General features: G+C 45.3%; 1 protein-coding gene and 1 long non-coding RNA gene across 2 annotated transcripts; one reads left to right on the top strand and one right to left on the bottom strand.

The window, feature by feature from the left end:
* Positions 1-34,793: 34,793 nt before the first annotated feature.
* LOC108585984 lies at positions 34,794-40,239 on the bottom strand. The gene is made up of 2 exons (XR_002522107.2): positions 40,025-40,239; positions 34,794-35,104 (listed from the first exon to the last, which is right to left on the bottom strand). It is a non-coding gene; the product is annotated as an uncharacterized LOC108585984 (long non-coding RNA).
* Positions 40,240-52,817: 12,578 nt separating this feature from the next.
* On the top strand, positions 52,818-65,089 carry LOC116274176 (serine protease inhibitor Kazal-type 2). Its single transcript, XM_031664473.1, has 4 exons — positions 52,818-52,948; positions 53,935-53,969; positions 63,133-63,242; positions 64,766-65,089. Exons 1-4 carry the CDS (start codon positions 52,894-52,896, stop codon positions 64,809-64,811), a joined length of 246 nt encoding a protein of 81 aa, XP_031520333.1. The 5' UTR covers positions 52,818-52,893; the 3' UTR covers positions 64,812-65,089.
* Positions 65,090-71,387: the final 6,298 nt, after the last annotated feature.

Below are 71,387 nucleotides of genomic sequence, written 5' to 3'. Positions count from 1 at the left end.
CTAATTTTTGTATTTTTAGTACAGACGGGGTTTCACCATGTTGGCCAGGATGGTATCGATCTCTTGGCCTCATGATCCACACACCTTGGCCTCCGAAAGTGCTGGGATTACAGGCATGATTTTTTTTTTCTTCATAAAATTTTATTGATCTTTCTTTCTTTTTTTTACTATTTATTTTAATTTCTCTTTTAAAATGTATTATTTTTTGTTTTTCCTTTTTGAAACTTCCAGGTTCTAAGAGCACTAAGTCCTGGTGAGGGATATTTCAGCTGAACCCTAGAACCTGAAAATCTCAATACTATCTCTCCCTCCAAAACATATATTATATGCCAATGGAGTGTGAGGAAGGAGTATGACCTTCAGATCTTTATTTTTTTTAAAGATGGGGTTTCACTATGTTGCCCAGGCTGGTCTCGAATACCTGAGCTCAAGGGATCCACCTGCCTTGGCCTCCCAAAGTGCTGTGATTACAGGCACGAGCCACCACACTCGGCCATGAGGTTGGCAGGGGCACATGACTGTAATCCCAGCTACTCGGGAGGCTGAGGTGAGAAGATCACTTCATCCTGGGAGGCGGAGGTTGTAGTGAGTCGAGATTGCACCACTGCACTCCAGCCTTGGCGACAGAGTGAGTCTCTATCTGGAAAAAAAAAAAAAAAAAAAAAAAATCCCAGCTCTATTAAAAACTCTGTGCTCAGGAAAAAAAAAAGTGTGGAGGTTCTGACACTTGTTAAAAATTATACAAAACACGGAAGAGAGGCAAGAAAGAGGGCCGTATGTTTTCAGTGTCATACTTGAGTTCTGTATGACAGACCTACCCACAGATGATTTAATTCCCTAAGGAAATGATCGTTTTTGGCATGCTATTTACTGTTGACTAGGCCCAGACTCTGGGAAGTTGCATGTTAACTTGCAGATTTTTGTCTGGTAAAGATGCAAATGACTTCTTTTTAGTAGAAAAAGTACCCCAAATGGCCATAATCTTATTATCCTGTAGCATATTAACTAGTTTCAGTCTCTAACCTAGCAAATTTACTCCAGCATGTCTTTCCTGGAGAACTTTATAAATCTCTGTTTATCAAATGCTCTTTGAACCAGCTTTACTATCTGCAGATTCCTTCACTGGTAAGTCAAACAGATCTTTCTTTCTCTCTCTCTCTCAAACACATACTAACACGCACATATGTATATATTTTCTGGGAACCATATTTTAACTTTGGGCAAGTTACTGATACAGGAGCTAGAAAGAAATTATTTAGGCAGATGGTGAGGGTAAAAGAGTCTTCAGTAAGGTTTCCTTTCAATAAAAAGCAGTCCCGAAATTATTTCTTTTCTAACAAAGAGCAGCCTGAAAAATCAAGCTGCAAGTAGAGATGAATAAGCAAGCTAAAAGCTTGCATAGGTAAATGCTGGCAGCTGTGCCAATAGAAAATGGATACCTGGAAGGCAGGGATGTTCAACATAGAGGTTCCCTCTTTCCTTTTCTTTGTCACCATATGTGCAGTAAGAAAGCAGGCAACATGGCACTGGCCAGGTAGAGACTCCATCTGCATAATAAAAGATTAGGGTGGGACTGCCAACTTCTTTGCGTGGTGTGCTATGCAAACGGCACACCTGGTCTGACCAATCTTTTGTGCCCTATGTAAATCAGACACTGCCTCCTCAAGCTTGTCTATAAAATCCTGTGCATTTCACCATGGAACTAGAAGACCCACTAGGGTGTGCCATTTCTCTCTGCAGGGAGAGAGAGCTGTTCTCTTTTCTCTTTCTTTTGCCTATTAAACCTCCACTCTTTTTTTTTTTTTTTTTTTTGACAGACTCCTGCTCTGTTGCCCAGGCTGGAGTGCAGTGGCACGATCTCAGCTCGCTGCAACTTTTGTCTCCTGGGCTCAAGCAATTCTCCTGCCTCAGCCTCCTGACTAGCTGGGATTACAGGCACCTACCACCACGCCTGGCTAATTTTTGTATTTTTAGTATAGATGGGATTTCACCATATTGGACAGGCTGGTCTCAAACTCCCAACCTCAGGTGATCTGCTCACCTTGGCCTCTCAAAGTGCTGGGATTACAGGCATGAACCACTGCACCTGGCCTAAACCTCTGCTCTTAAACTCACTTCTTTTGTCTCCGTGTCCTCGATTTCCCTCGTGTGAGACAACGAACCTTGGGTATTTAACCAGACAACGATGTTGCTTCATTACTAATAAATATGATTTTCCTTACCCCTTAGTTTTCTCTTGTAGTCAGTGCCATATGGAAAAATACCTTTTTCTTGGTAGGAGATTTTTCCAGTCTCCACAGCTTCGAGGGCTTATTTTACTCAGCTCATAATTTACAATTGGGTTTTGAACATGTGAGGTTTAAGATGTCCTTGAAACATGCCAGAGGGAATTTATTTTATTTTATTTTGTAGAGGTGGGGCTCTCACCGTGTTGCCCAGGCTGGTCTCAAATTCCTGGGCTCTGGTGATCCACCCTTCTTAGCCTCCCAAAGTGCTGGGATTACAGGCATAAGCCGCCACACCTCATCAGAAAATTTCAAGTAAATTCTGAGTTTGGAATTCAGGAAGAGGTCTGAGCTGCCAATATATGTTTGTGAGTCATTGGCATCATCGAGCAGGTACTTAATAAAGCGAAATGGGGCCAGGCGCAGTGGCGCACACCTGTAGTCCCAGCACTTTGGGAGGCCAAGGCTGGCTCTTCAGCTCTACAAAAAAAATATTTCCTGGACATGATGGTATGTGTCTGTAGTCCTAATTACCCAAGAAACAGAGGGGTTAGGATTGCTTGAGCCCAGGAGGTTGCGGCTGTAGTTAGCCATGATCACACCACTGCACTCCAGCCTGGGTGCCAGAATGAGACCTCATCTCAAAAAATAAAATAAGAAGTGAAGATGGGGTGCGGTGGTTCACACCTGTAATCCCAGCACTTTAGGAGGCTGAGGCGGGCGGATCATGAGGTCAGGAGATCGAGACCATCCTGGCTAACATGGTGAAACCCCATCTCTACTAAAAATACAAAAAATTAGCTGGGCGTGGCAGCAGGAGCCTGTAGTCCCAGCTACTCGAGAGGCTGAGGCAGGAGAATGGCGTGAACCCAGGAAGCGGAGCTTGCAGTGAGCCGAGATTGTGCCACTGCACTCAAGCCTGGGCGACAGAGCGAGACTCCGTCTCAAAAATAAATAAATAAAAATAAATTTAAAAAAAAGAAGTGAAATTGCCATATCGTTTATTTCTTTTCTTTTACATTATTATTTTTTTTCTGCAGAGACTCTATTGCAGGGACATTTATTATTTTTCCTTCCAGAATCAACCGTAGCCAATTTAAAAAATATTTTTCTATTTGTAAAGAACTCATCTTACATTGCTTGTATAAAACCTAACATTCTCTGTGTCAATTTGTTCTTGTACTATTTCACACAATTAAGAATTTGATGTTTGTTTGTTTGTTTCTGTAGAGACAAGGCCTCACCATGTTGCCAAGGCTGGTCTCAAACTCTTGAGCTCAAGTGATACTCTTGCCTTAGCCTCCCAAAGTGCTGGGATAAGTGCTGGGATAACAGGCGTGATAGGTGTGAGCCACTGCACCTGGCCTGTTTGTTTGTTGAAACTACTTTTTATTTTCTGTGATCTTCTTGGCTTCGTGGAATTTTTTTGTAATCACTTGTTTCTGCAAATCTTTGCCAGGTTTCCAAATACATTTTAAATATCATTTATAAGAAATAGCTTGTCAATTTTAAACAATGCTAGGGCTGGGCTCAGAAAGATGTTGAAAAGTTCATAATGATAAGTGTAACTTAAACTACTTTGGCATGTTTGAAGTATAATTAATATTGGAAGACAATGGGAACAGAATACAATGTTATTTAATACGGCCGGAGTCTCTGGTTTTCCTTATAGGGAAATGACCAACAGTGGAAACTGGAGAGCAAGGATCAGCAAATAGGGCCTCTCATCCTTCTAGATGCTTTCCTTGATTAATTAGCTGTGATGGCCTGGGAATCAAGATATTTAGCAAACTGCTTAAAAGTTCATAATGAGGTTCCTTCAATCGTTGTTTTTGTTTGTTTGTTTGTTTCGAGATAAGAGTTTTGCTCTTGTTGCCCAAGCTGGAGTACAATGGCGCAATCTCGGCTCACTGCAACCTCCACTCCTGGGTTCAAGCGATTCTCATGCCTCAGCCTCCCACGTAGCTGGAATTACAGATGCCGCCCCCATGCCAGTCTAATTCTTTGTATTTTTAGTAGAGATGGGGTAACACCATGTTGGCCAAGCTGGTCTCAAACTCCTGACCTCAGGTGATCCACCAGCATTGGCCTCCTGAAGTGCTGGGATTACAAGTGTGAGCCACCGCGTCTGGCCCCTGCCTGAAATATCTTAATCCTTCAAAAAACATTGCTGGGTGTGGAAGGTGGAAATGCTTACGGAAGGCAGCCTCTGGGGCAGCGCCATCACTTTAGCCAGGGTTTCCTCTTTCCCCTACTCTGTCCTCTGAATTCCCCAGCTGCAGTCGCGTAATGTTAAGAATCACTTTGCATCGCAGGCAGCTTGGGGATCTGGCTGAGATCTGAGATTGAAATGCCACCTAAAATCGTGGGTCAGTGGTCATACATAGTAGAAAGGAAAATCACAGATTTCAGGGAAAGCAAAGCCTTGGAAGTCCCCTTAGCTCACAGTGTAGCCCTCAGCACAGCCTGCAGCCACTTGGCACCGCTGATACTGAAGGCCTAGGCGGCTGTTACTGAGGCAATAGTCTCCATTGTTGTGGGCAGCCTCCCAGGGTAATTGACAGCGACAGGGGTGAGGCAAGGGAGAAAGACCGAAGAACAGACATCAAAGGCAATTATTGCAAAACCCAGCTTGTCCTGAATGGAGGCAGTCACTCAGAATGTCATTTTGGAGATAAATTCCTGCAACCGATTAAAAATTTTGATAGTTACCAAGGTAAAAATAAAACCCTAGGGTTTTCTATGAAAACGATGTTTTCACCAACAGCAAAGCAGCATCTGCTTCCTGGGGTTGGTTATTTCCTGGTTTGCAAATACACTCCTCTCCAGTACCTCAAACACTGTTTGATCACATTTCCAAAGTGGTCCCATCTGTTTTTCATTTCTCAGTAAATTCATACATTCTTTTCTGCTAGCTTGCATCAAATAGTTATGCAGCATCTACTACGTGCAAAGCATTGCTTCAGCTGATATGAAAATTTTACCTTGGATGTGGGCAGGGGAACACATTAATGCAAGATCTTGCTTTCATTATCACCCTGCCAATTATTTTTGTCAGTATTGGCTCCAGGCCATCAGGAAAAAATCCTCTCCAGGGGCTGTAAAATCTGATAGACCAGATGTTTGGATGTTTCTTGAGAATTAAGCTCTTCCTATTTTTCTCCTCCTTTTTTATTTATTTATTTTTTGTTTTGAGATGGAGTCTCGCTCTGTCACCCAGGCTGGAGTGCAATGGCGCAGTCTCAGCTCATTACAACGTCTGCAACTGATTCTCATGCCCCAACCTCCTGAGTAGCTAGGACTACAGGCACACACCACCACACCTGGCTATTTTTTGTATTTTTAGTAGAGATGGGTTTTCACCTTGTTGGCTAGGCTGGTCTCGAACTCCTGAGATCAAGTGATCCTCCTACCTCGGCCTCTCGAAGTGTTGGGACTACAGGAGTGAGGCACTGTGCCCAGCCTCTTCTCGATATTGGGAAATAGATCCCAAATTCAAATGCCTGTATTTCAAAAATATTTTAACATACTTATATTTTAGTGTATGTACGTCTCAACTTTCATTTCTTGGTAATACACATGCATATTAACTCCCCCTTTTTTTTTTGAGACAGGGTCTCACTGTTGCCCAGGCTGAAGTCCAGTGGTGTGATGTCAGCTCACTGGAGCCTCAACCTTCTAGGCTCAAGTGATCTTCCCACCTTAGCCTCTCAAAGTGCCGGGATTACAGGTGTTAGCTACCACACCCAGCCCCATTTTCATTTAACAATATACCCTAAAGGTTTTTTCATACCAACAAAATATCCAAATTTGTATGTTTTATTCATTTCATATCACTAGCTGATATTATTTTACTATGTTATTTATCCTTAGTTCTTAGGTGTCCTGTCTAGAACATTTAAAAGGAAAAAAAAAAAAAAAGAAAAAATAATAATATATTACTTATAGATCTTCTCCTTACCTCTCTTTATTGTCATGTTTTCCCACCATAATGCAAGGTTTAGAATGCAGAGACTTTGTCTGGTGTGTTCTGTGTGTCTGGAACAATGCCTGGCACACAGTAGATACTTCATAAATATTTGTTAAATGAATAATTGAAAAAACAAGTCACAAAAATATTTTACTTGTATTTATTTATTTTTGAGGCAGGGTTGCATTCTGTGGCTCAGGCTGGAGTGCAGTGATCTTGGCTCAAGGCAACCTCCACCCCTCTGGTTCAAGCGATTCTCCTGCCTTAGCCTCCTGAGTAGTTGAGACTACAGCCTCCTGCCACCACGCCCAGCTAATTTTTTTTTTTTTTGAGATGGAGTCTTGCTCTGTCACCCAGGCTGGAGTGCAGTAGTGTGATCTTGGCTCACTGCAACCTCCGCCTCCCGGGTTCAAGCGATTCTCCTGCCTCTGCCTCCGCCTCCCGACTAGCCGGGATTATAGGCACATGCCACCACACCCAGCTAATTTTTGTATTCTTAGTAGAGACGGGGTTTTACCATGTTGGCCAGGCTGGTTTCAAACTCTTGATCTCAAATGATCTGCCCGCCTCAGCCTCACAAAGTATGGGATTACAGGCATGAGCCACTGTGCCCTGTCCGTGCCCAGCTAATTTTTGTATTTTTAGTAGAGATGGTGTTTCGCCATGTTAGCTAGGCTGGTCTCCAGCTCCTGAGCTCAAGTGATCTGCCTGCCTTGGCCTCCCAAAGTGCGGGGATTACAGGTATGAGCCACCGTGCTGGCTGAAAATCTTTTGCTTTGTTTATTTTTGTTTGTTTGTTTCTTTTTTTTTTTTTTTTTTGAGACGGAGTCTCGCTCTGTCGCCCAGGCTGGAGTGCAGTGGCGGATCTCAGCTCACTGCAAGCTCCGCCCTCGGGTTTCGCCATTCTCCTGCCTCAGTCTCCCGTGCTGGGACTACGAAGCCGCCACCTCGCCCGGCTAGTTTTTGTATATTTTTAGTAGAGACAGGGTTTCACCCGTGTTAGCCAGGCTGGTCGATCTTCTTTTTTTTTTTTTTTTTTTGAGGCGGGTCTTGCTCTGTCGCCCAGGCTGGAGTGCAGTGGCGGGATCTCCAGCTCACTGCAAGCTCCGCCTCCTGGAGTTCACGCCATTCTCCTGCCTCAGCCTCCCGAGGTAGCTGGGACTACGAGCCACCACCTGCAGCCGGCTAGTTTTTTTGTATTTTTTTATTAGAGGCGGGGTTTCACCGTGTGGGATGGTCGATCTCCAGGCGTTGTGATCCACCCGTGTCGGCCTCCCAAAGTGCTGGGATTACAGGCTTGAGCCACCGCGCCCGGCCAGGTCTCGATCTTCTGACCTCGTGATCTGCCCGTCTCGGCCTCCCAAAGTGCTGGGATTACAGGCTTGAGCCACCGCGCCCGGCCGTGTTTCTATTTTTAATCAATCAATTAATTTTTTTATTTTTTAATTTTTGAGACAGAGTCTTGCTCTGTCACCCAGGCTGCAGTGCAGTGGTCTGATGTTGGCTTACTTCAATCTCTGCCTCCCAGTTTAAAGCAATTCTCCTGCCTCAGCCTCCTGAGTAGCTGGTACTACGCCAGGCTAATTTTTTGTATTTTTAGTAGAGATGGGGTTTCACTATATTATCCAGGCTGGTCTGGAACTTCTGACCTCAGGTGATCCATCCGCCTCGGCCTCCCAAAGTACTGAGATTACAGGCATGAGCCACTGCACCCACCCAAAAATCTTTTACTTTAAATGTTAAGATGTAGCTACTATTTTATTAAATGTTTACTATTTGACTTTTCTGAACTTTTAGTTTACTCCACTAACCATAAAAGATACTTTTCTTTTTTTTCCCCCCCGAGATGGAGTCTCACTCTGTCACCCAGGCTGGAGTGTTGTGGTGCTATCTCAGCTCACTGCAACCTCTGCCTCACAGCTTCAAATGATCCTCCTGCCTCAGCCTCCCCAATAGCTGGGACTACAGGTGCCCACCACCACGCCCGACTAATTTTTTTTTTTTTTTTTGAGAAGGAGTCCCACTGTGTTGCCCAGCCCGGAGTGCAGTGGCACAATCTCAACTCACGGCAACCTCCGCCTCCCAGGTTCAAGCGATTCTCCTGCCTCAGCCTCCCAAGTAGCTGGGATTACAGGTACATGCCATTATGGTTGGCTAATTTTTGTATTTTTAGCAGAGGCAGGGTTTCACCATGTTTGTCAGGCTGGTCTCGAACTCCTGATCTCAAGTGATCTGCCAGCCTTGGCCTCCCAAAGTGCTGGGATTCCAGGTGTGAGTCACTGCGCCCGGCCTAAAAGATACCTTCTTAACAACTTATAAAACTTTAGGAAGTAATGTAAACATTTGGGGGAAATTTTCTTTAACATTTTGGGGGCATAACTTAAAGAAAGGCCTGAACTACCTCCAAACATAAATTTGGAAATGTTGAGAATTTGACTGAAAATAAGCTATTCTGCTGGGCATGGTGGCTCACACCTATAATCCCACCAATTTGTGAGGCTGCCATGGGAGGATTGCTTGAGCCCAGGAACTGGCGACCAGCCTGGGCAACATAGTGAGACCCTATCTCTATAAAAATTTTTTTAAAAAATTTGCTGGGCATGGTGGCACATTCCTGTAGTCCTAGCTACTTGGGAGATTGAGGTGGGAGGATCCCTCGAGACCAGGAATTCGAGCCTGCAAAGAGCTATGATTGTGCTGTAGCAGGATGAGCCGCAGACAAAACTCCTCAGACACCGGATTAAAGAAGGAAGAGGTTTTTTATTCGGCCAGTAGCATCGGCAGACTCGCGTCTTAAGAGCCGAGCTCCCTGAAGAAGAAATACGTGGCCTTTTTAAAGGCTTACAACTTTAAGGGATCCATGTAAAAGGGTCATGATAAATCAAGCAAGCGTGGAAAACGTGACGGGGGGGCTACATGCATCAGCTAACAGAACAAAAAGTTTTACAGTGCTTTCTCATACAATGTCTGGAATTTAGAGATAACACTAGTAGTTTTGGTCAGAGGCTAATATTATCATTATTATTTTAACCACCAGGGCCAGGTGGTGGTGCCAAGGTCGTCTAGCTATTTATCTTATTTCTGTTTCTTTCCAACTTTTTGCTTTCTCCCCCTTCTCCTCTCTTATAAACTAGGGAAAAGGCGAGACGAGGAAAAGCTGGGAAAGACAGCAGGAGAAGTGGTGGTCTCATTCTATAGTGCCATTATATTCCAACCTGTGTGACAGAGTGAGACCCTGTCTCCAAAAATAAAATAAGACATTCTAATAAAGTTAACCAGAACAATCTGAAATCTTTTATGTTCTTTTCAAGAAGTGATGGTAAATATTCCCATGACTGAAATTCAAGGAACTTTGCACAACTGAAAGTATCCAGAAAAATCAGTGACTAAAATTGGACAGACAAAAAATGTAAAATATCATAGTTATATGCTCCATCATATATTCACTAGCTCCTACTGCTTGCCTGAAAATATGAACTTTGTGCATAGCTCACAATTCTTCTTTGAGTACAGCTATTGTTGATACATTGAGCTTATAAGCTTCAAGTGGCTGAAATTGTTGCTTCTTGAGAGTGTTTATAGATCTCTCTAAATGAGAAACAGAAAACAATATTCTTCCTTTGTTTCTTGCTTGGAATAAATAAAGCTCAAAGTAACATACAAAGATCAGAGGGAAAATGGGACTCCAACATAATAATTCTGGAGGGCTGGGCATGGTAATTCACGCCTGTAATCCCAGCACTTTGGGAGGCAGAGGCAGGCAGATTATGAGATCAGGAGTTCGAGACCAGCCTGGTCAACATGGTGAAACCCCGTCTCTACTAAAAATACAAAAATTAACCGGGCATGGTGGCACACACCTGTAATCCTTAGGAGGCTGAGACAGAAGAACTATTTGAACCTGGGGGGCAGAGGTCGCAGTGAGCCGAGAGCACGCCACTGTACTCCAGCCTGGACGACAGAGCGAGACTCCGTCTCAAATAAATAAATAAATAAATAAATAAATAAATAAATAAATAAATTCTGGAGGCTTCCGTGTGTGTTGATCATCACTAAACATATCTGTATATGGCTTCATAAAACAAAAACAAACAATAAGAAGAAAAGCCCTTCAGAGATAAGGAGTTTTCCCTTCATGTTTTGTTGTTGTTGTTGTTGGTTTGGTTTGTTTTTGGGGTGGAGTCTCACTGTTGCCCAGGCTGGAGTACAGTGGTGTGATCTCAGCTCACTGTAACCTCTGCCTCCCAGGTTCAAGTGATTCTCCTGCCTCAGCCTCCTGAGTTGGGACTATAGGCTCCCACCACCATGCCTGGCTAATTTTTGTATTTTTAGTAGAGACGGGGTTTCACCATGTTGGCCAGGCTGGTTTTGAACTGCTGACCTCAGGTGATCTGCCTGCCTCGGCCTCCCAAAGTGCTGGGATTACAGGTGTGAGTCATGGCACCCAGCTCCTTCATGTTAAAAACATTTACTGGCCGGGCGCAGTGGCTCACGCCTGTAATCCCAGCACTTTGGGAGGCCGAGACGGGCGGATCACAAGGTCGGGAGATCCAGACCATCCTGACTAACACGGTGAAACCCCGTCTCTACTAAAAAATACAAAAAAAAACTAGCTAGGCGAGGTGGCGGGCACCTGTAGTCCCAGCTACTCGGGAGGCTGAGGCAGGAGAATGGCGTGAACCCGGGAGGCGGAGCTTGCAGTGAGCCTAGATGGCGCCACTGCACTCCAGCCTGGGAGACAGAGTGAGACTCCGCCTCAAAAAAAAAAAAAAAAAAAAAAAGACATTTACTGTGGGCATTCTCAAGGTGCCGTGAGGAAGTCAAAGGTGTCCATGACAAGATCTTAGCCCTGGGTCCCTGCCAGGATATTCTAGGATAGATAAATCTGAAAGCCAAGGCCAATATAAAATGAAAATGTGAAACCCTTGTTAATTTTTTTTTGAAAGGGAATTTCAAGACAGTGACAACAGAGCATTATATCCAGCACAGGGTGCTTCTAACTGCGGGGCTCCATATGGCTATACATGTTGCATACTGATACAGTTTGGATATTTGTTGCCTCCAAATCTCATGTTGAAATGTGATTTCCAATGTTGGAGGTGGGGCCTGGTGGGAGGTGACTGGATCACTGGGTGGATTCCTCATGAATGATTTAACACTATTCCCTTGATGATGAGTGAGTTCTCCTTCAGTGAAATCACGTGAGATCTTGTTGAAGAGTGTGGGAACTACCCCACCCTCTTTTTCACTCCCACTCTGGCCATGTGACATGCTGGCTCCCCATCGCCTTGCAACATGATTGGAAGCTTCCTGAGGCCTTGCCAGAAGTGGATGCCAGCACTATGCTTCCTGTAGAGCCTGCAGAACCCTGAGCCAATTAAACCTCTTTTCTTAAATTACGCTGTCTAGGTACTCCTTTCTAGTAATGCAACAACTGACTAATACACATACCCGTGAAGTGGTTCCTGAAGAAAACCATTAAGATGAAATAGAATGAAATAAATGCTAAAGAAATACAAAGGTGCTGAGGAAATAAAAAGGAAGAAGCAATTATGTACCTGCACTACAGAAAAGGAGCTAAAAGGCCAAACACAGTGGCTCAAGTCTGTACAATCCCAGCACTTTGGGAGGCTGAGGAGGGTGGATCACCTGAGGTCAGGAGTTCGAGACCAGCCTGGCCAACATGACAAAACTTCGTCTCTACTAAAAATACAAAAATTGGCCTGGTGTGGTGGCACGCACCTGTAATCCCGGCTACTCAGGAGGCTGAGGCACAAGGATCACTTGAACCTGGGAGACGGAGATTGCAGTGAGTCGAGATCACACCACTGCACTCCAGCCTGGGTGACAGAGCAAGACTCTGTCTCAAAAAAAAAAAGAAAAGAAAAGAAAGAAAAAAAAGGGGGCTAATAGATTATAGACAAACATGTTGCTACCTCACACTTCCCTCTCCTAGGGGTCGGTCTCTAACATTTCTGTCAGTGCACCTACCCTCTCATCTCGTCTTTTTTTTTTGTTGTGGAGACGGAGTCTCGCTCTGTCGCCCAGGCTGGAGTGCAGTGGCGCGATCTCCGCTCACTGCAAGCTCCGCCTCCCGGGTTCCCGCCATTCTCCTGCCTCAGCCTCCCGAGTAGCTGGGACTACAGGCGCCGCCACCTCGCCCGGCTAGTTTTTTTCTATTTTTTAATAGAGACGGGGTTTCACCGTGTTAGCCAGGATGGTCTCGATCTCCTGACCTCGTGATCCGCCCGTCTCGGCCTCCCAAAGTGCTGGGATTACAGGCTTGAGCCACCGCGCCCGGCCCAATAGCACTTACCATCTCAAATGGTAATTATCTGTTTAGGATCCAGCCTGCTCCACTACAACACTAAAGCTCCAGGAGGTCCGGGCTGGGCACTGCTCCATCTTTGGCCTTGTGCTAGCACAGCAGCAGCTATAAGCACCACAATAGCAAGAGCTCATGAACGTTTGTCCATGGATCTATTTATGCGCCTGTCTGGGAGTGGCAGGAAAGTTCGACTTCACTGAGCAGGAGACATCTGAACAGGTCTTTAAAAAGTGGTTCAAAAGAGGAAAGTACTTAAGTAGAGGAAAGACGGCAAGAGAAGTGAAGACAGATAAGTGTAACAAAGAAAAAAACCATTAGGTATAAGCAGCAGTATAGCTGTTGATTATCTACCTGATGAATGATCATGATCTGCTTTTCTTAAAAGTCTGTGCCACCAGACAGGATTCTTTTTTTAAATTATTTTTTTTTTTTTTTTTTAGACGGAGTCTCACTGTGTCTCCCAGGCTGGAGTGCAGTGGCCGGATCTCAGCTCACTGCAAGCTCCGCCTCCCGGGTTCACGCCATTCTCCTGCCTCAGCCTCCCGAGTAGCTGGGACTACAGGCGCCCGCCGCCTCGCCAGGCCACGTCAGGCTAGTTTTTTTTTTTTGTGTTTTTTTGTATTTTTTAGTAGAGACGGGGTTTCACCGTGTTAGCCAGGATGGTCTCGATCTCCTGACCTCGTGATCCGCCCGTCTCGGCCTCCCAAAGTGCTGGGATTACAGGCTTGAGCCACCGCGCCCGGCCACCAGACAGGATTCTTTTGGCTGCAGATGGCAGAAGCCCACCTGGAGGAGAAACAAGGAAGAGTAGAGGTGCAAGTGGGTCCCAGGACTGCCTGAAATCCCACTGTGATGTCGCAGGAATCTGTTTATCCTGATTTCCCCCACTACTCTGCCTATGTATGAGCTACGTGGCCTCTGGGAGGCCCCAGGAAAGGAATCTTTTTCTTTTTTTTTTTTTTGAAATGGAGTCTCTCTCTTGTTGCTCAGGCTGGAGTGCATTGGCGCAGTCTTGGCACCATTGCAATCTCCAGGGTTCAAGCGATTCTCCTGTCTCAGCCTCCTGAGTAGCTGGGATTACAGGTGCCGGCCACCACACCCAGCTAATTTTTGTATATTTAGTAGAGACGAGGTTTTGCCATGTTGGCCAGGCTGATTTCAAACTCCTGACCTCAGGTGATCCACCTGCCTCGGCCTCCAAAAGTGCTGAGATTATAGGCATGAGCCATTGCGCCTGGCCAGGAGTCTTTTTCTTTAAGTATGAATAGAAAAAATTCCAGGAAATGATTCTGATTGGTCTAGATTGAGTCACAGGTCTTGTGGTGATGGTTGGAAGTTGGAGGTACCCACTAGAACCCCTGACTTGAGTCAGAGTAGTACTACTTCCCCAAAAGAAGCAGGACGCTATTACTAATGGAAAAGTGGTGTGCTATGTAAATACTACAAACTGGTAGTATCTACTGTAGAAACGGCTTTTAAATCTTTTTAACCTTGGTTCCCAGCAAGAAATGCATTTGATCATTAGGACTTGCTATACTAGCAAGCTAGATTCCCTTGGAAGGAGATCTGGGCTGGGGAGTTACATGCAACTTGTTCATTGGGGAGTACCCTAGGAGCAGCACCTGTCAGAGAAGGGAAGCAGGACTGGACAGAGGGAGAGGTTGAACTGTGATGCCCTTACAACCCAGGGGGAGCCTCAGTTGATCCCAGAGAGAGTTCTGAGGGTGGGTCATCAGTGGTATCCCAAACTGAGGCAAGAGTAGGGTGGCCAATCATCCCAGTTTACCTAGTTTGCCCTGGGTTTTCAGGACATGGGACTTTCTGTTTTAAAGCCAGGAAAGTCCCAGGCAAACCAGGACAAGTTGGTCACTCTGGGAGGGCTGGGCCTTTGTACCTACCTTTCACATTGGCCAGTCATTGGACGTGGGCTTTCCCTGGGAAGGAGTCCTGACCCTGGGTTTACTCAGCTCTCTCAGACCATGGGCAGCTCCTGGGCAGGGATTAAATTCTGAGTAGTCAGCAAGCAGCATTCCTGGGAGCTGGGGACTGTGTGCCTTAGTCCTGAAGGACAGACTCTGGGTAGTACATCACAGCATCTTCTGCAATCCGCAATATATAAAACTAAAACTAGGCCAGGCGCAGTGGCTCATGCCTGTAATCCCAGCACTTTGGGAAGCCGAGGCAGGCAGATCACAAGGTCAAGAGATCGAGACCATCCTGGCCAACATGGTGAAACCCTATCTCTACTAAAAGTACAAAAATTAGCTAGGCATGGTGACATGCATCTCTAGTCTCAGCTACTCCGGAGGCTGAGACAGGAGAATTGCTTGACCCCAGGAGGCAGAGGTTGCAGTGAGCTGAGATCACACCACTGCACTCTAGACTGGTGACAGAGCAAGACTCTGTCTCAAACAACAACAAACCCTAAAACTAATATATATAAAACATATATATATGTAAAATTATGTGTGCATGCTGTGTGTGTGTGTATGTGTAAACTTATATAACTGTTTCAGTAAAAAATACCTATTCTTGCTATATACGATGTACCTTGATTTTCTTTTTTCTTTTCTTTTTCTTTCTTTTTTTTACATGGAGTTTCACTCTTGTTGCTCAGGCTGGAGTACAATGACTCCATCTTGGCTCACTGCAACCTCTGCCTCCCAAGTTCAAGTGATTCTCCTGCCTCAGCTCCTGAGTAGCTGGAACTACAGTCATGCGCCACCATACCCGGCTAACTTTTTGTATTTTTAGTAGAGATGGGGTTTCACCATGTTGGCCAGGCTCCTCTCAAACTCCTGACCTCAGGTGATCCATCCACCTCGGCCTCCCAAAGTGCTGGGATTACAGGCGTGAGCCGCCACACCTGGCCTCTTTCTTTTCTTTCTTTCTTTCTTTCTTTGTTTGTTTGTTTGTTTGTTTGTTTGTTTCTTTCTTTCTTTCTTTCTTTCTTTCTTTCTTTCTTTCTTTCTTTTCTTTCTTTTCTTTCTTTCTTTCTTTCTTTCTTTCTTTCTTTCTTTCTTTCTTTCTTTCTTTCTTTCCTTCCTTCCTTCCTTCCTTCCTTCCTTCTTTCTTTCTCTCTCTCTCTCTCTCTTTCTTTCCTTCTTTCTTTCTTTCTCTTTCTTTCTTTTTCTTTCTTTCTCTCTCTCTCTTCCTCCCTCCCTCCCTCCTTTCCTTCCTTCCTTTCTTTTTTGAGACAGGGTCTCACTGTGTCACCCAGGCTGTAGTGCAATGGGGAAATCTCAGCTCACTGCAGCCTCCGCCTCTCAGGTTCAAGCGATTCTCCTGCCTCAGCCTCCCGAGCAGCTGGGATTACAGGCATGCGCCACCACGCCCAGCTAATTTTGTATTTCCAGTAGAGACAGGGTTTCTCCATGTTGGTCAGGCTGGTCTCGAACTCCAGACCTTAGGTAATCCGCCCGCCTCGGCCTCCCAAAGTTCTGGGATTACAGGCGTGAGCCACTGCACCTGGCCTAATTTTTGTATTTTCAGTAGAGATGTGGGATTTAGCCATGTTAGCCAGGCTGGTCTTGAACTCCTGGCCTCAAGTGATCTGCCCACCTCAGCCTCCCAAAGTGCTGGGATTATAGGCATGAGTTACCGTGCCTGGCCTACCCGGCCTAGTTTTCTTTTCCTTTTTATACTGTTGTTACCTTTGTTTTCCTTCTACAAATAACTTGTTTCAGAGGAACAATTGTTGAATTCATTTTCCCTTCTGATCTTGGTATGATTAGCTTCTTTGTATCATTCAGGTCTCTGGTCAGATGCTACCGGCACAGAAAGCTCTTTCCCGACCACCTTTTCTAGAAGATCCTTCCGGCCTCTCTCTAACTCCTTTTATTGTTCTTTATTTTTCATCTAAGTACAGTAAGCTCTCTCTATCTGTGGGTTTCGTATCTGCGAGTGTGACATCTGTGGATTCAACCAACCATGGATCCAAAATATTCAACGAGAAAAAATAGGTGACTGCCGCTGTACAGACTGAATAAGTATAGGCCTTTTTTCCCTTTATCATATTGTCTAACAAGAGAGTATAAAAACTACTTATATAGCCGGGCGCGGTGGGTCACGCCTGTAATCCCAGCACTTTGGGAGGCCAAGGCGGTGGATCACGAGGTTAGGAGCGCAAGACCAGCCGGCCAAGATGGTGAAACCCCGTCTCTACTAAAAATACAAAAATTAGCTGAGCATGGTGGCAGGTACCTGTAATCCCAGCTGCTGGGGAGGCAGAGAACTGCTTGAAGAGGCAGATGTTGCAGTACAGAACTGAAACCTGTTGACAGAGCCATACTCGGGCTCAAAAAAAAAAAAAAAACAAAAACAAAAACAAAAAAAACTGGCCGGGCACGGTGGCTCACTCCCGAAATCCCAGCACTTTGGGAGGCTGAGGCGGGTGGTTCACCTGAGCTCAGGAGTTCAAGACCAGCCTGGTCAACATGGTGAAACCCTGTCTCTACTAAAAATAGAAAAATTAGCTGAGTGTGGTGGCGGGTGCCTGTAGTCCCAACTACTCAGGACGCTGAGGCAGGAGAATCACTTGAACCTGGGAGGCAGAGGTTGCAGTGAGCCAAGATCAGGACACTGCACTCCAGCCTGGGCAACAGAACATGACTCCATCTCAAACAAAACAAAATAAAAAGCAAACAAACAAACAAAAACACTACTTATATGTATTTACATTGTATTAGGTATTATAAGTACACTAGAGATTATTTAAAGCACACGAGAGGGTTGGGCAGACTGGCTCATGCCTGTCTTGGGAGGCTGAGGTTGGAGGATCACTTGAGGCCAGGAGTTTGAGACCAGCCTGGGGAACATCGCAAGACCTTGTCTCTATAAAAAAAAATAAAAACAGGCCAGGCATGGTGGCTCACGTCTGTAATCCCAGCACTTTGGGAGGCCAAGGCAGGTGGATCACGAGGTCAGGAGATCGAGACCATCCTGGCTAACACGGTGAAACCCTGTCTCTATACAAAAAATTAGCCGGGTTTGGTGGCGGGTGCCTATAGTCCCAGCTACTCGGGAGGCTGAGGCAGGAGAATGGCGTGAACCCGGGAGGCGGAACTTGCCGTGAGTCGAGATCACACCACTGCACTCCAGTCTGGGAGACACAGAGAGACTCCGTCTCAAAATAAATAAAAAATAAATAAAAATAAAAACAAAAATAGCCCTGCGTGGTGTCACATGCCTGTAGTCCTAGCTTCTTGGGAGGCTGAGGCAGGCGTTTAAGCCCAGGGACTTAAGGCTGTGGTGAGCTGTGTTTATGCTACTGCACTCCAGCCTGGGTGACATGGTGAGACTCTGTCTCAAAGAAAAACTCAAACTTTTTTTTTTATTAAGAAAAAAATGTATGCAGGAGGATGTGTATAGGTTATATACAAGTACTATTCCATTTCATATAAGGGTCTTGAGCATCTTTGGATTTTCTTATCCATGGGGGGGTCCTGGAACCAATCCTTCATGGATACCGAGGGACAGCTGTAATAATCAGTGCTTGAAATCTTATTATTTATTTGTCTACTGCCTGTGTTACCCATGGTAAGATGAGCTTCATGAGGGCAAAGATTGTCTGCTTTGTTCACCCAGGATCCCCAGTGCCTAGAACAATGCCTGGAAAAAAATATACTGGATATTCCATTTGTACTGGGAAAGGAAGGAAAGAATGAATGAAGCATGGAAGGAAAGAAGGGGAAAAGGAGGAAGACAGAAGGAGGAAGTGGGAACGAGAGGGAGAGAGAGGGAGGAAAGAAGGGGCTGATGTGAACACATTCGAGGTCTGGGAGATGGCATTTTGTGTTTGAGGTTGTATTGGTAATACTAGCTGCTACAGTAAATACTGCTCCCGCCCCACCCAATCTCCGTAGCTTAATACAAAAAAGGTTATTTCTCACTCACAATGTACTCTAACACAGATGTTCCTGGTTGGGCAGTTCTCCTCCAGGAGTGATTCAGGGACCCACATTTCTTCCTTCGAGCTTTTTTGCCGTATTAAAAAGGTAGCTGGCCGATGTGGTGGCTCACGCCTGTAATCCCAGCACTTTGAGAGGCCGAGGTGGGTGGATCATTTGAGGTCAGAAGTTTGAGACCAGCCTAGACAACATGCCAAAACCCCATCCGTATTAAAAGTACAAAAATTAGCCGGGCCTGGTGGCGTGTGCCTGTAATCCCAGCTACTCAAGGAGGCCAAGGCAGGAGAATTGCTTTAACCTGGGAGGCGGAGGTTGCAGTGAGCCGAGATCCCACCATTGCACTCCAGCCTGGGCAGCAGAGCAAGACTCAGTCTCAAAAAAAAAAAAAAAAAAAAAAAAAGTAGCTCCCAGGATTGTCCGGGGAGTCATGTTCCTTCCTTTCATCCGGTAAGGTTAAACGGCATGCAGTTCTAATGGAACAGGTCTGGAAGTGATATATATATATGTGTGTGTGTGTGTGTGTGTGTGCTGAAGTCATATATATATATATACACACACACACATATGTATGTATATGACTTCTCCCACCCCCACTCTGTTGCACAGGCTGGAGTGCAGTGGTGTGATCACAGCTCACTGCAGCCACAACCTCCTGGGGTCAAGTGATCCTCCTATCTTAGCCTCCTGAGTAACTGGGACTACAGGTGAATGCCAGCCACCATGCCCAGTTAATTTTTGTAATTGTTGTACAGACAGGGTCTTGCTATGTTGCCCATGTTAGTCTTGAACTCCTGGGTTCCAACAGTTCTCCTGCCTTGGCCTGCCAAAGTGCTGGGATTACAGGCATGAGCCACCACGCCCGGCTGCATATCATTTTTGACCACATTCTACTTGGCACATCCTAAGTGCAAGTGAAGTTGAGAAATATAGTCTAGCTGCATGCCCAGGAGAAAAACAGGTTTGGTGAATAGCTAGCCAATGTCTGCCACTATGGTTAAATTGGTTCCTGTTAGGTTTCCACAAATAAATAATTTGAATTAAAGTAATTCACTACTGTATAATTGAACTGTATTTATAACATCTCAAAACCATTTGTTTCAGATAATTTCTAAAGTCTCTGTCTATGATAAAACCATTTCCTATTTTTGGGAGCTGTCTTTTATATTCTCTAGGGAGAGGAAAGAAAAGAGAAACTTGAACCTGATTTTGTGAAACATCTATTTGTATCTAAATTGCTTTACAAGATTGTGAAATGTTTAAATATAAGCTGCAGTTTTGACTTGATTACAAAACCTGTTAGAGTTGCCCCCAGAAGTATGGATTTTCTCACAGAGGGGCTGTCGACACTGCAAAATACATTTCAGAAGGTTTGAAAATCTTACCACATTGAAAAGAATGGATTTTTAGAAAAATTCCAAATTCTAGTTTAGGTACAGCTGCAGCCGGTGTTTCCACTTAGATTACCTTACCATAATGCTTCTTTTCTAACTTAACACTAGTCAAGACCATAAACTCCAGAAGAATGAGTTTTAGGCCATCGGTAAGAGGGGTAGAAAGGTGATAATATGAAAGGAACTAACATTTACTGAGCCTTATTTGTCAGAACCATGCAAGACACCGTGCCCATAGTTGATTTTCTTTAATCCTCACTTCAACACTGACAGGAAGGTAGAGCAGGATAGCGTGCTCCCGGTCTTATTGGTGGAGACCCTATCTCTAGGAGGCTAATTTGCCCGTGATCCCACAGCCAACAAGGGACAAACATGGATGTGGCTAAGGTTCATCTGACTCCAAAGCCCACACTCTTGACTAGACCAGACTAAGCAAGAGAGTGAAAATGAAGAACTTGGGAAATGAGCTAGAGACTAACACTAAGAAGCCATGGAACTCAGCTCCTCTGTCTTTTCTTTCCTAAGATATTCCCAAAGATGATTAATTCCTTTGTTAGCCACTAGCCCTGTAGAAAGACTCAAGTCAGGTGTATGGTTAGAGCTTCAGATCCAACATGTATCAGCTTTCTGATGTTTCTCATCCCTTATCAAAATTGCCTTGCAAGGAGTTTTTCCAAACCAGCTGTCTGTAGGAGCAATTAAGTTCCAATCCTGATTCTGATGGTGAAGGTCTGGCTGCCCTGACCACACCTCCATTGGGAAAAAACTGAAACTGACAGATGAAGGGAGCAATTCCAAGAATAATTTTGGCACTTGATTTAAGACTGGAAAATAATTTTCCTTCTTATTTGGGCAAGGAAAATGCCTCAAGGACAGTAAGAGCTTGCAGGAGCACTCCAGCGGAGAGGCCCTTTACCTCTTCTCTTCTGCCAGGGCTCAGGTCTGCAAAACAGCTGAACTATTTGCCACTTTCCTGAGTTTTGCTCTCTGTAGTTTATAGTGCAACTGGAAATATGTACATTATTTAAATAAAAAATTAAGCCAAATAGCAAGACTTTGGAGTGTTAGAAACAACAATATTTACAGTACTTGTACAACACTTGTACATGAATTAAACTAAAATTTTAATGTCATCTACCAGGTAAGTTTTTGAACTCTAAGAATTTTATATTGGCCAGGCACAGTGGCTCATGCCTGTAATCCCAGCACTTTGGGAGGCCGAGGCAGGTGGATCACCTGAGGTCAGGAGTTTGAGACCAGCCTGACCAACATAGCGAAATCCCCTCTCTACTAAAAATACAAAAATTAGCCGGGAATGGTGGTGTAATCCCAACCACTTGGGAGACTGAGGCAGGAGAATCGTTTGAACCCGGGAGGCGAAGATTGCAGTGAGTTGAGATTGCATCATTGCACTCCAGCCTGGGTGACAGAGCAAGACTCCATCTGAAAAAAAAAAAAAAAACGAAGCTGACACTTAATGTACCGATATTTAATGATCTCCAGGTTGTATTGTTAAATTGTTAAATGAAAAAAGACAAATGCAGAACAGTGTGGAAAGTATACACAAAAGCAACAGTAGAGAAAGGGGAGTGGAGAGAATATATGTTTTTGCTTTATACGCATGCCATGGTTTGAATGATTGTGTCTCCCCCAACCCCCTTCCCCAAATTCATATATTGAAACCTAATCCCCAATGTAATGGTATTTGGAGGTAGGGCTTTTGGGTGGTGATTAAGTCATGAGGGTGGAGCCCTCATAATGGGATCAGTGCTCTTATAAAAGTGGCCCCAGAGAGATTTTTTACTGCTTTCAGCCATGTGAGGACACAGCAAGATGGCTGGCTATGAACCAGGACGTGGGTTCTCATCAAATACCCAATCTGGGCCAGGTACTGGTAGCACACATCTGTAATCCCAGCACTTTGGGAGGCTGAGGCAAAAGGATTGATTGAGGTCAGGGTTCGAGACCAGCCTGGACATCATGGTGAGACCTTGTCTCTACAAAAAAAAAAAAAAAAGTAAAAAATAAAAAAATAACTGGTTGTAGTGGTATGTGCCTGTAGTCCCAGCTACTTGGGAGGCTGAGGTGGGAGGATACCTTTAGCCCAGGCGTTTGAGGCTGGAGTGAACCATGATCCCGCCACCGCACTCCAGCCTGGGCAACAGAGTGAGACCTTGTCTCAAACAAACCAAACAAACGAATGAGAAAACACCTAATCTGCTGAACCTAGATTTGGACTTTCCAGCTCCCAGGACTGTGAGAAATAAATTTCTGTTGTTTATAAGTCACACAGGCTATAATATTTTGTTATAGCACCCCATATGAACTAAGATAATGTAAAAACTGTCTCTAAAAGGACACAGAGAAACTTGTAACATTAGTTATTTCCAGAGGAGAACTGGGTAGCTGGATTACAGGGGTGAGAGGTAAACTCTTTGTATGTTCTTTGTATCTTTTGAGTTTTGAACCATTCAACTATATTAACAATTTAACAGATTTTTTTTTTTTTTTTTTTTTTTTTAATTAAAAGGCTTGAGAATTTAAAAACGGCTGGGTGTGTTGGCTCACACCTGTAATCCCAGCACTTTGGTAGGCCGAGGTGGGAGGATCACAAGGTCAGGAGATCGAGACCATCCTGGCTAACACGGCGAAAACCCGTCTCAATAAAAATACAAAAAAATTAGCCAGGCTTGGTGGCGGGCGCCTGTAGTCCCAGCTACTCGGGAGGCTGAGGCAGGAGAATGGCATGAACCCGGGAGGCGGAGCTTGCAGTGAGCCAAGATCGCGCCACTGCACTCTAGCCTGGGCGACAAGCGAGACTCCGTCTCAAAAAAAAAAAAAAAGATAAAAAAAGAGAACTTAAAAACATACAATAAAATAAGCATAACAAATAGTTTTGTTTTGTTTTTTAATAGAGACAGCATTTTGCCATGTTACCCAGGCTGGTCTTGAACACCTGGACTCAAGGGATTTGCCCACCTCAGCCTCCCAAAGTTGCTGAGATTACAGGCATGAGCCCCCACACCCGGTCACAAATAGTTTCTTCACTTTAGTAATATGATTTATTTCTTCATTTTTTATTTTTAAATTAAATTTTCTTTTTTTTTTGAGACAGAGTCTTGCTCTGTCGCCCAGGCTGGAGTGCAGCTGCGCAAACTCGGCTCACTGCCAGCTCCGCCTCCCGGGTTCACGCCATTCTCCTGCCTCAGCCTCCCGAGTAGCTGGGACTACAGGTGCTGCCACCATGCCCGGCTAATTTTTTTTTTTGGTATCTTTTAGTAGAGATGGGGTTTCATCGTGTTAGCCAGGATGGTCTCGATCTCCTGACCTCATGATCTGCCTGCCTTGGCCTCCCAAAGTGTTGGGATTACAGGCATGAGCCACTGCGCCTGGCCTAAAAAAATTTTTTTTTTAAGATTAATAGAGATGGAGTCTCACTATATTGGCCAGGTTGGTCTTGAACTCTTGGCCTTAAGCAGTCCTTCTACTTTGGCCTCCCAAAGTGCTAGGATTATAGGCATGAGCCACCATGCAGATTACAGATGTGAGCCACTGCACCGCAGCTGGTGATGTTAATTTTGGTTACATAGACAAGATGTTGTCCAGTTTCTCCACTATTTTGGTCCATGCAATTAGTTTTATTTTATTTTTATTTTTTATTTCTGCATGCAATTAATAAGCAATCTATGGCAAGATATTTTGAGACCAGGCCGGGCGGAGTGGCTCAAACCTGTAATCCCAGCTCTTTGGGAGGCCAAGGCGGGCAGATCATTTTAGGTCAGGAGTTCGAGACCTGCCTGACCAACATGGCAAAACCCCATCTCTGCCAAAAATTCAAACATTAACTGGGTATAATGGCAGGCACCTATAATTCCAGCTACTCGGAAGGCTGAGGCATGAGAATTGCTTGAATCCGGAAGGCAGAGATTGCAGTGAGCCGAGATTGCAGTACTGCACTCCAGCCTGGGCAATAGAGCAAGACTCAGTCTCAAACACAAAAAACAAAACAAAACAAAAGATATTTTGAGACCATGAAAATGTCTAGAAATTTCTTAATGCTTATCTTTTGTACATTTTCTGTTTGGTTTTGAATTTTCTCTGATTTTTCTGCCATTCACAGTTATTATAAAGAGAGCATTAAATGTCTAAATGTTGAGAAATTACTTAATGGGTATAATGTACACTATTTGGTTGATGGTTACACTAAAAGCCCAGATTTCACCATTATGCAGTATATCCACATATCAAAACTGCACTTGTACTCCTTACTTTTATACAAATAAAAATAAATAGGCTGGGTGTGGTGGCTCATGCCTATAATCCCAGTACTTTGGGAGGCCAGGGTGGGTGGATCACTTGAGGTTAGGAGTTCAAGACTAGCCTGGTCAATATGGTGAAACCCCATCTCTACTAAAAATACAAAAATTAGCCAGGCATGGTGGCGCATGCCTATAATCCCAGCTACTCAGGAGGCTAAGGGAGGAGAATTGCTTGAACCTGGGAGGCAGAGGCTGCAGTGAACCTAAATGTCTAGCTGTTAGGGTGTATGATACAACTCCATAATTATTTCAGTCCTTTTAGTTCTGATCTTTTTTTTTTTTTTTTTTAGAGATGGGGGTCTCACTGTGTTGCCCAAGTTGGTCTCGAACTCCTGGGCTCCAGTGATGCTCCTGCCTTGGCCTTCTGAAGTGCTAGGACTGCAAACGTAAGCCACTGTGCCTGGCCAATTCCATAATTATTGTTATTTATTATTTATTATTTCTTTTTCAGACAGAATTTTGTTCTTGTTACCCAAACTGGAGTGCAATGGCGCAATCTTGGCTCACCACAACCTCTGCCTCCTAGGTTCAAGCGATTCTCTTGCCTCAGCCTCCTGAGTAGCTGGAATTACAGGCATGTGCCACCACGCCCAGCTAATTTTGTATTTTTAGTAGAGAACGGGTTTCGCCATGTTGGCATGTTGGTCAGGCTGGTCTCAAATTCCCCACGTCAGCCTCCCAATGTGCTGGGATTATAGGCAGACTGGTGTGAGCCACCGTGCCCGACCCTTTTTTTTTTTTGAGACAGAGTCTCACTCTGTTGCCAGGCTGGAGTGCAATGGCACTATCTCAGCTCACTGCAACCTCCGCCTCCTGGGTTCAAGCAATCCTCCTGCCTCAGCCTCCCGAGTAACTGGGATTACAGGTGCACATCACCACACCCAGCTAATTTTTTGTATTTGTAGTAGAGACAGGTTTCACCTTGTTCGCCAGGCCAGTCTTGAACTCCTCAAGTGATCTGCCCACTATGGCCTTTCAAAGTGCTGGGATTACAGGCGTGAGCCACCGTGCCCAGCTGAAAAGCATTCTTATGATGGCTTCTGTTTTTTGTAAGATGTCAATGCCATGACAGACTCTGACAGGAACCATGCAGTAGGAAGGAGCCTGGTTCTGCTCCCCCTTCCTCCTTCACATGTTTCTCTAGTGCCCCCTACTAATTGACCCTAACAGAAGCTGGCTGACAAAGAATAAATGTAGTTTGTAGAGTTTCAGCCCCACCATCTCAAAGCCCAGCACGGAGGTTTCAAAAACCACTGGCATGGGCTGGGCACGGTGGCTCATGCCTGTAATCCCAGCACTTGGGGAGGCCAAGGCAGGTGGATCATGATATCAGGAGTTCAAGACCAGCCTGGCCAAGATGGTGAAACTTTGTCTCTACTAAAAATACAAAAAAAAAACACAAAAAACAAAAAAAAAACCTAGCTGGGCATGGTGGTAGGTGCCTGGTACCTGTAATCCCAGCTATTCGGGAGGCTGAGGCAGAGACTTGCTTGAATCAAGCAGGAGGAGGTTGCAGTGAGCTGAGATCACGCCACTGCACTCCAGCCTGGGCAACAAAGTGAGATTCCATCTTAAAAAAAAAAACCACAAAAAACAAACAAAAAACACAGCAACACAAAACCAAAACAGAAACACCCATAAAACAAGGTTACATATTGACTAGTTGACAAAAATATGACCACAGGCTCAACAGAACCTAACCCTGCATTTCCCGTGCACGCAATGGCTCAATATTTGCTAATTCAGTGCTTATGGCAACTTCATAGAATATAACTACTGCAAGTAACAAGCCTGCTACCCAGGCTGGAGTGCAGTGTTGTGATCTCTGCTCACTGCAGCCTCTGCCTCCGAGGCTCAAGTGATCTTCCTATCTTAGCCTCCTGAGTAGCTGGGACCACAGGTGAGCACCACCACACCTGGCTAATTTTTTTTTTTTTTTGGTAGAGACAGGGTTTAGCCATGTCACCCAGGCTGGTCTCCAACTCCTGAGCTCAAGCAATCCACCTGCCTCAGCTTTCCAAAGTGCTGGGATTACAGGTGCTAGCCATGGTTCCTGGCCCAGAGCAGCATTTTCAACCTGCATGTCATAACCTATTAATAGTTCATAAAATGTTATAAAAAATTTAATAGTTCTTAACATAAAATATTTTTAAGAGACATAGACTATAAAAATTTGAGTACATAGTACATAATCAGGGTAAGTATTGTTTTTATAAAATTTGTACTTTCATTTTATGTGTGTGAGTGTGTGCATAGTAGTTGCTGTGTGAAATGTATTTCTTACTATTTGTTGAGGTCAAATGGTTTGAAAGTCACTACTGCACAGGTCTCAGGGTATATGGAAAGCAGTTCTTCAGTACATTCTAGGGAGCCTAGAGACTGTTTAATTTTTTGTTTTGTTTGTTTGTTTTCTTTTGTTCGAGATGGAGTCTCACTCTGTTGCCCAGGCCGGAGTGCAGTGGTATAATCTCGGCTCATTGCAACCTCCTCCTCCTGGGTTTGATCAATTCTCCTGCCTCAGCCTCCCAAGTAGCTTGGGTTACAGGTCCTAGGCACCTGCCACCACATCTGGCTAATTTTTGTATTTTTAGTAGAGACAGGGTTTCACCATGTTGGCCAGGCTGGTCTTGAACTCCTGACCTCAGGTAATCCGCCCGCCTCAGCCTCCCAAAGTGCTGGGATTACAGGCAGGAGCCACTGCACCCAGCCTAAGCCTGTTTAATTGTTAACCCTAACACCGATACAGGAAAGTCAACTTTTTTCGATTAAAAAGCTTTTCTCAGGGAACACTTTTACATTGCTGATGGAAATGTAAATTAGTACAACCACTATGGAAAACTGTATGGAGATTCCTTAAAGAACTAAAAGTAAAACTACCATTTGACAGTAATCCCACTGCTGGGTATCTACCCAAAAGAAAAGAAGCCATTATATGAAAAAGACACTTGCACACACAAGTGTCTTTATAGCAGCACAATTCATAATTGCAAAAATATGGAACCAATCTAAATGCCCGTCAACCAACGAGTGGATAAAGAAAATGGGTTATGTATATATATATACACACACCATGGAATACTACTCAGCCATAAAACAAAATGAAATAATGGCCTTTGAAGCAACTTGGATGGAGGTGGAGGTCATCATTCTAAGTGAGTCACTCAGGAATGGAAAACCAAATACCATAGATTCTCACTGATAAGTGGGAGCTAAACTATGAAGATACAAAGTCCTAAGAATGATATGACTGGGCGCCCTAGTTCATGCCTCTAATCCCAGCGCTTTGGGAGGCCGAGGCGGGGGGATCACGAGGTCACGAGATAGAGACCATCCAGCCTAACAGGGTGAAACCCCGTCTCCGTCCCAGGAGGCGGAGGTTGCAGTGAGCCAAGATCACCCCACTGCATTCCAGCCTGGTGACAGAGCAAGATCCCATCTCAAAAAACAGAAAAAAAGAAAGAGGCTGGGCGTGGTGGCTCACGCCTGTAATCTCAGCACTTTGGGAGGCCGAGACGGGTGGATCACGAGGTCAGGGTATCAAGACCATCTGGCTAACATGGTGAAACCCCGACTCTACTAAAAATACAAAAAAATTAGCCAGGAGTTGTGGCAGGCGCCTGTAGTCCCAGCTACTCGGGAGGCTGAGGCAGGAGAATGCCGTGAACCCGGGAGGTGGAGCTTGCAGTGAGCCAAGATCACGCCACTGCACTCCAGCCTGGGGGACAGAGCGAGACTCCGTCTCAAAACAACAACAACAACAAAAGGACTTTGGGGACTCGGAAGGAAAGGTAGGGGGGTTGAGGAATAAAAGACTACACAGGGTACAGTGTACACTGCTCGGGTGACAAGGGTACCAAAATCTCAGAAATCATCGCTAAAGAGCTTATCCATGGAACCAAAAACTGCCTGTACTTCAAAAACTATTGAAATTTTTAAAAAATGTGTTTTTCTCCGTGGTTTATCCATTTCCTTATAGGCTTCATTTTTTCCGGAGGTTAACTTTTTTTTTTTTTTTTTTTTTTTGAGACAGAGTTGTGGTCTCTCGCCCAGGCTAGAGTGCAGTGGTGTGATCTCACTGCAACCTCTGCCTCCTGGGTTCAAGCGATTCTCCTGCCTCAGCCTCCTGAGTAGCTGCAATTACAGACATGTGCCACCACACCCAGCTAATTTTTTTCCTGGCCTTAAGTGTTCTCTCCACCTCGGCCTCCCAAACTGCTGGGATTACAGGCATGAGCCACCGTACCCAGCCTCCAGGGGTTAACTTTTCTTTGCTACCTGCTGCTTAATATCATTGATAATTTCCATCTGTTCCACAGATATTATATTTCCCGGCAACTGTTAGCTGGACTCCTTCAATTTTACCCATCTTAAAATTAAATTTGCATGTTTTTCTTTCTTTTCCTTTTTTTTTTTTTTGAGACGGAGTCTCGCTTTGTCACCCAGGCTCGAGTGCAGTGGCATGATCTTGGCTCATGCAAGCTCCACCTCCCAGGTTCATGCCATTCTCCTGCCTCAGCCTCCCGAGTAGCTGGACTACAGCTTTGCACCACCACGCCCAACTAATTTTTGTATTTTTAGTAGAAATGGGGTTTCACCATGTTGGGCAGCATGGTCTTGATCTCCTGACCTCGTGATCTGCCTGCCTCGGCCTCCGAAAGTGCTGGGATTACAGACATGAACCAACATGTCCCAGTAATTTTGTATTTTTAGTAGAGACGGAGTTTTGCCATGTTGTCCAGTCTGCTCTTGAACTCCTGACCTGAAGTGATCCTTGAGCCTTGGCCTCCCAAAGTGCTGGTATTACAAGGATGAACCACTGCACCCAGCCTTATGTGCATGTTTTTCATATTGAGAATTTATTAAATTTTTTGCTACATGGTAGATTCCTGAACTTTCAACTGTATTATTTCTCTTAATCTTTAGTTATAATAATTTTTTCTATGTGGAAAAAATATCTGCCTAACATATAGAAAAACAAAAGAAAAAACATGAAGGTCAAGCCATTTTACCAGTCCTTCAGGCTGCCCTTGCCTCCTACTTAATTCCTTCTTTCTGCCCTTCTCTAAGCTCTTCCTAAATACGGCATTGAGAAAGCATTTACATTTCTTTTCTTTTTTTATTTTTATTTTTATTTTTTGAGATGGAGTCTCGCTCTGTCACCCAGGCTGGAGTGCAATGGCGTGATCTCGGCTCACTGCAACCTCTGCCTCCCAGGTTCAAGCGATTCTCCTGCCTCAGACTCCCAAAAAACTGGGATTACAGGGCCTACCACCAGGCCTGACTAATTTTTTTTTTTTTTTTTTTTGTATTTTTAGTAGAGACAGAGTTTCACCCTGTTGGCCAGGCTGGTCTCAAACTCCTGACCTCAAGTGATCCACCCATCTTAGCCTCTCAAAGTGCTGGGATTACAGGCGTGAGCCACTGCACCTGGCCGGTATTTACATTTCTCCCTCTCTCTCTCCCCAGCTTCTCCTTCCCTTCCTTTTTGGGAGTTGCCATAGGAGTCTGTAAGATAGCTCCCAACATTTCCCCCTCCTGGTATTCATGCCTTTGTGTACTCCCTCCCCTTCCTTTAAGTGTCAGCTGAACAAAGTGACTTGCTTCTAACAAATAGAATAGGGCACGAGTAATGGGCTGGCACTTCCAAGATTAGCGTACAAAAAGAAGATGTCATTTTCATCCTGTATTCTCTGGATCTCTCTACCTTCATTCTGGGGAAAGTCAGCTGACATGTTGTCAGCAGCCCTGTGGAGGGGGCCATGTGGCAAGGAACTGGTGACTTGGGCTAACAGCTTGGGAGACCCTGAGACCTGCCAACAACTACTGAGTAAGCTTGGAAGTGGACTTTCCCCTAGTAGAGCCTTGAGATGACTATTGCCCTGGCTGACACCATAATTGCTTCCTTGTGAGAGACCTTGAGCCAAAGGACCCAGCAAAACCATGTCCAGAATCCTGACCTGCAGAAACAGTGAGATAATATTTCTTGCCCCCGACAGTCATCTGTTTAGCTTCAGCCCAGTCAACTCTCACCTGGATAACTTCAGTAGCCTTTTATTTTTGAGATGGAGTCTCGCTCTGTTGTCAGGCTGGAGTGCAGTGGCGCGATCTCAGCTCATTGCAACCTCCACAAGCTTCTGCTTCCCAGGTTCAAGTGATTCTCCTGACAGCCTCCTGAGAAGCAGGGACTACAGACATGCACCACCAAATCTGGGTAATTTTTGTATTTTTAGTAGAGACGGGGTTTCACTGTGTTGGCCAGGCTGGTCTCAAACTCCTGACCTCAGATGATCCACCCACCTTGGCCTCCCAAAGTGCTGGGATCACAGGTGTCAGTCACCGCATGCAGCCTAACTTCAGTAGCCTTCTAGCTGCCTCTTCATAAGGAAATAGTCATCCATTTCTTGCTTGTGTCAAACCCTGTGTGAGACACCCTCACTCTAGCAATTCCCTCACCTCAACCAATGTATTCACCATATGACAGAGTAATTTTCGGCTGGGCGCAGTGGCTCTTGCCTGTAATCCCAGCACTTTGGGAGGCCGAGGCAGGAAGATCACAAGGTCATGAGATCGAGGCCATCCTGGCTAACATGGTGAAACCCCGTCTCTACTAAAAATACAAAAAATTAGCCGGGCGTGGTGGCAGGCGCCTGTAGTCCCAGCTAGGGAGGCTGAGGCAGGAGAATGGCGAGAACCCGGGAGGCGGAGCTTGCAGTGAGCCGAGATCGCGCCACTGCCCCCCAGCCTGGGTGACACAGAGAGACTCCATCTCAAAAAAAAAAAAAAAAAAAAAAAAAAACCAGAGTAATTTTCCTGAACGGCCCACCTTCCCAAGGGGTCAAGGCCAAATTCCTTAGCACAGCTCATAAGCTCCTCCATGCTTTGGTCCTGGTCTCCACTGCAGTCTTGCCCTGCCTGCCCCTACTCTCCAGGCCAGCTGACCCTTTGGATTCAGCTCACCCTCATTCACACTCATTCATTCAGAAAACATTCATGAGGCCAGGCGTAGTGGCTCAGGCCTGTAATCCCAGCAGCTTGGGAGGCCAAGATGGAAGGATCTGATGAGCCCAGGAGTTTGAGACCAGCCTGGGTAACATAGTAAGATCTCATCTCTGTTAAAAAGAGAGAGAGGATCAGGTACGGTGGCTCACTCCTGTAATCCCAGCACTTTGGGAGGCTGAGGTGGGCGGATCACAATGTCAGGAGATGGAGAACATCCTGGACAACATGGTGAAACCCTTCTCTAACTAAAAATAGAAAAATTAGCCAGGCGTGGTGGCTGGCATCTGTAATCCCAGCTACTCGGGAAGCTGAGGCAGGAGAATCGCTTCAACCAGGGAGTCGGAGGTTGCAGTGAGCTGAGATCATGCCACTACACTGCAGCATGGTGACAGAGCGAGAATCCATCTCAAACAAAAGAAAAAAAAAAAAATGAGGGCCTACTGAGTGCCTGGTGCTTTTGAAAGGCACTCAAATTCCAAGATGAATAAAATGGAACAGTTCTATGCCCAGGGAACTACCAAATTACTATATAGTAGATGATATCTTTGGGGTGTTCTTCAAGTACCATGGAAAACTAACCAGACTCGGGGGTCCTAGAAAGGCTTTCTGGAAGATAAATGAGGGAGGGCATCCCAGGCAGGCAGAATAGACAGACAAAAGCCTGGATGAAAGTCCTGGCCTCTGCCCACCTGGGAAAAGCTCCTCAAGTTGTTTTGTTTTGTTTGTTTAGAGACAGGGTCTGCTTCTGTGGCCCAGGCTAGAGTGCAGTGGCACAATCATGGCTTATTGCAGCCTGAAACTCACTATCCATAGAGCCAATCCTGAATCATGCATCATACATCACTGCCTGTATAAGCACTTACTCTTTTTTTTTTTTGAGAGGGAGTCTCGCTCTGTCCCCCAGGCTGGAGTGCAGTGGCACGATCTCGGCTCACTGCAAGCTCTGCCTCCCAGGTTCACACCATTCTCCTGCCTCAGCCTCCTGAGTAGGTGGGACTACAGGCGCCCGCCACCATGCCCGGCTAATTTTTTGTATTTTTATTTATTTATTTATTTATTTATTTATTTTTTGAGATGGAGTCTCGCTCTGTCGCCCAGGCTGGAGTGAGTGGTGCGATCTCAGCTCACTGCAAGCTCTGCCTTCCGGGTCTACGCCATTCTCCTGCCTCAGCCTCCCGAGTAGCTGGGACTACAGGCGCCTGCCACCTTGCCCAGCTAGTTTTTTGTATTTTTTTAGTAGAGACGGGGTTTCACCGTGTTAGCCAGGCTGGTCTCGATCTCCTGACCTCGTGATCCGCCTGTCTCGGCCTCCCAAAGTGCTGGGATTACAGGCTTGATCCACCGCGCCCGGCAATATTTTTAGTAGAGACAGGGTTTCACCGTGTTAGCCAGGATGGTCTCGATTCCCTGACCTCAAGATCCGCCCGTCTCGGCCTCCCAAAGTGCTGGGATTACAGGCGTGAGCCACTGAGCCCGGCCAGCACTTATTCTTGAAGGAAAGGACTGAAACGGTTCTTCCTTTATTTGGGCCCAACTGCTTTAAGATGGCTCTGAATGCCCAGGGGATGGAGGGAGGCAGAGGAGGGAGAAGGCCCCAGAGAGCATAGCAGAGGAGGCATTGGCCCACGGCAAGAGGCATTGAGTGCCTCCAAAGCCAAGATGCTAGAGGCATCCCTCAATCTCCAGTTATCTGATTCTGGGAACCTGTAGGCACTTTCAAGCTGGAAGGAAAATGAGTCTGAAGCTTGTTTGCTCCCTGGGGGCAGTTCTGTGATGGTCAGGTTTTGAATATTTGCATATAAATGAAAACCAGAGACAATAGTTACATAAACTCCTAGATGGGCTGATTTGGGGAGCAGAATTGGAGAAGGATTGAACTTCAACTCCTCTGGAAATCTGCAGAGCAACTTAATGGACTGCAGAGTCTATTCAGAAGGATGGGCTGGGTGGGGTCTGAATACTTGAATTCTCTTTTATCTTTGTTTAGGATGAGAGAAGCTAGGGGTGGATGAAGGTTTCTGAAAGGCTTTTGCACCATGGCCCTCACCCTCTTATTTATGCCCTGCACACTACACTTTACTCTGTAACCCACCCGCTACCACTAAGATAGCAGCCCCTGCCTCCAGTTGACATCAGATGTTGAATTTTTCCAAAGGGCTGGAATTTTTGCAGTTGTCCCTGGTCTGTGACTGTATCACAATGCCAAATCTCTCTCTCTCTCTCTCTCTCTTTTTTTTTTTTTTTTTTTTTTTTTTGAGACAGGGTTTTGCTCTGTCATGCAGGCTGGAGTGCAGTGACACAATCGTGGCTCACTGTAGCCTCAACTTCCCAGACTGGAGCGATCCTCCCACCTCTGCCTCCTGAGTAGCTGGGACTGCAGGCATGCACTAATGCCTGTAGCATGTACATAGTAATGCAGCATGCTTGGCTAATTTCTTTTTCTTTTTCTTTTCTTTTTTTTTTTTTTGAGAGGGAGTTTTGCTCTTGTCGCCCAGGCTGGAGTGCAATGGCACCATCTTGGCTCACTGCAAACTCCGCTTCCCGGGTTCAAGCAATTCTGCCTCAGCCTCCCAAGTCGCTGGGATTACAGGCATCTGCCATCATGCCCACCTAATTTTTTTATTTTTAGTAGAGACAGGGTCTCACTATATTGCCAGACTGGTCTCAAACTCCTGACTGTCTTAATTTAATTTAATTTAATAATTGTCTTAATTTAATACTTAATTTAGGAGAGCTAAATAATTAAACATGAGGCCAAAGTACATAAGAAAGCGGCAGTCTTTATTGCAAATATGCACACACTCTTGGGCAAGGTTCTCCGGTCCTCAGGTATGGGGCCAGGGAAGTCGCGCCGGCGCTCTCGGGTGAGGTTCTCCGGTCCACAAGTAGGAGGGGCCGAAGAAGTCACGCCAGCTCCCGCCAGCAGCGGACTTTTATGCGTTGGTACTGGAAGGGGGAGGGCAGTGGGTGGGATAAGGGCGTGATAGGGGGTCTCCATAGGCGTGGCCGGGTAAGTTTCAATCTCTTCGGATTTACGTCACCTGGCGCCTGCTCAGTTGATCTGCATCTTCCTGGGCGCGGGCTGCATTTTCCTGCACGCGGGAAAGTTGGTGAGGAAGAACCCGGAAGCAACATGGATTGTGCCTTCTTGTTCACCTTCCTCCATCTTGTCCTTTCTCCCTCACCCAAACACTGACCTCAGGTAATCTGCCTGCCTTGGCCTCCCAAAGTGCTGAGATTACAGGCGTGGGCTGTTCCCGGCCTTTTTTTTGTTTTTTTGTTTTTTTTTAAATTTTTTTGTAAAGATGATGTTTTGCTATGTTGCCCAGGCTGGTCTCAAACTCCTGGATTCAAGTGATCCTTCTGCCTTGGCTTCCCAAAATGCTGGGATTACAGGCATGGGCCACCTTGCCCAGTCCTTTGGCACCAAATCTCTAACCTAACCCCATGTTTTATCCCCTTCAACAACCCCATGTGGCCTGTTTCACTCAACATTGCTTCAGAGACCCAGTGTTGTCGCTTAGTACTGCAGCGGGTGCTACTGATAATGTCAGCAGCAGTGATTCCCACGGGTCAGAAGAACTCCATTCTTGCCTCCAGGAGGAAACAGTTCAGCCGACGGGCATAAGACAGAGTGACAGACGGAGGCAAGTTTTAGAGCAGGAGTTAAAGTTTATTAAAAAGCTTCAGAGCAAGAACAAAAGGAAGTACACTACAGTTGGAACAGGGGCAACCAAGCAACTTGAGAGATCCAAGTGCTCCAACTGACCTTGGCTTGAGGTTTATACATTGGCATGGTTCTGGGGTGTGCATTCCTTCTCCCGTGATTCTTCCCTCGGTGTGGGCTGTCCTCGTGCAGTGGCCTGCGGCTACTTGGGAGGGGCCGCGTGAGCACTGCAGTGTGTTTGCTGAAGTTACGCACATGCTCATTTGAGGCATTCTTCTCTTACCAGTTGAGTGTTCCTAGAGGAAGGTCATATACCAGTTAAACTCTGCCATTTTGCCTCTTAGTGCATACGCTTGAGCCCACTCCCCCAACTCCTGAGATGTTATCAGGAAGCTGTAGATCACCAGCGTCAGGTGTTTTCTTTTTTTTTTTTTTTCAGACAGAATCTTGCTCTGTCACCAGGCTGGAGTGCAGTGGCACGATCTTGGCTCACTGCAATCTCTGCCTCCTGTGTTCAAGCGATTCCACTGCCTCAACCTCCCGAGTAGCTGGGACTACAGGCATGCACCACCACGCCCGGCTAATTTTTTGTATTTTAGTAGAGACGGGGTTTCACCATGTTGGCCAGGATGGTCTTGATGCCCTGACCTCGTGATCCAGCCACCTCGGCCTCCCAAAGTGCTGGGATTATAGGCGTGAACCACTGTGCCCGGCCACTAGGTGTTTTCTATCTATTGGGAGACTGCCTTTCCCTGGTGCCTGTTGCAACCAATTTTTATTTTATTTCATTATTTTTTAGATGGAGTCTTGCTCTGTCACCCAGGCTGGAGTGCAGTGGTATGATCTGGGCTCACTGCAACCTTCGTATCCCCGGTTCAAGTGATTCTCCTGCCTCAGCCTCCTGAGTAGCTGAGACTACAGGCACCTGCCATCACGCGTAGCTAATTTTTGTATTTTTGTAGAGACGGGGTTTCACCATGTTGGCCAGGCTGGTCTTGAACTCCTGACCTCAGGTGATCTGCCCACCTCGGCCTCCCAAAGTGCTGGGATTATAAGTGTGAGCCACAGCTCCTGGGCCCAATTATTATTTTAGAGAGACAGTTTAACAGCTGCCTGACCATCACCTGACAGTTGCCTGACCATCACCTGACATTCCTAGGGGGAGGGTAGTCCTCTCTTGCCCTGCTCACATCTGCCTAACTACCTATTCTGACAGTACGGCGCTGTTTTGGAATTTTAGGTTAAAAACTGAACTCTCCAGTGATGGAGAAATAAAGAGTGTTTCAACTCAATTGTCAGGAAAACTGGTGACCAGATAGATACATGTGTATCTTTCTTGAATTGGGCCTCATGTAGAAAAGATTGTTCATTGTGAAACCCACGCCTGTTTTACTGCCGTCTCTCAAAGTTTCACAGAAGAGGCACAAAGGTCCCTTAGTAGTCAAGACCTTGAAGCTCAAGGATGTGTCCTATTTATTCCTGGAGCTGCCACACTGCAGACATTCAGTAAACATGACGGTCTATTTAGGAGAGAAGAAGCCACCCACATTCTCTGGGTCAATTTCTCCCTCATGCTTTCCCTTTCTGCATAACGCCATAGCTTCTGGTGTCACACCTGCAAAACCAAACCAAACAAGCTTCCCCATAAGCCATCCCTGCCCCACTTTCTTTCTCTCATTTGCCCCTGCCATCCACCTTAGCTACTGTTTTCTCTTTCTAGAAAAAGAGATTAGCTCCACTTCCCCTATTCACTCCCTACACCCCAACATCACAAAATCTTTCAGCTTCTATTATTCACAGAAACCATATTCACTACATTGATCAGTAGCCTTTTTTTTTTTTTTGTAGTTGCCTCTTAATTGAGAAGCCAGCAGGGCCCCTTACTGTCACGTAGCTTATATTGCTGTTGACGATTTTGCCTTGAAATGCTTCTATAGGCTGGGCTCATTAGCTCATGTCTATAATCCCAGCACTTTGGGAGGCCGAGTGGGACGGATCACTTGAGGTCAGGAATTCGAGATCAGCCTGGCCAAAATGGCAAAACCCTGTCGCTACTAAAAATACAAAAATTAGCTGGACTTGGTGGCACATGCCTGTAATCCCAGATACTCGGAGGTGGAGGCAGGAGAATCACTTGAACCTGGGAGGTGGAGGCTGCAGTGAGCCAAGATTGCACCACTGCACTCCAGCCTGGGAGACACAGTGAGACTCCGGCAAGAAAAAGAAGGAAAGGGAAAGGGAAAGGGAAAGGGAAAGGAGGGGAGGGGAGGGAAGGAGAAAGAAAGAAATGCTTCTATAGTATCTTTTCCGACAACACACTGTCCTGGTTCTCCAAGGACCTTTTCAGGCCAAGTCCCCTCTCACCCTCAGGCTCCTTCAGAGCCTCCTTTAATTCCCCTCCTACCCCAATAACATAGGCGTTACTGAGGGTCCTAGTAAATTAAACTAAGTTTGGCCAGAGGCTGCCTCCTTACCTTGAGTTCCTACTGAAAGAACTGCAACCTAACTTCAGCAGGTAAACTGAGAGCCTAATATAGAAGTTTTGTTTTGTAACAAATAGCTAAGTGTCAGCCAAGCACAGCAGCTGAGCTTCAGTCAGTCACAGGCTACCAGCTGATCAGATCATGTCTTAATACTGAGCTGTAACCGATCAAGCTGTTTTCCACACCTCATTTCTGTTTTTTTCTGTCTGTAAGTGATCCCTGCCTACCTTACATACTGGAGCTCTCTGAAACTCTGCTTGTTCCCAGAGCCACCCGATTCAGGAATTGTTCTTTAGGCTGGGCATGGTGACTCACATCTGTAATCTCAGCACTTTGGGAGGCCAAGGTGGGTGGATCATTTAAGGTTGGGAGTTCGAGACCAGGCTGACCAATATGGAGAAACCCCATCTCTACTAAAAATACAAAATTAGCCAGCTGTGGTGGCGCATGCCTGTAATCCCAGTTACTCAGGAGGCTGAGGCAGGAGAATCGTTCGAACCTGGGATGCAGAGGTTTCAGTGAGCCAAGATTGTGCCGTTGCACTCCAGCCGGGGCAACAAGAGCAAAACTCTGTCTCAAAAAAAAAAAAAAAAAAAAAAGAAAGAAAAGAAAAGAAATAAATGAATAAAAGCTGGTCATCATGGCATGTGGCATGTGGTCCTAGCTACTCAGGAGGGTCCCTTGAGCCCAGGAGTTTGAGGCTGTGGTGAGCTATGATTGCGCCACTGCACTCCAGCCTGCGCAACTGAGTGAGACCAGTCTCTAAAAAATAATATATATTTTTAAGGAATCATTATTTGTTCAATTACCCTCTGTTAAATTTAATTTGTCTAGCGTTTTTCTTTCAATAGTTCAGTTGCTCCTCTCCCCTCCTTCCCCTTGCCAGAACTTTGCTCCTGAAAATGTAGGAGCACACTTTGCCAGCAGCACTGTCCTTACTGAGAGCTTTATAGAAATGCAGAATCTTAGGCCCTACCTCAGGCTTTCTGCATTTCTATAAAGCTCTCAGTAAGGACAGTGCTGCTGGCAAAGTGTGCTCCTACATTTTCAGGAGCAAAGTTCTGGCAAGGGGAAGGAGGGGAGAGGAGCGACTGAACTATTGAAAGAAAAACGCTAGACAAATTAAATTTAACAGAGGGTAGCCCAACAAATTATTTTTTCTTAAAAATTTATATTTCTTTTTGAGACGGTGTCTCGCTCTGTCGCCCAGGCTGGAGTGCAGTGGAGCAATCTCGGCTCACTGCAAGCTCCGCCTCCTGGGTTCACGCCATTCTCCTGCCTCAGCCTCCTGAGTAGCTAGCTGGGACTACAGGCGCCCGCCACCACCCCCGGCTAATTTTTTTGTATTTTTAGTAGAGACGGGGTTTCACTGTGTTAGCCAGGATGGTCTCGATCTCCTGACCTCGTGATCCACCCGCCTCAGCCTCCCAAAGTGCTGGGATTACAGACGTGAGCCACTGAGCCCGGCCAATTTTTGTAGTTTTAATAGAGATGGGGTTTCACCATGTTGGCCAGGCTGGTCTCAAAATTCCTGACTTCAAGTGATCCACCCACCTAGGCTTCCCAAAGTGCTGGGATTACAGGCCTGACCATGCCTGACCTTTTTTTTTTTTTTTTTTTTTTTGAGACTGAGTCTGGCTCTGTAGCCCAGGCACAGAGTGCAGTGGCGGATCTCAGCTCACTACAGCACCTCCCGAGGGTTTCACATGGCCATTCTCCTGCCTCAGCCTCGAGTAGCTGGGACCATGAAGCCGCCATGCGCCCGGCTAGTTTTGTATTTTTTAGTAGAGAGCCCGGGGTTTCACCGTGTTAGCCAGGATGGTTTCGATCTCCTGACCTCGTGATCCACCCGTCTCGGCCTCCCAAAGTGCTGGGATTACAGGCTTGAGCCACCGCGCCCGGCCTTTTTTTTTTTTTTTTTTTTTTGAGACTTGGTTTTGCCATGCTGCCCAGGCTGGTCTTGAACTCCTGAGCTCAAGTGATCTGCCCACTTCAGCCTCCCAAAGTGCTAGGACTACAGGCATGTGCCACCATGTCCAGCTATTTAAAAATATATATTTTTTGTAGAGATGGGGGTCTCACTATGTTGCCCAGGCTGGTCTTAAAGTCCTCCCAAAACACTGGGATTACAGGCATGAGCCACCGTGCCTGGCCTAAGTTATAATAATTTTTTAAAAAATTGCTTACTGGTTGAGAACATAGGCTCTAGAATTAAACTTCCTGGATTCCAGTTCTGGCTATGCTTTTCACTAGTTGGTGACCTTGAATATCTTGCTTAACTCCTCCATACCTTGGTTTCTTAATCTAGAAAATGGAAATAATAATTATTCATACTTCATACATTTTTGGTTTTGGTTTTATTTTTTGAGATAGGGTCTCATTCCCCTCACCCAGCCTGGATGCAGTGGCATGATCATGGCTTGCAGCAGCCTCAACTTCCCAGGCTCAGGTGATCCTCAGCCTCCCGAGTAGCTGGGACCACAGACAGGAGCTATCACACCCGGCTAATTTCTTGTCTTTTTAGTAGAGATGAGGTTTTGCCACATTGGTCAGGCTGGTCTCGAACTCCTGACCTCAAGTGATCTGCCCACCTCTGCCTTCCAAAATGCTGGGATTATAGGCATGAGCCACCTCTCCTGGTTCGGGTTTTGTGAAGATTAAATTAGCTGATACCTATAAACTAACTGCTTAGGAGAATGTCTGACACATTTTGTGATGTTGATGATAACTTACATTAACATGCATGCCTTGTAGGATCCCCTACTTTGACCCTGATGCTCCTACTTTACTAGCTGTTGGACTTTCAGCATGCTTCTTAAATTCTCTAAGTCTTGGCTTCTTATCTGTAAGTGGGAATAATAACACAGATAATACTTACTATATTAGATTGTAATGGAAAATAAATTAGATCATTCATGTACAGTGCTTATAATAAGTGCCTGACAATATGAAGGGTTAGTTTTTTTTTTTTTTTTTTTTTGAGGCAGTCTTGCTCTGTCTCCCAGGCTGGAGTGCAGTGGCACGATCTCAGCTCACTGCAACCTCTGCTTCCCAGGTTCCAGCGATTCTCTGCTTCAGCCTCCTGAGTAGCTGGGATTACAGGCATGTGTCAGCACGTCCAGCTAATTTTTTGCATTTTTAGTAGAGATGGGGTTTCACCATGTTGGCCAGGCTGGTCTTGAACTCCTGACCTCAAGTGATCTGCTTGCCTGGGCCTCCCAAAGTGCTGGGATTACAGGGGTGAGCCACCTTGCCCAGTCAAAAAAAGGTCTTTTGTAAGATAAGGTCTTGCTGTGTTGCCCAGGCTGATCATGACTTCCTGGGTTCAAGTGATCCTCCTGCCTCAACCTCCCGAGTAGCTAGACTACAGACACGCCACCCAGCTAATTTAATTTTTTTTTTTTTTTTTTTGTAGAAACAGGGTCATGCTACACTGCCCAGGCTGGTCTCAAACTCCTGGCTTCAAGCAGTCCTCCTGCCTTGGCCTCCTAAAATGCTGGGATTACAGGTATAGGTCACCATGCCTGGCCTAATATGAAGGTTTTTTGTGGTTTTTTTGGGACAGAGTCCCACTCTGTCACCCAGGCTGGAATGTAGTGGCTCAATCTCGGTCCACTGCAACCTCCGCCTCCCAGGTCCAAGCAATTTTCCTGCCTCAGCCTCCTGAGCAGCTGGGATTACAGGAGCCTGACACGATGCTCAGCTAATTAGCTATTTTTTTATTGTTGTTTTGAGACGGAGTCTCACTCTTGTTGCCCAGGCTGGGGTGCAATGGCACGATCTTGGCTCACTGCAACCTCCGCCTCCTGGGTTCAAGTGATTCTCCTGCCTTAGCCTCCCAAATAGCTGGGATTACAGGCATGCACCACCATGCCCGGCTAATTTTTGTATTTTTAGTAGGGATGGGGTTTCTCCATGTTGGTCAGGCTAGTCTTCAACTCCCGACCTCAAGTGATCCACCCGCCTCAGCCTCCCAAAGTGCTGGGATTACAGGTGTGAGCCACTATGCCTGGCCCAATTTTTGTATTTTTAATAAAGGTGGGGTTTTGCCATGTTGACCAGGCTGGTCTTGAACTCCTGATGTCAAGTGATCTGCCTGCCTCAGCCTCCCAAAGTGCTGGGATTACAAGAGTGAGCCACTGCGCCCGGCCTTAAATTTTTTAATAAATTGAAACAAACTGAATAATAATGTCTATTTCACAGGTTACTGTGGAGATAAAATGAGAGTACTTTGAAAACTTTAATTTGAAAGCTTTACTTTGAAAGCGTTAGCACTAAATGATGCACTAGTTATGTCAATCCATTTCCACTAGATGGCAGTAGACATCGCCAAAACCAGCTTAGCTCTACTAGCTGTTGGAGAATGTACATTTTAAGGAAATGACTTAACTAGTCTTGGATTTGTGATTATATTGAAATGTTGGAGTTTTGATTTCAAATGAATGGACTACCTGCTTGAGCTTAGAAATATTTTTGCTTGATGTGGATTGTGAAAAATGATTATTCTTAATATAGAGCCTGTTCCATACCCCTCTCCCTCAGTTTCCATCTTCATCTTTGGATGTGCACATCTTTGTTTTTCATCTTCGTTTTTGAGACAGAGTCTTACTCTGTTGCCCAGGCTGGAGCGCAATGGCGTGATCTCGGCTCACTGCAACTTCTGCCTCCTGGGTTCAATCGATTCTCCTGCAATCCCATCACTATGGGAGGCTGAGGATTGAGCCACTGCATTCCAGCCTGGGTGACAGAGTGGGACTCTGTCTCAAAAAAAAAAAAACAAAAAACCTTTGTGTTAGGCCAGGCATGGTGACCTATACCTGTAATCCCAGCATTTTAGGAGGCCAAGGCAGGAGGACTGCTTGAGGCCAGGAGTTTGAGGCCAGCCTGGGCAGTGTAGCATGACCCTGTTTCTACAAAAAAAAAAAAAAAAAAAATTAAATTAGCTGGGTGGCGTGTCTGTAGTCTAGCTACTCGGGAGGTTGAGGCAGGAGGATCACTTGAACCCAGGAAGTCATGATCAGCCTGGGCAACACAGCAAGACCTTATTTTACAAAAGACCTTTTTTTGACTGGGCAAGGTGGCTCACCCCTGTAATCCCAGCACTTCCTCCCAAAGTGCTGGGATTACAGGAGTGAGCCACCGCACCTGGCCTGGAGATATCTTTTCTACCCAACAAAATCATTTGCCACTTATTTTCCATCAGCTAACATCTAACTTTACAGACTCCGGGCCCTATCAATGGTAAATAAATGAAATGAAATGACTTCCTCTGGAATCAGATAACTTTCATGCTGGCCTTTTAGACAGTACTCTAGTATGACTTTGAAAGGACATACTGGGGCCGGGCGCGGTGGCTCATGACTGTAATTCTAGCACTTTGGGAGGCCGAGGTGGGCAGATCACAAGGTCAAGAGATCGAGACCATCCTGGCCAACATGGTGAAACTCTGTCTCTACTAAAAATACAAAAAATTAGCTGGGCGTAAACCGGGCGCGGTGGCTCACGCCCATAATCCCAACACTTTGGGAGGCCGAGGCAGGCGGATCATGGGATCAGGAAACCGAGACCATACTGGCTAACATGGTGAAACTCCATCTCTACTAAAAATACAAAAAATTAGCTGGACATGATGGCAGGTGCCTGTAGTCCCAGTTACTGGGGAGGCTGAGGCAGGAGAATGGCGTGAACCCGGGAGGCGGAGCTTGCAGTGAGCCGAGTTTGCGCCACTGTACTCCAGCCTGGACGACCGAGGAGCAAGACTCCATCTCAGAAAAAAAAAAAAAAAATTGCTGGGCGTGGTGGCATGTGCCTGTAGTCTCAGCTACTCAGGAGGCTGAGGCAGGAGAATTGCTTGAAACCACTGGAAAGCAGAGGTTACAGTGAGCCGAGATCACGTCACTGCACTCCAGTCTGGGCAAGGAAAGCAAAACTCCGTCTCAAAAAATAAATAAATAAAATAAAATAAAATAAAGAAAGGACATATTTGGAGGACACATTAGGATAATTTTTCTTAAATGTTTAAACTTGGTGCCAGAGGCAATACGGAACATACATGTTGGGTTGCCAACTTGATGACAATTGCATTTCAATTATGTTAGCTTCAGGGGTAAAGTTTCTATCTACATCACAGAGCCTAATGGTAAAGAAAACCACATTGAATTAGGCTTGTCTTTTATTTATTTTTTGTAGAGATAGGGCTCTCACAATGTTGCCCAGGTTGGTCTCAAATTCTGGCCTCAAGCTATCCTCCTATCTCTGCCTCCCAAAGTGCTGGGATTAGAACACCTGGCCAAATTCTGTGTTTTGACCACTGTATTTTCCTAGCTATTTTCCAGCTAATCAGAAGCACATACAAGTCAAAAATACCCAGGACACATAATTTCACAATGCTGTGTAGAAAGCAAGGCAAGAAAGGTTATATTAACATTTAATTCTAAGTCATATCATTGTCTTGTTTACGGTGAGCATATTTTGTAAAATAATTGGGATGCCTACTCTGACAAAAGGTTGTTTTAATTTTTCTCATAGAAACCTGGGAATCTTTTAGATGAAAGTTTCACAAATGTCTAAACATTAAATTACATTACGTTTAAATTGCCCTTCATTGTAGAATATAATAAAATTACCTATTCTTTTTTCTTTTCTTTTCTTTTTTGAGAAGGAGTTTCGCTCTTGTTGCCCAAGCTGGAGTGCAATGGCCAGATCTTGGCTCATTGCAATCTCTGCCTCCCGGGTTCAAGCAATTCTCCCGCCTGAGCCTCCCAAGTAGCTGGGATTACAGGCATGTGCCACCATGCCCAGCTAATTTTGTATTTTTTTTTTAGTAGGGATGGGATTGCTCCGTGTTAGTCAGGCTGGTCTCAAACTTCTGACCTCAGGTGATCCACCAGCCTACGGCCTCCCAAAGTGCTGGGATTACAGGCCTGAGCCACCGCACCCGGCTAAAATTACCTATTCTTAATACTTAGACTTAAGGCCACTACGATTTACTAGAATAATTACTCAGGTTCATTTAAATCATGATGATGTTAAAGAAGGAAAAGAGACTGTATGCTCAGAATATTTTGAATTACATACCTTTATGGCTGAACACAGTGGTTCATGCCTATAATTCCAACACTTTGGGAGGCTGAGGTAGGGGAATCACTTGAGGTCAAGCCAACATGATGAAACCTCATCTCTACACAAATATAAAAATTAGCCAGGTGTGGTGGCGCTGGCCCATAGTCTTAGCTATTTGGGAGGTGGAGACATGAGAATTGTTTGAACCCGGGAGGCGGAGGTTGCAGTGAGCCGAGATCGTGCCACTGCACTCCAGCTTGGGGAACACAGCGAGACTCTGTCTCAAAAACAATAACAACAACAATAACAACAACAACAAAACCCAAAAAACGAAGGCCAGGCGCGCTGGCTCACGCCTGTAATCCCAGCACTTTGGGAGGCCGACATGTGTGGATCATGAGGTCAAGAGATCGAGACCATCCTGGCCAACATGGTAAAATCCATCTCTACTAAAAATACAAAAATTAGCTAGGCATGGTGGTGTGTACCTGTAGTCCCAGCTACTTGAGAGGCTGAGGCAGGAGAATAACTTCAACCCGGAAGGCAGAGAGCCAAGATCAGGCTGGAGTGAAGACTCTAGCCTGTTGACAGAGCAAGACTCTGTCTCAAGAAAAAAAAAAAAAAGAATTATGTCCCTTTACTATTCAGATTCTATAGATAATTTTCAGAGCTTCACCTTTATATTTTGAGATGATAGTAGACTTGCGTGTAGTTGTTAGAAAATAGTATAGTAATATCTTGCGTAACTATAATGTAGAAAACAGGAAACTGACAATACAGTCTACTAACTTTAATCAGATTTCACCAGTTTTACCAATGTTCATTTGTGCGTGTTTGTGCGTATATTTAATTCTATGCAATTGTATCCACATTTGAAGATTCCTGTGACCACCAACCCCGTGAAGATACATAACAGAATTAAAAAAACCCAGAGTTTACTGTCTTTTTCTTTTTTTTCTTTTTTTTTTAAAAAAAGGGCTGGTCGTGGTAGCTCACACCTGTAATCCCAGCACTTTGGGAAGGTGAAGTGGGCGGATCACCTGAGGTCAGTAGTTTGAGACCAGCCTGGCCAACATGGCAAAACCCTGTCTCTACTGAAAATAGAAAAATTAGCCTGGCGTGGTGGTGCACGCCTGTAATCTCAGCTACTTGGGAGGCTGAGGTAGGAGAATCACTTGAACCCAGGAGGCGGAGGTTGCAGTGAGATGAGATTGCGCAACTGCACTCCAGCCTAGGTCACAGAGAGAGACTCCATCTCAAAAACAAAAATAAAAAACAGCCACCGCGTCTGGCCTGCTTTGATTGATCGATTGATTGATTGTGTTTTTTTTTTTTTTTTTGACACGGAGTCTCACTCTGTCACTCAGGCTGGAGTGCTGTGGCACAATGTCAGCTCACTGCAACCTCTGTCTCCTGGGTTCAAGTGATTATCCTGCCTCAGCTTCCCGAGTAGCTGGGACTGCAGGCATGTTCCACCACACACCTGGCTAATTTTTGTAGTTTTAGTAGAGATGGGGTTTCACCATGTTGGTCAGGCTGGTCTCGAACTCCTGACCTCAAATGATCCACCTGACTTGTTCTCCCAAAGTGCTAGGATCACAGGCATGAGCCCCTACCCCTGGCCCCAAGTTTTCTTTTTTGTGGGATAAATGCCCAAGAGTGCAATTACTGAGTCATATGTCATGTGGTATTTGTATGTTTAGATTTTTTTCTTTTTTTTTTTTTTTTTTTGAGACAGTCTCACTCTGTCACCCAGGCTGGAATGCAATGGCGTGATCTCGGCTCACCACAACCTCCGCCTCCCAGGTTCAAGGGATGCTCCCTGACTCAGCCTTCTCAGTAGCTGGGATTACAGGCACCCGCCACCAAGACCAGCTAATTTTTTTATTTTCAGTAGAGACAGAGTTTTGCCATGTTGGCCAGGCTGGTCTCAAACTCCAACCTCAGGTGATCCACCCGCCTTGGCCTCTCAAAGTGCTGGGACTGCAAGCGTGAGCCACTGCGCCCAACCACTTAGATTGTTAAGAAGCTGCCAAAGTCTATTCCAGAGCAACCATACTATTTTATTTTATTTTATTATTTTATTTATTTTTTGAGATGGAGTCTCGCTCTGTCACCCAGGCTGGAGTGCAGTGGCTCGATCTCAGCTCAGTGGAACCTCCACCTCCTGGGTTCAAGCGATTCTCCTGCCCCAGCCTCCTGAGTGGCTAGGATTACAGGTGCACGCCACCACGCCCATCTAATTTTGTTTTTGTATTTTCGGTAGAGACAGGAGTTCACCATGTTGGCCAGGCTGGTCTTGAACTCCTGACCTCCGGTGATCTGCCCACTTCAGCCCCTGAAAATGCTGGGATTACAGGCACGAGCCACCACGCCCAGCCTATTTATTTATTTATTTATTTATATTTTTGAGGTGGAATCTCATTCTGTCGCCCAGACTGGAGTACCGTGGTGCGATCTCAGCTCATGGCAACTTCTGCCTCCCGGGTTCAAGTGATTCTCCTATCTCAGCCTCCTGAGTAGCTAGGATTACAGGCGCACGCCATCATGCCCAGCTAATTTTTGTATTTTTAGTGAAGATGGGGTTTCACCATGTTGGCCAAGCTGGTCTTGTACTTCTAACCTCAAATGATCCACCCTCCTCAGCCTCCCAAAGTGCTGGGATTACAGGCGTGAGCCACCGTGCCCGGCCAGAGTAGGTGTACTATTTCACATTTCCGTGAACAATGAGTAATCCACTTTTTCCACATCCTTGCCAGCATTTGATGTTACTACTGTTTTTTATTTTAGTCATTCTGACAGGTGTGTAGTGTTATTGCAGTTTTTATTTTGCATTTCCCTAATGGCTTACAATGTTATGCTCATCTGCCACCTGTATATCCTCTCCAGGGAAATGTCTATTCATATCTTTTTGCCCACTTTCTAATCATGTATATTTTTTTATTCTTGGTTTTGAGATCTCTTTATATATTTTAGACAAAATATGTTCTCCTGGTCTACAGTTTCTCCTTTTAGCGCGCTCTCTCTCTCTTTCTCTTTTTTTTTTTTTTTTTTTTTTTTGAGACGGAGTCTCGCTCTGCCGCCCAGGCTGGAGTGCAGTGGCCGGATCTCAGCTCACTGCAAGCTCCGCCTCCCGGGTTCACGCCATTCTCCTGCCTCAGCCTCCCGAGTAGTTGGGACTACAGGCGCCCGCCACCGCGCCCGGCTAGTTTTTTGTATTTTTTAGTAGAGACGGGGTTTCACCGTGTTAGCTAGGATGGTCTCGATCTCCTGACCTCGTGATCCGCCCGTCTCGGCCTCCCAAAGTGCTGGGATTACAGGCTTGAGCCACCGCGCCCGGCCCTCTTTCTCTCTCTTTTTTTTTTTTTTTTTTTTTGTTTGAGATGGTGTCTTGCTGTTGCCCAGGCTGGAGTGCAGTGGCGCTATCCCAGCTTACTGCAATCTCTGTCTCCCAGGTTCAAGTGATTCTTGTGCCTCAGCCTTCTGCCTTTTTTGTTTGTTTGTGTTTAGAGATGGAGTGTCCCTGTGTTGCCCAGGCTGAAGTGCAGTGGCTATTCACAGGTGAGATCATTAAGCACTACAGCCTCCAACTTCTTTTTTGTTTTTGAGACGGAGTTTCGCTCTTGTTGCCTAGGCTGGAGTGCAATGATGTCATCTCGGCTCACTGCAAACTCCGCCTCCCGGGTTTAACTGATTCCCCTGCCTCAGCCTTCCAAGTAGCTGGGTTTAAAGGGATGTGCCACCACACCCAGCTAATTTTGTATTTCCAGTAGAGATGAGGTTTCTCCATGTTGGTCAGGCTGGTCTCGAACTCCTGACCTCAGGTGATCTGCCCACCTCAGTTTCCCAAAGTGCTGGGATTACAGGTGTGAGCCACCGTGCCCAGTCTATACTAGAGCCTTAAACTTCTGAGCTCAAGTGATCCTTCTGCCTCAGCCTCCCGGGTAGCCGACATTACAGGTGCTTGCCACTGAGCCTTGCTACTTTTCATCTTCTTTTTTTTTTTTTTTTTTTTTTTTTCCCGAGAGTTTCACTCTATTGCCCAGGCTGGAGTGCAACGGCATGATCTCGGTTCACCACAACCTCCACCTCCCGGGTTCAAGTGATTCTCTTGCCTCAACCTCCTGGCATGTGCCACCAAGCCCGACTAATTTTTTGTGTTTTTAGTAGAGACAGGGTTTCACCACGTTGGCCAGGCTGGTCTCAAACTCCTGACCTCAGGTGATCTGCCCACCTTGGCCTCCCAAAGTGCTGGGATTATAGGCGTGGGCCACTGCACCCAGCCTCATCTTCTGCATAGGATTTTTTTTTTTTTTTTTCAGAGCAAATGCTTTCTCCTATGCTTTTCTCTAAAATTTTAAAGTTTCATATTTTAAGTCTATGTTTCATTTTGAGCTAATTTTAGTATAACAGAGCTTGCTTTTTTATGCCTATGGCTGCATTTCAAAAGCCTAGAATTGATTATTAAACAGGTATTGGATAATATGCTTTGATGGGGTTAGTAATAAGATCTTAGTAGGCTGTAGCATGAGAAACAGTGAAAGCTCCTCTGTAGGCCCCTATGATGACAAGGGGAGCAGCAGGAACTGACAGAAAACTAAAATTGAAAGTCAGACTTCTACAGGCAGAATTAGCTAGATAATTCATGATAAAAAAAAAACGTGATTTTAAAGCTAGTGACCAGATAATAAGACTGAAAAAAATTTTTTATTTTGCCTAAATTGTCTAGACACTTTATCAATTTTTTTTATTCATTTTCAGCTATGGTGACCTAAGCAGCAATGAATACCTAAAAAATGACTAAAAACCAAACCACAAGGATTAACCACAAAACAGATCTCTTAGCTTGCACCTGGTTTTACCCTCTAACAAACACACCAGTGGTCTGCATGGCCATTTTTGGGGTATGTTTGGCTTAAGGTCAGTAAACTAAGGCCCATAATCTAAACACGGCCTGCTGCCTATTTTTGTAAAGTCTTATTAGAATATAGCCATGCCAGCTGGGCACAGTGGCTCATGCCTATAATCTTAGCACTCTGGGAGGCTGAGGCAGGCAGATCACTTGAGCTCTGGAGTTTGAGACCAGCCTGGGCAACATGGCAGAACCCTGTGTATTAGTCTGTTTTTACAGTGCTGATAAAGACATACCTGAGACTGGGAAGAAAAGTTTAATTGGACTTAGAGTTCCACATGGCTGGGGGGCCTCACAATCATGGTGGGAGGTGAAAGGCATTTCTTACATGGTGGCAGCAAGAGAAAAAATGAGGAAGCAAAAGTGGAAACTCCTGATAAACCCATCAGATCTCCCGGACTTATTCACTATCATGAGAACAGCATGGGAAAGACTGGCCCCTATGATTCAATTATCCCCCTGGGTCCCTCTCACAACATTTGGGAATTCTGGGACATACAATTCAAGTTGAGATTTGAGTGGGGACACAGCCAAACCATATCACCTACTTCTACAAAAACTACAAAAATATTAGCTGGTTGTGGTGGTGCATGCCTGTAGTCCCAGCTACTTGCAGGGCTGAGGTGGGAGGAGGCTGAGGTTGAGGCTGCAGTAGCCGAGATCACGCCACTGTACACCAGCCTGGGTGACAGAGCAAGACCTTCTCTCAAAAAAACAAAACAAAACAAAACAAAACAAGAATACAGTCATGCCCATTCATTGAGTTACAGTCTATGTCTCCTTTTGCACTACAATGACAGAGTTTAGCTGTGACAAGAAGTCTACGGTACTTACTATCTGGCCCTTTACAGAAAATGTTTTTTGACCATTGTTCTTGGCTCACAAATGCTGAGACAACATGTGAAAAGCACCATTATAGAAAATATTTCTAAGGTATAACTATCAATGTTATTGTTTTTTTTTTGAGACAAGTTCTCACTCCTATCACCCAGGCTGAAATGTAGTGGTGTGATCATGGCTCACTGTAGCCTCCACCTCCCAGGCTCAGGTGATCCTCCCACCTCAGCCTCCTGAGTAGCTGGGACTACAGGTGCGCACCACCACACTAGGCTGATTTTTGTAGTTTTTGTAGAGACAGGGTTTTGTCACCATGTCGCCTCCCTTCCCCTGCCCTCCCCGTGTCCCCTGTGAGTGGTGCTGGCACTCCAACTCCTGAGCTCAAGCAATCTGCCTCCCTCTGCCTCCCAAAGTGCTGGGATTACAGGCATGAGCCATTCTGCCAGTCAGTCAGCTCTTTGAAACAAAATAACGTAAAGGCAGCTGTATCCACACACATCACATTTATAAGAAATCTATCTTGAGGTGTAAATGGCTTTTCTTCTGAAGCCGAAATTCCTACTCACACAACTCTGAGCATTGCCCCTGAGTCTGGGGTCAGATTTGTGTTCCCAGAGCATCAAAGGTGTTCGTAAGCAAGTGCACATGTCATTTGGTAACAGACATCCAACAGAGTTGAGAAAGCTTTATATATAAATTATATTTTATCAATTCTTGATAAGAATCTTCAGCAAAATGACCTATGACCATTTTATGACTGTTGTTCAAAGAACTGAATGTGATGTGACTTAGAAAAGTACTAACACTCATTTCAAATTTACCCCTTGGCCTCAGCAGGATACCAGCCAGAACTCAGCCATGTGTGGTGCCAAGTGGAGTTGAAAACTGCACAGTGTCTTCTTGTTCCAGCCCTTGAGGTTGCTAAGGTCAAGGGGTGGGCATGGGAACATGCCAGTCATAAGGTGATTCTCCATCAGCTCTACACCTCCCCTTCTATACTCTGCTATGTGGTGCCAGGTCTCAGCAGACCTCATTTCTGCTTTTCCAGCTGGCTTCTGGAAGGTTATGCCCATAGGGTCCATGAGGGGAACACCAGAAGGCAGGAGGAGGGAGAAGGGACTGGCTCCTGCCTGCTGGCTGTTTCTTTCAGCAGTGCCACAGCAATGACTCTTCATCACTCTGACAAAATCAGCTGGCTCCAGTCTCCAGCATTTTTTTTTTTTTTTGAGACAGAGTTTCACTCTGTTGCCCAGGCTGCAGTGCAGTGGTGTGCTTGGCTCACTACAACCTCCACCTCCCGGGTTCAAGAAATTCTCATGCCTCAGCCTCCTGAGTACATACAGGAGTATGGCAACATGCCCACTAACTTTTGTATTTTTAGTGGAGACTAGGTTTCACCATATTGTCCAGGCTGGTCTCGAACTCCTGACCTCAAGTGATCCACCCACTTCAACCTCCGAAAGTGCTGGGATTACAGCACAAATCTGACCCCAGACTCAGGGGCAATGCTCAGAGTTGTGTGAGTAGGCATTTCGGCTTCAAAAGAAGGGCTGGGCAACATGGTGAGAACCCCTCTCTACAAAAAATGCAAAAATTAGCTGGGCATGGTGGCATATATCTGTGGTCCCAGCTACTTGGGAGAGAGGCTGAGGTGGGAGGATACCTGGAACCTGGGAGGTGGAGGTTGCAGTGAGCTGAGATTGTGCCACTGCACTCCAGCCTGGGCAAAAGAGCGAGACCCTGTCTGAAATTTAAATAATAATAATAATAATTTATTACGTATTTTCAAGTAGCTAAATGAAAGGATTTTGAATGTTCTCAACACAAAGTAATAATAAATGTTTGAGGTGATGAATATGCTAATTATCCTGTTTTGATCACTACACATTGTATATATCCAAATATCACTATGTACCCCCATAAGTATGTATAATCATTATGTGTCAACTAAAATAGTTTTTTTTTTTTTTTTTTTTTTTTGAGACGGAGTCTCGCTGTGCTCCCAGGCTGGAGTGCAGTGGCGTGATCTCAGCTCACTGCAAGCTCCGCCTCCCGGGTTCACGCCATTCTCCCGCCTCAGCCTCCCAAGTAGCTGAGACTACAGGCGCCCGCCACCACGCCCGGCTAGTTTTTTGTATTTTTAGTAGAGACGGGGTTTCACCATGTTAGCCAGGATAGTCTCGATCTCCTGACCTCGTGATCCACCCGCCTCGGCCTCCCAAAGTGCTGGGATTACAGGCGTGAGCCACCGCGCCCGGCCTAAAATAGTTAAAAAATATATTAAAAGAGGGAAAGGCGGAACGCTTCCTGAGAGCAAGGACCTCCTTTGTCGAGGTCAGGGCTGTGTCTTCAGCAACAAAACACTATCTGGGACTCAGTAGATGCTTAAGAAATAGGGATCGATTGACAGAGCTCCCAAGAGTTCCACGAGGGTTCCCTAGGGCTCTCAGGTTCTTGTATGTCGGAGGGAGAGGTCTTCCCCTTAGTCTCCTCGGCTGGAAGGAGAGGGTGTGGGGCAACAACCGCCCCTTCCTCTATCTCCCTCGCCCCCTCCTTCCCCATGGCCCCCTCCCCCGTCCTTCTACCTTTCTCCTTCCCAGCCCTTCCCGGTTCTCCCTCGACCCTTCACGGCTCCTCTTCCCGTCGCCCCTCTTGCCTTCGCCACCTACCCCTGCACTTCCTCCCACTCTCGCCCCGCCCCTTCTTCCTCCCTTCCCCCGCCCTCCCCGCGCCCCTTGCGAGTGGCGCTGGCACCAGAGCGCAGGGGCCAGACGCCCGGCGCGGGAGGAGGATGGCGCTAGCGGTGCTGCGCTTGGCGCTGCTGCTCCTGGCAGTTACCTTCGCAGGTAGCGCTCGGAGCGGTCCTGGAGAGCGGGGACCTCTGGAGAAAAGCGGGAGAGGGAGTCACGCCGGCGGCGGCCCCTGCCCGGCTCTGGGAGGCCTCGGCGACGGTACCCGCGCGGCCGTTACGGGCGGTTCCCCAGAGGACCTGCCAGGTGGAGGAGCGCGAATTGGGGGGTGTGGTTAGTTCTTGCTTGGATTTCACTCCCAGCTCCAAGGACGCCTGCTATCTAGAGCGCTTTCTCTGTTAAAGTAGATTTTCAGGTGCCCAAGATGAGGAGTTGGGTTTTTATGTATGGCCCCACAGGAGGAGATGCGCAGGAATGAGGAATTGTGGATGCTTACGAGAAAGGGGCTTTAGTCCACACCTCTCTTAAAATGGAGTTAAAATGCTCACATCTTGCATTAAATTTTATATTTGTTACCCCGAGCTGCAAAGGAAAAGAATATCATGAACTATTAATTAAGGGTTACTTCCTTGGCCAGCTGCGGTGGCTTGGGCCGGTAGTCCCAGTTACTCCGGAGGCTGAGGCGGGAGGCTCGCTTGAGACCAGGAATTGAAGCTGCAGTGCGCTAGCGCGACTTTTATTCCGTAGCTTCAAAGTCCTTTCTCAACCAAACCTAATGGGAACAGAACCAAATGTTATTTCTGTGTGCTTGTGGGGAGAGGTGCCATAAAAAACTGAATATCCTTTCTGGAGGAAGTGGGCTGGGGACAGTTTAAAGAAGGTAGGATTTAGAGGGGAAAATAGAAGATGTGACCTGGATAAATCCCAAACTGGATTTTAAAACATTCTTATGAAGCTGGATGTGGTGACTCACGCCTCGAATTCCAGCACTTTGGGAGGCCTAGGCAGGAAGATCGCTTGAGCCCAGGAGGTCAAGACCAGCCTGGGCAACATAGCAAGATCTCATTAAAAAAAAAAAATCCTCATGAACAATACCTTACCTTGATCCCATACTGTAAAATGTCTATGCTTTCTTCTTACAGGCCCTCTGTTCCGTCGATTTTCAAAATATAAAACGGTAAGTAGGAAACCACTTGTACTATTTCTACCAATACAGTGAAGCCCAAAACCGTCTGGGAGGGAGGCTGGCTCTCAGGTCTGACCTGCCACTTTTGAAACCATTGAGGACTGCGTTTGAAACCAGGTTGTCACACAGCCCTTTTGATTCAGATAAAAGTGTAAATTTTAGTTGAAAACAGCCCAGTCTTTGTTTCTGTTAATATTTCCTTTAAAGATTCAAAAGGTCCTTAGAAAAATAGTTATGCCTTGTACTAGATATTTTATGTACTTTATCAAATTAAATTGTGAGGATGTAAAAGGAGACCAACCAAATGAGAACAAGCAAAGGCTGTGTTTTTCAGGGCTTGTTATAGCAAGAGAGTCAGCCACTGTCACCTGCATTTGAATAGGGACTCGAGTCAAAGAGAGGAGTGCGAAAACTATAGTGGAAAAAAGAAATGGCTTCAGGTATGGCCTGATTGGAGGCTGTTGGCACAGGGAAGCTGCAGGTGAGCTAGCTAGAAGCAGGACATTCTATGATATGGGTTAGGGGTGCGTATTTGGTTTTCTCTGGTTGTGCTAAGTTGGAATCAAGGACAGAAATTATGGAAGCTGTCAGTTAGTAATCAAGTCTTAACCATTTTGCGGCTGGGCATGGTGGCTGACACCTGTAATCCCAGCACTTTGGGAGGCCGAGGTGGGCAGATCACGAGGTCAGGACATCAAGACCATCCTGGCTAACATGGTGAAACCCCGTCTGTACTAAAAATGCAAAAAATTAGCCAGGCATCATGGCACGTGCCTGTAATCCCAGCTACTGGGGAGGCTGAGGCAGGAGAATCACTTGAACCCAGGAGGCAAAAGTTGCAGTGAGCTGAGATCACACCACTGCACTCTAGCCTGGATGACAGAGTGAGACTCCATCTCAAAAAAAAAAAAAAAGTCCTAGCCATTTTGGGCTGATTGTTAAAGGGGTTATTATCTGGCTTCCTGGGCTGTCACTAGAGATAGCAGTCTGATTTCCTTCAAGTCTGACTTATAGCCGGCTGGCCCCCTGGCTTGGTTATTCTAAATAATGATTTGAGTTCCTGGGCAGGATGCTGCAGGTTGTGGGTCAGAGTTCTGCTTTATATAAGGTCTAGTCATTGTCTGTTTATTTGGTCTCTCAATTCTCACAATGATGTTGTAAGATAGACATTATCTGACATATGAGGATGTTGACTTCAGTAGGTTAACTCTGAGCATTCAGCTCGGAGTAGACTTCTTCCAGGAAACCTTCCCACGCAATTCCCTTCCTCCAAAGTAGAGATGTAGATATATATATCCACACACACTTTCTCTCTGCTTACCTATACTGCATCATCATCACCATCATAACAATAAATACTTAGATACCTGCGTGCCATACCAGTGTTCTAAATGCTTCATATATAATAACTAATTTCATCTTTCACAGTACTGTGAGGTAGGGATCGTTATTTCATTATTATCCCGTTGGTCAAGGTCACATGGAAGTGGTGGAGCTATGCTTCTCATCCAGGCAGTCTGACTCCAGATCCAGTGCTTTTCTCTACCCCGTCACAGCATTAGATTGTAATTGCCTGTTTGCCTATGTCCTCCAGGAAACTATGCCTGTTGTCAGGTATAGTGTCTTATTTGCTATTTGGTGCTCAGTCTTCAGCATCTCATGGATGCCCAATAACACTGTTAGTCAGTGATTCGGTTTGCTTGGGTTTGGTTTTCTTTTAGAAAATGGGAGTTATGGTACCTTCGTTTTAAGGCTGGGATTAGGGTAAAGTGAGTGAATTCCTACATGTAGAATTTAAGAAGGCATTCACACTCAGGAGGCAATGCAAGTGCTGCAGGACCTGCTGTCTTTATTTATTTATTTTTTTTGAGACAGAGTCTTGCTTTGTCATCCAGGCTGGAGTGCAGTGGTGAGATCTCTGCTCACTGCAACCTCTGCCTCCTGGGTTCAAGTGATTCTCCTGCATCAGTCTACCAAGTAGCTGAGACTACAGGCATATGCCACCCCGTCTGGCTAATTTTTTTGTATTTTTAGTAGAGACGGGGTTTCACCATGTTGGCCAGACTGGCCTCGAACTCCTGACCTCACAGGATCCACCCACCTTGGCCTTCCAAAGTGTTGGGATTATAGGCATGAGCCACCGCTCCCGGCCTGGACCTGCTGTCTTTTGACAGGATTGTTAAAAGGATGACTCACACAAGAGATCTTTGGTTTGGCTGGCTTTTGTGCAGTGGTGTTTACAACTAATTGATCACAACCACAGATTTCTCTGTTCCTTTTTCATTCCACTGCTTCACTTGACCAGTCTTAAGAAAAAAGAGAGAGAGAGAGAGAGATTGATCTTTGGTTTTTCTTCCTTATTTCCATTGCCACTGCTCTAATTTAGGGCCCCCATTATCTCTCACCTAGATTAGCATAGTGGCTTTTCAATGGGTTTTCCCCAGCCTTTTGGTATCTTCACTTTCCAGTTCCTGCTACACACTGCTGCTCCAATTAGTCTCTAAAATCTTGACTGAATGTAGCATGTCTCTGTGCAGAATCTTCAAGGACTTCTCATTGCCCACAGAGAAAGTCTAACCTCATCAACGCAGCCTACTTTTCTACCTGTACCTTCTGGTGTTTTCTCATAGTATATCCTCCTCTATTGTTAGTGCTATACTTTTTTTTTTTTTTGAGATGGAGTTTCATTCTTGTTGCCAGGGTGGAGTGCAGTAGCACAATTTTGGCTCACTGTAACCTCCATCTCCTGAGTTCCAGCGATTCTCGTGTCTTAGCCTCCCAAGTAGCCGGGATTACAGGTGTGCAACACCATGCCTGGCTAATTTCTGTATCTTTAGTAGAGATTGGGTTTCACCATGTTGACTAGGCTGGTCTCAAACTCCTGACCTCAGGTCATTCCCCTCCCAAAGTGCTGGGATTACAGGCGTGAGCCACCGTGCCCAGCCTGATTACTGTAGTTTTATAGTAAGTTTCAAAATGAGAAAGTGTGAATCCTCCAACCTTTTTTTCTTATTCAAGAATGTTTTGGCTACTTGGAGTCCCTTATATTTCTATCTGAATTTTAAGATCAATTAGTCAGTTTCTGCTGCAAAAAAAGACAGCTAAGGCCGGGCGCGGTGGCTCAAGCCTGTAATCCCAGCACTTTGGGAGGCCGAGATGGGTGGATCACGAGGTCAGGAGATCGAGACCATCCTGGCTAACATGGTGAAACCCCGTCTCTACTAAAAAATACAAAAAAAAAAAAAACAAAACAACAAACTAGCCGGGCGAGGTTGCGGGCGCCTGTAGTCCCAGCTACTCGGGAGGCTGAGGCAGGAGAATGGCATGGACCCAGGAGGCGGAGCTTGCAGTAAGCTGAGATCCAGCCACTGCACTCCAGCCTGGGAGACAGAGCGAGACTCCGTCTCAAAAAAAAAAAAAAAAAAAAAAAAAAAGACAGCTAAGATTTTGATGGGGAGTCCATTGAACTTATATATCTATTTGGAGAGTATTGTCATCTTAAAAGTGTTAAATCTGCTGATCCATGAACATGGGATGTCTTTCTATGTATTTAGGCCTTTAATTTCTTTCAACAATGCTTTATAGTTTTCAGTATACATGTCTTACACTTTGTAAATATTTATTCTTAATTTTTTTTTTTTTTTGAGACAGTCTCACTCTGTTGCCCAGGCTGGATGCAATGGTGTGATCTCGGTTCACTGCAACCTCCGCCTCCTGGGTTCGAGTGATTTTCCTGCCTCAGCCTCCTGAGTAGCTGGGATTACAAGCACATGCCACCACTCCCAGCTAATTTTTGTATTTTTAGTAGAGACAGGGTTTCACCATGTTGGTCAGGCTGGTCTCAAACTCCTGACCTTGTGATCTGCCCGCCTTGGCCTCCCCAAGTGCTGGGATTACAGGAATGAGCCACCACGCCTGGCCTTTCTAGATGTTTTATTCTTTTTTTTTTTTTTTGAGACAGTGTCTCACTCTGTTACCCAGGCTGGAGTGCAGTGGAGCCATCTCGACTCACTGCAACCTCCGCCTCACAGGTTCAAGTGATTCTCCTGACTCAGCCTCCCAAGTGGCTGGATTACAGGCTCCCGCCACCATGCCCAGCTACTTTGTGTGTGTGTGTGTGTGTGTGTGTGTGTGTGTGTGTGTATATATATATATTTATTTTTTTTTTTGAGATGGAGTCTTACTCTGTCACCCAGGCTGGAGTGCAATGGTATGATCTCGGCTCACTGCAACCTCCACCTCCTGGGTTCAAGCGATTCTCCTGCCTCAGCCTCCTGAGTAGTTGGGATTACAGGCACCCACCACCATGCCCAGCTAATTTTTGTATTTTTAGTAAAGATGGGGTTTCACCAGGCTGGCCAGGCTGGTCTTGAATTCCTGACCTCGGGTATCTGCCCACCTCAGCCTCCCAAAGTGCTGGGATTACAGCTGTGAGCCACTGTGCCTGGCCTATATTTTTTTAGTAGAGACAGGGTTTCACCATGTTGGCCAGGCTGATCTTGAACTCCTAACCTCAGGTGATCCTCGGCCTCCCAAAGTGCTGGGATTAAGGGTGTGAGCCACCACACCTGGCCCTAGAGATGTTTTATTCTTTTTGATGCTATTGTAAGTGGAATTGTTTTCTTAGTTTTATTTTCAGATTGTTCATTGTTAGTGTATAGAAGTAAAATTGAGTTTTATATATTGATCTTGTATCTTTCAACCTTGTTGAACTTGCTTATTAGTCCTTTTTCTTTTTTCCAAGACTGAGTCTCGCTCTGTGGCTCATGCTAGAGTGCAATAGTATGATCATAACTTAATATAACCTTGAACTCCTGGGCTGCAGTGATCCTTCTTCCTCATCCTCCTGAGAAGCTAGGACTACACACACAGGTCACCACACATGGCTAATTTTTAATTTTTTGTAGAGATGGGGTCTTGCTATGTTGCCCAGGCTGGCCTTGAACTCCTGGCCTCAAGTCATCCTCCTACCTCAGCCTCCCAAAGTACATATAATTATATAAGCCACCATACCTGGCCTTGTTTATTAGTAATTATTGGGGGGGTGTGTGTGTGTGTGTATGTGTGTGTGTGTGTGTGTGTGTGAATTTCTTAGGAATTTCTATATAACAAGATTGTGTCATCTTTGTTGCTTGTTTGTTTTTTGAGACAGAGTCTTACTCTTTCGCCAGGCTGGAGGGCAGTGGTGCAATCTCAGCTCACTACAACCTCCGTTTCCCGGGTTCAAGCAATTCTCCTGCCTCAGCCTCTCAAGTAGCTGAGATTACAGGTGATTGCCACCACGCCTGGCAAATTTTTGTATTTTTAGTAGAGGCAGGGTTTCACCATGTTGGCCAGGCTCATCTCAAACTCCTAGCCTCAAGTGATCTGCCTGCCTCGGCCTCCCAAAGTGCTGGGATTACAGGCATGAGCCACTGTGCCCAGCCCTGTGTCATCTTTGAATAGAGATAGTTTTACTTCTTCCTTTCCCATCTGGGTGCATTTTATTTATTTTTCTTGGATAATTGTCCTGGCAAGAAACTTTGGTACAGTGTTGAATAGAAGAGGTGAAAATGGACATTCTTGTGTTTTTATTTCTGATTTTAGGGAAAAGCATTGAGTCCTTTACCACTGAGTAGAATGTTTGCTGTAGGTTATTTATGGATGCCTTTTATTTTATTTTTGTTTTTGTTTTTTCTATGGATGCCTTTTATAAGGTTGAGGAAGTTCTCTTCTGTTCCTAGTTCGTTGAGTACTGTGTTTTTTGTTTGTTTGTTTGTTTTTTGTTTGTTTGTTTTGAGACAGAGTTTCACTCTTGTGCCCTAGGCTGGAGTGCAATGGAGGGATCTTGGCTCACTGCAACCTCTGCCTGCTGTGTTCAAGCGATTCTCCTGTGTCAACCTTTTTTTTTTTTTTTTTTTAAATCATAAAAGAGTTTTGGAGATTCCTTTAAACTGTTAACTCCAATGCCAACCACTTCTCTTGCCACTGTGCCTTTGCTTGATCAATTTTATTTCTTTGCGGTAGACATTCTCCCAGCCTTCTATATTAAATTTTACCCATTCTTCAAGACCAGCATGTGTATTTCTTGATTGCCTTATTCCATCCTAAATTCCTTATAGTCAGGATCCAACTTTTCTTTGTCTTTGTGTCTGCCATAACATCTGTAAATGAGTGACTATACCAGTAAACGATATAAGAAACTTTCAGGAGGAAAGCTTTAGAGCAGCGGTCCCCAACCTTTTTGGGACCAGGGACCAGTTTGTGGAAGACAATTTTTCCATGCACTGAGGCATGGAGTGGGGTGGGCAGAGATGGTCTGGGATGAAACTCCGACCATCAGGCATTAGTTAGGAGTCTCTGCAGGGTGCGGTGGCTCACGCCTGTAATCCCAGCACTTTGGGAGGCCGAGGCCGGCAGATCACAAGGTCAGGAGTTTGAGACCATCCTGGCCAACATAGTGAAACCCAGTCTCTACTAAGAATACAAAAGTTAACTGGGCGTGGTGGTGGGTGCCTTTAATCCTACCCATTTGGGTGGCTGAGGCAGGAGAACTGCCTGAACTCGGGAGGCGGAAATTGCAGTGAGCCTAGATGGCATCACTGCACTCTAGCCTGGGCAACAGAATGAGACTTTGTCAAAAAAAAAAAAAAAGGGCCGGGTGCGGTGGTTCATGCCTGTAATCCCAGCACTTTGGGAGGCTGAGGCAGGTGGATCACCTGAGGTCAGAAGTTTGAGACCAGCCTGGCTAACATGGTGAAACTCCATTTCTACTAAAAATACAAAAAATTAGCTGGGCATGGTGACATGCGCCTGTAATACTAGCTGCTGGGGAGGCTGAGGCAGGAGAATTGCTTGAACCTGGGAGGCGGAAGTTGCAGTGAGCCGAAATGGCGCCATTGCACTCCAGCTTGGGCAACAAGAGCAAAACTCCATCTCGAAAAAAAAAAATAATAGCCTCATAAGGAGTGCACAACCTAGATTCCTCGCATGCCCATGTCACAATAGGGTTCGTACTCCTATGAGAATCTAATGCCATCGCTGACCTGACAGGAGGCGGAGCTCAGTTGATAATGCTCACTGGCCAGCCACTTCCCTCCTGCTAACAGGAGGCCCAGTTCCTAACAGGCCACGGACTGGTACCAGTTTGTGGCCTGATGGTTGGAAACCCCTGCTCTAGAGTATAAAGGTCAGAGAATTGCTTAAAATTTTAGCATATCCTTCTATAAGAATTATTTTTATTTTAATTTGTAATTTTTTTGAGACAGTTTTGCTCTTGTTGTTTAGGCTGGAGTGAAGTAGTGCAATCTCGGTTCACTGCAACCTCTGCCTCCCAGGTTCAAACGATTCTTCTGTCTGAGCCTCTCGAGTTGCTGGGATTACAGGCGTGTGCCACCATACCCGGCAAATTTTTGTATTTTTACTAGAGACGGGGTTTTACTATGTTGACCAGGCTGGTCTCAAACTCCTGACCTCAAGTGATCCACCTGCCTCAGCCTCCCTAAGTGCTGGGATTACAGACATGAGCCACCATGCTCCGCCCTTCTATAAGAATTAAAATGACATTAAGGAATAATAAATGTGCAGTGGCTCTCTTCCAGAGGGTGGAGAGGAAGTTTTGGGGCAATGTTTGCCCAGATTCAACTCTCTTCCTGTAGTTAGTATCTTGTGGGATGAAATTTGGAGCCTCCATAGATGATGAACCTGTTTTGAACATTTTTCCTTTGGCACAAATTTGCTTCAATTCTGAATCTCCTGCTTTCTTTAATGTTTTTGGTTAAATGTCAGTGCCTTAAAAGTTCAGATTGAGGCCGGGCGCGGTGGCTCAAGCCTGTAATCCCAGCACTTTGGGAGGCCGAGACGGGCGGATCACGAGGTCAGGAGATCAAGACCATCCTGGCTAACACAGTGAAACCTCGTCTCTACTAAAAATACAAAAACTTAGCCGGGCGAGGTGGCAGGCGCCTGTAGTCCCAGCTACTCGGGAGGCTGAGGCAGGAGAATGGCGTGAACCCGGGAGGCGGAGCTTGCAGTGAGCTGAGATCCGGCCACTGCACTCCAGCCTGGGTGACAGAGCGAGACTCCGTCTCAAAAAAAAAAAAAAAAAAAAAAAAAAGTTCAGATTGAAAGATTAGATTCCTGATTTTGTCTTGGCATTCAGGCAAGGGATTAAGGTGGAATTTAATAGAACATCCACATGGACATTGTAGTGAAGTGCAAATTATGAAGCTAGACAATAAAAAAGTAGGTATGGTGGCGTGTCTCAGACTTTCATTTAAAAATCAGCCAGATTGAAGCCTCTGAGGTCCTTTTAATTTTAATTTTTAAATTTTTTTTATTTTTTAGATGGGGTTTTGCTCTCATTGCTTAGGTTGGAGAGTTGGAGTGCAATGGCGTGATCTTGGCTCACCGCATCCTCTGCCTCCCAGGTTCATTTGATTCTCCTGCCTCAGTCTCGATCTCTTGAGTTCATGATCTGCCCACCTTGGCCTCCCAAAGTGCTGGGATTACAGGCATGCACCACCATGCCCAGTTAATTTTGTATTTTTTAGTAGAGATGGAGTTTCTCCATGTTGGTCAGACTGGTCTCGAACTCCCAACCTCGGGTGATCTGCCCACCTTGGCCTCCCAAAGTGTTGGGATTACAGGCATGAGCTACCACACCCGGCCGGGGTCCTTTTTTTACATAGTTTGTATTGAACCATCACACCAACATTGTATCTGATTTTAGCATTAGAAAATTTTTTTTTGCCAGTTGCAGTGGCTCACGCCTGTAATCCTTGCACTTTGGGAGGCCAAGGTGGGTGGATGACGTCAGAAGTTCGAGACCAGCCTGGCCAACATGGTGAAACCCTGTCTCTACTAAAAATACAAAAATTAGCTGGGCATGGAGGCACACTCCTGTAATCCCAGCTACTTGGGAGGCTGAGGCAGGAGAATCACTTGAACCCAGGAGGCGGAGGTTGCAGTGAGCTGAGATTGTGCCGTTGCACACCAGCCTGGGAGACAGGGTGAGACTCTGTCTCAAAAAAAATTTTTTTTCTGGAAAATAAAAATATTTTTATTGAATGATTCTAGGAAATCTAAGGAGATCTGGGACATTTTCTTCTCTGAACTATTTTATGAGTGTATCTCAAGTCATTCTTGAATTTCTCTGTCCCTTTCTTTTTTCCAGCCATTCTGCGCTCGGTATCAATTACCAGGATGTCCCAGGGACTTTAACCCTGTGTGTGGCACTGACATGATCACTTACCCCAATGAATGTACTCTGTGCATGAAAATCAGGTAACATGATTTTACAGCTGTAGACTAGCCAAGTATTCTTCATTTCTTTTTCTTTTTCTTTCTTTCTTTTTTTTTTGACAGAGTCTCGCTCTGTCACCCAGGCTGGAGTGCAGTGGTGCCGTCTTGGTTCACTGCAAACTCTGCCTCCTGGGTTCAAGCAATTCTCATGCCTCAGCCTCCAAAGTAGCTGGGATTATAGGCACCCGCCACCGCGCCTGGCTAATTTTTTATTTTTAGTAGAGACAGAGTTTCACCATGTTGGCCAGGCTGGTTTCGAACTCCTGATCTCAAGTGATCCACCCGCCTCGGTCTCCCAAAGTGCTGGGATTACAGGCGTGAGCCACCACGCCCAGACTCTTCATTTCTTTTGTTGAATTTTGATTACTTAGGAGGTAGTGACTATTTTCTTGGATGTAAGAATCAAAAGTGATAATGGTAGTTCTCAGTTTTCAGGGTGATGGTTAAAGAGATGCAAAATCCTCAGTGCATTTTTCAGATCAAGTTAAACAATGAGATGTGTGATTAGTCAACTATAGGCCAGGTAATCAAATTATGTTATTGCCCACTAATGTGAAATTTCCTAAAATTAAGAGTCTATTTAATAGTTAAACTCCGTGAAGTATTAAATTTTATTTTTAATTCAAAGGGCATGTGTAGGTGATCTGCACACCCTGTACTACTAGTCAGGAAGTGCGACTTACTGACTCTGCTTAGTAGAATGCTAAGTAATGATACTTGATATGCTTCATGTAGCACACTTGACCAGGTGACTGCAACTACTCCTTCAGGTATGCAGCTTTGTACGTAGCAGGGATTCATTATTTGACCTCAGTTGGTCTTCTCTGTTTCTTTTTTTTTTTTGAGACTGAGTCTCACTTATCGCCTGACTCACTTCAATCCCTGCCTCCCAGGTTCAAGCTATTCTCCTGCCTCAGCCTCCAGAGTAGCTGGGATTACAGGCATGCGTCATTACACCCAGCTAATTTTTTTTTTTTTTTTTTTTTTTTTTGAGATGGAATTTCGCTCTTGTTGCCCAGGCTGGAGTCCATTGGCAAGATCTTGGCTCACTACAACTTCCGCCTCCTGGGTTCAAGCGATTCTTCTGACTCAGCCTCCCAAGTAGCTGGGGTTACAGGCATGTGCCACCACACCTGGCTAATTTTTGTATTTTTAGTAGAGATGGGGATTCACCATGTTGGCCAGGCTGGTCTCGAACTCCTGACCTCCAGTGATCCGCCCACCTCGGCCTCCCAAAGTGCTGGGATTACAGGCATGAGCCACCATGCCCAGCTCTCTGAGTGATTCTTTGGGGTTAATGTCCTGTGCCCTAGGGTTAGGGAAAAAATGGCAGACTGGTGACTTCCACCCTCTTTGTTTCCTAGATTTAGCTTAAAAAATGATTAAGTAAGTGTAGCCATGGAAGGAATCTAATGTATATCTGTATGGGTCTTCTTAACACAAATAATGAGACAGTTTCAGTATGGTAGGTAATAAATGTGTTTCTATGATTGTTCAATTTGCAGGGAAAGTGGTCAAAATATTAAAATCTTCCGACGTGGACCCTGCTGATGGAGCAGTTTACAGAACAGAAGATGGAGAGACCACCTTCACTGGCAGACTAGATAAATTGCGTTTCCCCTTTTTCTCTTTTCCTGTATTTCTTTACATAAAATTTGTTAACACACATCTTCTGAGAGCAGGTATGGAAGACAGCCATGTGTAGTGATGGATAATTTAAAGAAAAAAAGAATCCTTGTTTCTTGGCTTTTGCTCCTAGAGTTAAGCTTGCTGCCCAGATAACTTGTGCATTGCTTTATTTAGTTGAAATAAAATCAGCATTGAATTCAGTTCCTACTGTGCTCTGTTGAAAATATCATTCTCATTGCAGAGGAGGTATCCTTTAAGAGTTTTTCAGCTGGGTCTGAAAATTAAATGGACATAAGACAGATCAACAGGAGGAAAGCATACAGACTTATTTAATACAAGTTTCACTTGGCATGGGAGCCTTCATAAAGAAATAAACACTTGGCCGGGCATGGTGGCTCACGCCTGTAATCCCAGCACTTTGGGAGGCCGAGGCGGGCAGATCATGAACTCAAGATATCGAGACCATCCTGGCCAACATGGTGAAACCCTGTCTCTACTAAAAATACAAAAATTAGCTGGACATGGTGGCACGTGCCTGTAGTCCCAGCTACTTGGGAGGCTGAGGCAGGAGAATCGCTTGAACCTGGGAGGCAAGGGTTGCAGTGAGCTGAAATCGCACCACTGCACTCCAGCCTGGGCAACAGAGCGAGACTCCATCTCGAAAGAAAGAAAAAGAAATAAACACTCAAAGACACAGAGTTGAACACTATATGCTGAATTAGACAAGGAGTTGTGAATTATGAAAGTGTGACACGGCAGAGGGGCTTGGGCTGAGTTAATTGGGTGGAGAAGTGGCTGGGAGGATAAGGATTAGTCTAACAAGGTGGGTTTGTACACGTTTCCCTTGACTTCAATTTCCAATTTCCCCCCGTCCTTGATGATAAGAATGTTACTTTACTTCTGGCATAGAGAGGACGTCTTTCACAGGGGAATTTTATCTCCTGCTTTTAAGAAATAGAAGGAAAGTCAGAATGATCTTGCATCTGTTGTTTTTCAAGTGCTTTTAGCTCAAAATAGTTAATATGCCAGGGCAGCATATATTGGGTTGGCATATTCTTATCTCCTTCATCACTCAGCGGCCTCACATGGCCCTGTTCCTCTCAGGCATGGATGGATTTCAGTAGGTGTGAAGTGGAGTTATTGTTGAGAGGGCAAGATCTATCCTAACTCCTTCTTTCCCTAATTCTTGGATAATTACTTTATATGTAGTTGGTACAGTGTTCTGCACACGGCCAATAATTGTAAGGTACTTGTAAGGCCAATAATGGTGCTAACATTAACCCAAACTCATAGAGTTAAAGAATCATGGAGGTACAAATATTTATTAGATTCAAAATTTCCTTTCAATACAGTTTCATTCTGAGTTCACGCAGGAGTTTGGCTTTTTCTTCCTTTTAGAGCAGTGGTTCTCAATCCAGGGTGATTTTCAAGGGGACATTTGGCAGTATGTTTGGAGGCATGTTTGGTATAACAGCTGAGGTATGGGGTGCTACCCAGGGATGCTTCTAAACATCCTACATTGCCATAGGTCAGCCCCCAACGGCAAGGAATTTTCCAGTCCAAATGTCAGTAGTGCTAAGGTTGAGACACCCTGTTTTAGAGTTTGATACAGCCTAAACATTTTATAACAATAATATAAGGGAACAGGCATTTAGAATGATAGCATTTTCCAGGTAGAGAAATTTGAGTCATAAGGCCTGGGTTTAAATATGTTCCAGCACCAGGAAATTGTGAGACACGTGGCAAGAGGTAGCTGGGAGAGTGGTATAGTGGGGAGAACCTGGCTTTTGGAGGTGAGCTAAATCTGAGTTCATTCTGATTCCAACACTTGTGTTTCAGTTTTCGTATCTGGAAATGGAGTTGATGTTTAGCTCCTGGAGCTGTGGTGAGGAAACTGTTTAGCATAGTGCTTGGCATATAGAAGCCACTGAAATAGGTACTACTATTGTTTCAGACACCCCTCCTAGAGAGGAGAAAACAGGCCCACAAAGGCAAACACATTTGCCTAAGGTGATAGAACACATTTAAAACTAAGCCTGGGCCTGCGTGGTGGCTCTTGCCTATAATCTCATCACTTTGGGAGGCCAAGGCGGGCAGATAACGAGGTCAGGAGTTTGAGACCGGTCTGGCCAATATGGTGAAACCCTGTCTCTACTAAAAATACAAAAATTAGTTGGGCGTGGTGGCACGTGCCTATAACCCCAGCTACTCGGGAGGCTGAGGCAGGAGAATCACTTGAACCTGGGAGGTGGAGGTTGCAGTGAGCTGAGATCGCACCACTACACTCCAGCCTGCATTGACAGAGCAAGACTTCATCTTGAAAAAAAAAAAATCATATATGCTTTTTGGAAAATTAAAAAGAAAAATACGCACTGGGTGCAGTGGCTCATCCCTGTAATGCCAGCACTTTGGGAGACTGAGGCAAGAGGATCACTTGAGGCCAGAAGTTCAAGACCAGCCTGGACAACATAGAAGACCCCATCTCTATTAAATAAATAAATAAATGGAAAAAAAAAGATGCAGAATTATATAAAAATAGAGTGAGAGTCTTGCCCATCCTAGCCTCCAGAGGCACCTAAAACTGTTTTGAAATGTCTTTTCTCTCTAAGTACACATGTATACAAAATTACACATGTGCACACACAAACTGTCCTGTAAACTTGCTTTTACTCTTAAATATTGGGTTTGTTTTCATATCGATATATATTGTTTCTTCTTTTTAAAAAAATTATTTTTTTTGAGACGGAGTTTTGCTCTGTTGCCCAAGCTGCAGTGCAGTGGCACAATCTCTGCTCACTGCAACCTCTGCCTCCCGGGTTCAAGCGATTCTCCTGCCTCAGCCTCTGGAGTAGCTGGGCTTATAGGCATGCCACCACTACACCTGGCTAATTTTTGTATTTTTAGTAGAGGTAAGGTTTCACCATGTTGGCCAGGCTGGTCTGGAACTCCTGACCTCAAGGGATCTGCCTCATTGGCCTCCCAAAGTGCTGGGATTTCAGGCGTGAGCCACCATGCCCAGCCTGTTTCTTCTTTAAAACAGCTACACAGTATCCTGTTATTGTGCCATAATTTATGCAGTCTCTGTTGACCTATATCTGGATTATTTATTAGGATTCTCTTGATTGAAAGTGGGAAATCCCAACTCGAACTAGCCTAAGCTAAAAGGGGACTTAATTACCGCCTTGGTGTAGTGAAGTGACTAAGCACATTGGTTCAAAGCCAGATGTCTGCATTCACTGACCAAGTTACTGCTTAACTCAGTTTCCTCATTTATAAAGTGAGGAAGATAATAGTATCACTTAAGATAATGCATGTAAGGTGTTCAGGACACTTGAAATGTTGGCTGTATTATAGAAAACTATACCTTTTTTTCAAAAACGGCTTGCTTTTTTGACTTAGTATTTCACTGATATTTTTCCAAATCTATACATGTAGATCTACATCACTGAAAACACTTGCATAGTATTCCGTTATATAGACATACCATAATTTGTTTATTCAATCTCATCCTGATGGACACTTACGTTATTTCTCGTTTATCAGTATCACAAATAATGCTAAAATTATGTCTTTCATTTTTATTTATTTATTTATAAATTTCTGTTTATTTTTTGAGGTGAAGTTTTGCTCGTGTTGCCCAGGCTGGAGTGCAGTGGCGCGATCAAAGCTCACTGCAACCTCCGGCTCCTGGGTTCAAGTGATTCTCCTGCCTCAGCCTCCTGAGTAGCTAGGATTACAGGCGTGCACCATGATGCCCAGCTAATGCTTTGTGTTTTTAGTAGAGATGGGGTTTCATCATGTTGGCCACGCTGGTCTTGAACTCCTGACCTCAGATGATTCACCCGCCTCGGCCTCCCAAAGTGTAGTGATTACAGGTGTGAGCCACTGCGCCTGGCCTATTTATTTTTTAAAAAGTGAAAAATTTTCTTTTAGTAGAGATGGGTCTCACTGTTGCCCAGGCTGGAGTGCAGTAGCTGTTCACAGGCGAGATCCTGCTACTCATCAGCACTGGGATTTTGACCTGCCCTGTTTCTGACCTAGGCCGGTTCACCCCTTCTTAGGCAACCTCCAGGAGGTCACCATATTGATGCCAAACTTAGTGTGGACACCCATAGGCATAGCGCATTACAGCCCAGAACTCCTGGACCCAAAATGATCCTCCCACCTCAGCCTCGTGAGAAGCTGGGACTACAGACAAGTGACACCACGCCTGGCTAAACTTATGTCTTTGTACTCATGCCCTTCCTTATTTGTGCACGTTCTGTAGGACAAATTCATAAGATTGGCATTACTTGGTCAGAAGATACACAAATTTAAAATATTGAAAGAAATTGCAAAACATTTTTGAAAAGGGTGTACCTATCTACATCCTCTGTGACAAATGAGTGCCTGGTTCTTCTTTCTACTACCATTGAGTTAGAGAAGTAGTGCTGTCCCGAATCTACTCAGACTTGTTCTGCAAACTCAGTTTGCATCCATTCTTTTTTTTTTTTTTTTTTTCAAGACAGAATCTCTCTGTGTCGGCCAGGCTGGAGTGCAGTGGTGCCATCTTGGCTCAGTGCAACCTCCGTCACCCAGGCTTAAGCAATTGTCCTGCCTCAGCCTCTGGAGTAGATGGGATTACAGGTATGTGGCACCATGCCTGGCTAATTTTTGAATTTTTAGTAGAGACGGGGTTTCACCATGTTGGCCAGGTTCGTCTCGAACTGCTGACCTCAGGTGATCCACCCGCATCAGCCTCCCAAAGTAGTGGGATTACAGGTGTGAGCGACTGCACCTGGCCAGCATTCATTCTTTATTGAAGAATTATTTTTTCCCCCTTAATGTTCTTCTTCTTACTTTTTTTTTTTTTTTTTTTTTTGAGACGGAGTCTCGCTCCAGGCTGGAGTGCAGTGGCGTGATCTCGGCTCACTGCAACATCTGCCTCCTGGGTTCAAGTGATTCTCTTGCCTCAGCCTCTGGAATAGCTGGGATTACAGGTGCACACCACTGTGCCCAGCTAGTTTTTATATTTTTAGTGGAGATGAGGTTTCACCTTGTTGGCCAGGCTGGTCTAATGTTCTTCTTTAAAGGTGGCATAGTAATTATAGTTGTCTCAAGTAAATGGTGAGAAGAAAGTGCAACAGTCTATGGACAGTTCTAGAATAGAAGCTGCCAAGGATGGAGATCCTCCAAGTCTTGCTCATCATGGTATTTTCAGTATTTCAGAACAGCACCTAGCACAGTGCATATTTGTTGGTTGAGGACATGAAAATACGGCTTAGGAGGCTCACAAAATAATGACAACAAAACCACCAACCTCCACGAATTTCCTTCCTGCAAGAACAGGCAGGATAACTCAAACCAGAAATCCACACACCACAAAGAAAACAAGATTTTGACTTGCCCAAGAGTGAATTTCATTTTTTCCTATGTTACTCTGAAAAAACAATGCTGCATGCCCAGATGATCATGAACAGTTCCAGGAGCATACGTTAAACTGGTTTAGATTCTTTCTTTATTATTTAATTAATTTATTTATCTGAGATGGAATCTTGCTACGTTGCCCAGGCTGGAGTGCAGTGGTGTGATCTTGGCTCACTGCAACCTCTGCCTCCCAGGTTCAAGCGATTCTCTTGCCTCAGCCTCCTAAGTAGCTGGGATTACAGGAGCCCGCCACCAAACCCTGCTAACTTTTTGTATTTTTCAATAGAGACGGCATTTCACCATATAGGCCAGGCTGGTCTTGGATTTCTGACCTTGTGATCCAGCCCCCTCAGCCTCCCAAAGTGCTGGGATTACAGGTGTGAGCCACCATGCCCGGCCCTTTTTTTAATTTTGAAAATTATTCTTATTTTTGTAGAGATGGGTCTTCGCCATGTTGCCCAGGCTGGTCTTGAACTCCTGAGTTCAAGCGATCCGCCTGCCTTGGCCTCCCAAAGTGCTGGGATTACAGGCATGTGCCACGGCACCCGGCCCTGGCTTAGATTTTTTTAATGACAAAAAGTCTTTACATCTGATCATTCACTCATTTATGTAGTACACACTTGTAGATATCTACTATGTGATGAGCATGGGGTATACAATGACAAATGACCCTTAGCTCCTATACATGCAGAACTTATAGGATCATTCTTTTTCTCTGAAAAGCAGAAGAACTCTCACTCCTGAAAACTAAGAATCTGATGTCTGCTGTAGACTTGTAAGTTCCGTGAGGTTAAAACCAATATTTGTTGTGTTCCCTACTGAATTCCCAGCACTTGGCATAGTGCCTGTCATACAGTATGTGCTTAATAAGTGCTCTGAGCGGGCTTACTGAAGTCAGTTTCATTCTGATGGCTTCTGCATTACAATGGCAAGAGTATTTTGGACAAAAGGAGAAGCTGAACTTCAGGCAGCAAAGCAAGTGGCAACAGTTAGACATAAATCACTTTCATTCAACCTTCAGGGGAGCTACTTCCTCACCATGTCTTGGAGGTGAGCTCACCCAGGCCATAAACCTCAAAATAAGGGGCCCTA

This window comes from Papio anubis, chromosome 3 (assembly GCF_008728515.1).
Source record: "Papio anubis isolate 15944 chromosome 3, Panubis1.0, whole genome shotgun sequence".
Classification (NCBI taxonomy): domain Eukaryota; kingdom Metazoa; phylum Chordata; class Mammalia; order Primates; family Cercopithecidae; genus Papio; species Papio anubis.
The sequence above is the reverse complement of the archived record's forward strand: the minus strand, read 5'-3'. Positions and strand labels throughout refer to the sequence as shown.

Bases quoted from the DNA above. Each gene is read 5' to 3' on its own strand.
- LOC116274176 (XM_031664473.1), top strand. From the start codon at position 52,894: ATGGCGCTAGCGGTGCTGCGCTTGGCGCTGCTGCTCCTGGCAGTTACC. The intron at 53,970-63,132 runs GTAAGTAGGAAA...TCTTTTTTCCAG, and splicing joins GATTTTCAAAATATAAAACG to CCATTCTGCGCTCGGTATCA. The intron at 63,243-64,765 runs GTAACATGATTT...TTCAATTTGCAG, and splicing joins ACTCTGTGCATGAAAATCAG to GGAAAGTGGTCAAAATATTA.